We start from the raw sequence: 68493 nt of genomic DNA on the forward strand, positions 1-68493 counted from the left end.
TTTTTATATGTATAACCCTGCCTTATGTAAGTAAGTCCCACAACAGACAAGGCAGCAGTAAAGAGGAAATTGGGGGGGGGGGGCAGGCTTTTGGGGGGGGTGGAGAATGACTATTGGAGGTGACAAAGGCAGCTGCACATGCACATGACACGTAAGGATTGTGCATCATACCTGTCCTTTTTGAACCCTGTAGGTGCTATGCATGAAAACATGGCATAGAGTTTTGCTGCTGCATCTAGCATCACTGTCACAAGGGCACTGAGACCGAAGGAGAGCAGAGCTCTTTCCAGGTGCACCAAAGACACTCAACCAGGAAAGTACTACCAGAGACAGGCTGCAGACATGTGGCCCCTTTCTCCTACCACCCATGGAGGTATATTTTTATGAGATCACCAGAACCTAAAGGTGGAAAAATAAACCTTGTCAATTCCCTTCTTTTTTTTTAATAAATATGTGTGCTACATTTAAGCAAGACTTGGCAAGAAGTTTCTCTCYTGTATAGTTAGATTCCAAGCCATTTGGTGGAAGATTTGGTCCTCCATGTGGCCTAAAAAGCCTTACATATTATATGTCGTTGACATTACAATTAAGACATTTACTTGCAGGTGTTTATAGCCTCATTCAATTTGTATGTTTAATGGAACAGGCAGATTGAGAAATTAGACTCACAGAAGTCAAGAATTCTGAACTATGGATTCCCAAAGCAACTGTAACTTATATCCCACTTCCATATAAAACCAAAGAGAACTGGTTCAGATGTCAACAGCAGTACAATTCATGATTTCATTTTTTTTAAAGTAGACTCTTGCGGCCAATGAAATAGGAGTTGAACTCTGAACCACAATGCAAGCACATTATTATTTTCTGTTTCAGGAAGGTACCACTAGACTCCCCCTGTCTCTCAAACAGAGTTGCCAACCAACAAATAAATCCAGCTGAATTCCTAGTACCTGTTGCACAAATCCATCTTTTTTCCACAGGGCCATCTTGTTCAATGACCACAGTTATAGAGAAATGGGTAAAAAATATGTTCAAAGTCCCATAGAGTCATTGGGGGCAGGCAGTTTGGTTGCTTAGCCAATCGGTAGGCTGTTTCTACTGATACACTATCACAGCTGGCTCTCCATTGTGCCACACTTGCTGAGAAACAGCTGCACCAGGGAGAAAAATACTCTCTAAGGAAAGGTTGCCTACAAGACATAACTGTATGCACCTATTAAGAACATTGTAAAGCATAAAAGCTGGCCCCTTTCAGTGGTAACCGCTGACACAAGTTTCCAGACTGTTGCTAGCAAGATCTAGAGCCATCCAAAATCCCGGGCATAGGAAAGGTTCAATGCTTATCAATGCAAAGGTCTAAAATAGGCGTCACCCCTCTTCCCATAAAACCCCACCTCCTACACACCCTGCTTCCACTTCTGGCACTCCCCAGGTTGCTCATTGGGATTCAGCTTGTGGGACAAACCTGCGTTTTAATGTTGTTTCTTGACCCCAAGTCTAGGCTCAGGAACAAACGCTAAAACATTAAGCAATGTTAGGAAGCAAGTATGAGGAGACTGTGAGACCTGACGTGGCTAAAGGCAGATCTAATCACTGTCTCCAGCTACCTAGTAGGTGGTTACAGAGATGGAGAGAGACTACAGTGACTGGACATGGGGCAACAGAGACAAAGCTGCAATGCAGGAAATTCCCATCAGATATGAGAATATTATTTTTTTCTCTACCATGAAGGAGGTCGAACACTGGAGCAGGTTGCCCAGGGCGGTTGTGGGATCTCCCTCCTTCGAGACATTCAAGACTCAGCTGGAAGGCCCTGAGCAACGGATGTGACTTTGAGCCTGCTCTGCTCAGAGCAGGGTGCTGCCTCCCGGGGCCCTCTGTAGGTCCCTTTCAGCCCAAATTCTGAGTCTGTGATTCTCACTGTGAGTCTCACTTTACAGAGGTGAAGCCAACTGATCTCCGCAACTGCTGTCGGGTCCCCCAGCTCCCTAGGCACTGAACAAACCCTTTTGGCACCAGTTTACAGCCTGCTTGCCAGGGACTTGCAGACTTGGAAATCCCTTCTGCAACTGTCAGCAGGATCCACACCTTACTTTTTTTGCCATCATGGACAATATACAAATCTCTGTATAAAAGGCACTGCTTATTCCATCTCAAAGCTTGGACTTGACCTCTTTTTGACTTAGATGAACGTCTCTTCAGATTTCCAGGATTTTCTTGTTCTGTTTACCTTAGTCTTTCTTTTTTCATTTCTAATTGCAGTTTCCTTCATTGTCTGTTGGTTCCCTGAGCCCAGCATCTTACTATGAAAATATTTTACTTAATTTCTCCCCCCGAACTGTGTCAGCCTCTGTGTTAATAGATGGCTGCAACACTCTCTCTTCTTGCTCCATCTCCTGAGGAAGTTTTATTTCTTCAGACTTTATTCCTGTGGATAGCACTGTTTGCATTTAGAATGTAGCTATTACTTCTTAAATCTGTCCAGGTGCTGATTACAGCTGATAAAATGGCTGAGAGTGGTTTTCAACAGGAGTTACAGTTCTGTCAAAAACAACATTTTTGCAAAACTTCATTACTGATGAAATTCTTCAGAACTCAGCAACCAAATCAGACACTGTAGACCACTCCTCCTGAAGTTTTACAGCTATTCCTGTCTCTGACAACCTTAAAATGCCTCTCCCTTCCTTTCCATGCCCTGAGTGAATACTGGCTTGGAGGGTAGGAGGTGAAGAGAAGGAGGGAAAAAGTTATTTTTGGCTTTCAACTTTTTATGGCATTCCTGTCCCATAAAGCTCTTTGGAGCTGCACATTTCACCCCAGGTCAGAACAAAACCAGTTCTGAAATCACAGCTTTCTTTGTGAGACACAACTTGTCCAGCTGCCAGCCAGTAGTGATAATGTCCCAAACCACTGGCCTGTTCAGCGCCCTCACAGCACTAAAATGCAGGCACAAAGAGCTTAAGGATGCAGACAGGTTATAAACCCACTGGATTCTGAAACTCTCATTTGTTTCTCAGGCAAAATTCCCTCAACGGGAGTTTTCCTTGACTTAAAGGTGTTGAGCTCAGAGTCTTTGCAATTTGCAGGGCAGCAGTCTAGACATGAATGCGTGGGTGGGTGAGTGGGGATGGGGTGAGGGGACTGGCAGAAGGGGAACAACGTTGCACTTTCTTCCAGGATATTCCTTCCGTCTTGGGTAATCCCTCAGTGACTGATTAATGCTGCCAGGTGCTGCCACAGCACCATGAAGCAATCAGCACATCTGGACCTACGGACTCGGGATAACCCTTGTCCAAACATTTAGCCATCATATTAGACACAACAGTACTACATGAAAGACTCAGCCTCTTCAGAATGGACTCTTAATTTTCTGGAGGCTGAATGAACTATAATTGTCTGACCAGCCTAATTGCATACTTCATAAAGAAGTGCTTTCTCTCTCAGTGTCTTTAGCATCAGCAATGACTGTTAAAAAACATGACTGAGAATCAGGAAACTCTTTGGAGTGTTTTAAGGTGCTGATTCTCAACTTATTGTTTAAAAGTTTGAATTCTGCTTACTTAAAGTACCTATACTTAAAGTATCTAACAGAGAGCAACATCCGAATGGAATCTGTTTTTAGGAAATAGGTCCATGACATAATCCTTCAGGGTTTTTTTTTATTATTTTTATTTTTTTAAACACAGCCACTCAAGTTAACTGAATTATCACATAGGCCTCTCCAGACACCATTCAGCACCTACTCAAATGCTAAGAATATAAATACCATGTGTCTCAACAGTGTTTGACCCTGAGTCGTTGAAGGTTAGATTGTCTTTACAGCTTTGCACCAGAGGGATAAAGAAATTGCACTAGGAAAGCAGTGATTTCATTGCAAGAAGTAAATGATGCAGAGAAAATAATTAAAGTTAACAGAAAAATGTGGGTTATGTGAGTCATGCAAAACATGTGCTTTTTGCTCTGGTTCTACAGTAACATAAGGCAGAAGTCTGACCTCCGTGCTGCTGAATTACAAGGAAAGCCACCATTTGTGGGATCAAGAGAGAATTCAGGGAGAAAGATAAGGGGGCACAAAGGAAAAACAGTACGTGGCAGCTAAAGCACATCACCCTTTTGCAGCATGAGTAACAAACTAGCTGGTGAAGGCCAGACAGCTTGTTCCAGCTGCACGGCGGAGGAGGGAGCGATAGGGGGGTATCACGGTCTGCCCCGACCACAAAGGGTTGCATACCGAAAAAATAATTGCTGCTCACGGACTAACTGTTGACCTATAGTACCCCCAGCCTCRTTATCCCTGCTTRCCATATTAAAAAWCACGCCCTTTGCTGCATAAYGATATGTAAATAAGGGGGGCATACCCCCAACAACCGCGCAAATGGCAATCTGGCCAATGAAGTATGTCTGCCGCGCTTCCGCATCCCACCTTCAGCGACTATAAAACAGCGGATAGCTCACTAAAGTTTTTGGAAGGGAAGAAAACTGAACCGCCGACCTGTTCACCGGAGATTGCTGACGAGCGAGCCTCCTTCTCCCCTCCCCCAAACAGGGACGCCTCTTTGGTAAGACTTGCGCCTCCGACAAACGTTGGACGTTACCCGGGAAAATATATTATTATTGAAAGCGCTTAATTGTTAGTTTGAGCTCATAGAAAGAAAATTTGTAGCAGCAAGTGCATTTATCAACGGCAATTCCGAACCTGTTGTATCTGTGGCTTTAATAAAATCTTATTCTTTTCACTTTGCAAAACTGTCTCAGGGAAAGTCCTCAAACGAGGGGCTCTGGCAGGCAAACGTAAATTATAAAGACAAGGAAGGGCCTTCCTTCCCTCCCTTTCATGTGACACCATTGTAAGCAGCCCCTGCTTAGGTAAAGCTGTCTGGCTCTCGCTGAGAGACTGACACAGTCTCTCCCACACTCACAGAGAACAATCTTTGTAATTGAACTAATAGGAGATCTATCAGATGGAGAATGGGGGAATGTGGATTTTACTTATGCCTGCTAACTCTTTTGAAATATTCTTGATAGGAGAATTAAGTCTAACTTTGAAAGGAAAATGTATTATTTATGGATGCATTTCAATAAGCTGGGAGAAAATGGCAAAAAATCCTTCTTTAGCATCACAAAGGGCGGGAGCTCCTCAGAGGAGTGATCTAGCAGTAGGAAAAGGAGATACTGCTGGGCAATGTCTTTGTTTATTTTTAATTGGATCCTAGAGATTACACAGAGATCATCCAGCTGAGCTAGAACCCTCTCCTGGGATTTCTGGGAGCTTAACAAAAAGACTGCAACTGAGAAACAGACCAGATCGCCTTTCTAGCCAAGTGTTTCTCCAGGGCTAGCAGAGGGAGTTGCCCGCTCTCCTGGCTTATTAAACCTTGCAGGCTTACTTCCAGGGCTGACAAGTTCTTGCAACCAAGCCTCCCTTTGCTCACCACTAGCAAATACTTTGCTGCCATGCTTCAAGCAAGTAAGATAAACTGGATCAGTGAAGAATCTTATGTGAATGTGAAATATTAGAGCTAGCTCCAGCCAAAGCCAATTTAGCAGGTCACCTCAGTGCCTTCATGAGGTAGTTGGCAGCATTTTGTAATGAAAACAGAAGGAAAGTGATCAAAGCATCAGCCAGATCTTTCTCTGAAATCTGCAAATTAAATGGTAGCACTGGACTGATGCACACATGGGAGGAAAGGCAAAGGATGGAGGCCTGGTATCAACTAGGATCAGAAGGCAACAGCACAAACCATTACTGGAAGGGCAACAATTACATGTAGATTTGACCGCTTGACTACAAGTTAGAAAAGAGTCTTAGCTTTTGGTGTCCTACATACAAGTTCATCTGAAGCAGTCACAGCATACAGTCCTGTAATTCATATAATATCCATAAGTCTCAGACCATGAACTTCTATTTCTTGGATCTCTCTCTGCAGTCATGTACAGCTTTGACCTCATATTTGCACACTCCAGCAGCTGTTATATTTTCCTTAGCATTCAGCTCTCTTCAGCTTTCATCACAATGAATCATCTCTAATCTGTTTCAGCGTTGATCTGTCACTGAAATCTACACTGAAAGACTGCATGCAACAGCTCCCTAAAGTCTGCGGGTCTTGCGAGTTTGGAGAACTTCCAGTTGTTTCCCATGGACTCCCTAGTTCACATTCAAAGAAGTGTCAGACAATTCAGCTGACATTAAATACACTTTATCTCCCTGATCCACCAGGGGCTGGAATGAAGAGGGAGAAATACATATAATTTTATGTATATTAATAATTATACAACATATAGACAACAACTTTGTGAGACTAGTGGAATTTGTTCCCGTCACTGTGAGATGGCTGATCACAGCTCAGCAGTGGTCCATAAGCAACTTGCTGGCCTCCACATGCCCACTCAATCCCTGAGAAGGAGGAGTCAAGATCCTGTCAAACTCCTGATAAGAATTAAAAAAAAGTACATAGGAGTAGAAGGGAGGGCTTTTAGCAGAGAAGACATCCCTTCCCACTCTCCCTTCAGCGGTAGTTCAACCTTGACACCTCTTTTGCACTTGGAGACCCCCGCATGTCATGAGCAGCTGTCTAACGGATTCCAAACACACCAAGAAAAAAGCCTCTGCAGTATTGTAGCAGCAGGTCTGGCTCTGAACCTCCACCTGTTCGCTGACCCAGATGAACAAGTCAGATATGTGGCTGCACCCACTATGTTGGCGATAGCAAGTAAAGCCAGCTCAGGAAGTAATAAATATAGGAATCTAGGTATGGGAGGAAGAGTTAAGGAGTGAAGAAGAAGCATGGGGAATGGCATGATCTTGTCACATTAAAGGCTTGGATGCAGCTCCTAGGAATTTTTGGCAAAAGGATGAACAGCTGTTCAAAAGGGAGCTGAAAACTTGCAGCACAATGAGTATATGAAGACAAGGTCCTTATGGAGGAAAAACACAAGAATATTATCATAGGAACTTTGTGTTCTTGGAGAAAAGGGCCAGGGAGGGCTGGCATTGCCCAGCTAAATTTCACTTCTATGGGAAGAAGCAGTCTTAATTAAGAAGAGGCAATAATATTGTAGCCTTCTGTAGTGGAGTCCCCCTCCATACAGTCTCATTTTCAATGATGTTTGAAACCACTCAATCTCTCCTGTTAGATATTGCATATAGCTGTCAGGCAAGAACATAAAGATTCATAGCCAAGTAGCATGCCTTGGGAAAACACAGTTATGCTTTACTCAGGCCCATGATATGGCACCCACAGCATGTTTGAGTGACACTGCATTACAGAATTACAGTATCTGCTAATACAGTGCATATATTAGTGAGCATATTCCTTATGTTGGAAGGTTTACAGCATGATTTTTCTCAGAGACAGAACTTTAAATCATTTGCTATTTCCAAAAAACAATCTCTGATGTTCTCTCAAGGGAGATTGTTTAGGGAACGCTTAAGAGTATAACAGATTGGCTGAGTTTATACAGTAGCTGGTCTCTAATGTTTGGCGAGTCCAGGACGCAAATATTTTGGAGAAGTTCCTGCAGTCACTCGTGTCAGCAGTTCAAGGCAATCAGCAAACAGTCAATTTTACCTGGAGCAGCAAAGCAATCCAGGTAATGTATTGAAGCTAGTAGAGTCCCACATTTGCCAGCAGATACCACAGAGACATGCAAATTGCTCATTCTTCATATGAAAAATTTAGTCCCCAGACTCAGCTCCCCAAGCCTGCGTAGAGCCACCTCTGCCTGGAGTTCCCAGGTCCAGAGCCTCTGAAGGCCACAGAGCAGTAGCAAGGACTCTTCACAGAGGCAAGGTTAAAAAGTCTTCCCTTGTACAGGTGACAGACTTGCTCCCATTCTTCCCTGCCAGCTAGTTTATAGGAGCAGCTGCAGAGCTGCCCTGTGCAACACTACATGCCTTCTTGCCAAGACAGTCCAGTCCCACTGTGGTCCTACTGGAGAGAGCCATGAAGCCTTCACAGCCAGGCACAAACACAGGCCAGTCTTGGACCAAGTAAACACAATGGCCAGCTTTTCAGTTGGCCTCCAGTTGAACAGGAGACACTGCTGCTGCAAGAAAGGGATTGCTTGCTGAATAAAAGAATTTGCGACTTAGATTAAAAGAAATCAATTGGAGTAGGGCTACAGAGCCAGCCTGTGCAATAGCTAGAAGCTAAGGAACAGTTTAGAACCGATGAACTGTAAATCTGTTTTCATGAGCCTTGTGGTTATGCACAATACAGAATAAGAGATCACTTGGTTTCAAACACTGCTACAAATGGAGCTGCTTGTAAGAGAACCTCACCAGAGAGCATTGCTGCGTTCTTGCCTCACTTCATGATTAAGACTACAGTTCACGCTTCTTCCCTCAGAGGTAAAAATCCAGTATTATTACTTTAAATGAATGCAGCACTACAAACCATGTCTGGACAGTAGCAACATACAAATCAAAACAGTACAGAAATGCAGGAATTTGTCATCCAACATCAAGTCATGCAGGAATCTTATTAATTTTTACAGTAAAAGACACTAACGACTAACATCTTCAGATTTAAAAGCCTAAACCAAGCAAAAAAACCCCACTGTCTCAGGTAACATAAGCCAGTTACTGTAAAGGATAAAGTACATTAATTGGCTTCCTGCATAAAATTAATATCTATGTGCACTGTTGCCCTCTGACAGAAATGACTGCACAGTCCTGAAGAAGGTGCCACAACAATGAGTGGAAAGGGCTTCTTCCATTACAGAATACTTGTTAACATATTCTGATATCATTAAGTGACTGGTGCAAGGATCTTGTGTTAAAAAGTTGGCGTTGACAATGAAAACTTTCAGTAGGTATAAACATAATTTCTACCTTCAAAATATACCTGACTGCTCCAAAACTTCTTTTTAAGCTTGGTAGCTTCCATCAGGTTGGAAATGAGAGCTCTAACCTTTCAGAATAATAATAAAAGAGTCATCGCTACACACACAAAAGATGCTGAGCATACTGGACAAAAAAGAAGTAAATGAAAGAATACAAGCCTGTTGACAGCAGTCCACACAGAGGCAGCTTCACATTCCTCATGTAATCACTAAAATTTAAGGATCACTAAAATCACTAAGATTTAAGACTAACTGTGAACACCCGAAGCAATGCTTTATTGCACACTGTACTACTAGTCGTGTAAATAAACTTTCGTGGAGTTAAATTTTCAAAGTGTTTGACAGCATTCCCTTCCGTCTCCAACTAATTCTCCAGATATTATTGAGATATGGAATAAATTTAGGACAAAATCTAGTCAAGTGTTGCTAAATGCAAAGGTATCACAGGGCTCTCTTGGGACTTCTCTTTGTGGTGAGATTTAAATAGCTATTTTTCTGTTACCAGTGGGTACACAATGGTTAGCGTTGTAGTCTGGATCTGCAGTGCAGTACTGAAGGCAATCTCCCAAACATCCCCTCATCTCAGACTTTGATTTGCATTGTGAAGTGGTTTTCTAGCACATGAACTGAATTCCTTTTAAATGAAGTTAATTCAGGAGGCATGCTCTAGGTACTTAATGTGCTATAACCATTTATATGCATTTATTCCATGGGAACAGATTTCCTTTTCCTTTTGGGGACGAGGTTGATTAAAGTCAGGCCCCAGCTCCAGCCTTTCACCTCTGCACATTTTCAGTTTTCTGGTTCTTGTTCCCTTCATCCCATTGCCCTTACTTTCTCTCCTGAATTCCAGTACAGGGTGTTTTGAGCTCACCAAAGTGGATTTGTTGTCAGGCAAGTGCAACTGAGGATGTGGAGGTCCGCTGTGCTTTCCTTGAGGGACAGGCCCATGGTGCCCTCTTCGTAATGCTGTAACATACCATGAAGGATGGCACAATCTGGCTTCCACTAAGTCAGTGGAAGTAAGCACACCTACTTTATTTTGGTGTCAGAGTTCAGGCTCAGGACCTAAATGCTTCATGCTGTCATATTAAGCTTTGGAAAGCAGTGATATGCAAACATTAGATGTGTGTTCATCAGGGATCTAGAGAGAACATTAAATGCTTTGCTAATACTGCAGCCCACAAAGTTGTTGACCTGGGAACTCAATCCATTTACTCTCCTAACAACCATCAAAACTACTCTCCAGGTCAAAATACATTAATAAATCACATTCAGAGTTCTTACACCAAGTTAGATTCCATAGGAAACATGACTTCTACAAAGGAAGAAAACTATTTTCAAGCTTTCATGGCTGAAATACTTAATGGCAACATTATGGCTACAACAAATTCCTCTCTCGGAGGAAAGATTTCAGGCAAAAATTAGAGGAGGGATTTGATTTATAATGGAAAATAAAATATAACTAACAGGCCAAGTCTTGCTTACACTGAATAATACTTAGCACCTACATAGGAAAATTCCCACTGACTGCAGTAAGAGTAGATCTGAGGCTTTAAACATGCAGTCTTCACTTCAGCTCCAGAATAACAGTGCTAAAAATTAGGTGTCAGATTGGGACATGCCCTTCCAATGAGAAAGGGGAAGAAACGATACATGGAGCCCTAGCTTCCTCTCATGGGATAAGTGGACACTGACTTCAGCCATACAGGGGAAAACTGGCTTTGCGTGTTCACTAAATATCTATGGGAAAAGGGCAAAACAGTGTTAGCAGTGGTGCTCCAAAAGTCTGTCTCAGAGCTTGCAGACAGGAGAATCAGCTTGGGGAGAGAGCCTGCACCTAACCCCAGCTGTCAAGGACTGGTTGAAACAGAATGCTTTAAGGCAGTTAAGTTTAAGCCACACCTGTTTCCAGCTGGAAAACAGGCAAAACTTGCACTTTGCTGCAAGCAGAGACAGCAGGTGACTGCCTTCTGCCATTGACAAAGTGACCTGGGGTAACTTGTATCCTCCTTCCTCCCAGGCTGSAGGAAAGCAAGGGTCTCATGCTGCAGGAACAGCCGGCCTCACCAGGCACCCCTGCAATCAGAGGTCACGATCCAGCTCTAGGTGAACAAGGCCTAAAGGGAGCAAAGCTGTTTGAACAGGATCCAGCCCAGCTTTATTGCTTGTTGCCRTATCTGTTCTCCAGTCCACAAAGCAATGTCAACGTAACATGTGCTCTGAGAGCAAAGCTGCCATTTATGGCTGCAGCTGCCAAGAAAGCAGACAAACCTGAGCATCTGTGTTTGCAATCTCCACTGCTCCATAAAAGACAAGGTCAGACAGAAAACATGTGTTTCATATTTGCAAATCTGAATGATTTATATTAGGGGAGCAGGACTGGAGTGCATGCAACCTCTAGGTTATTAAAATTTAATTTACTAATCAATTACTATCAGATGCTAGACTTCTCCAGCCACCCCATATGAGCAGCATAGTTTCTCACAATACCCTGTCTTGATTTCAGTGCTCTCTTTGCAGGGCCTGAAGAGAGGTGAAGTTAAGTGGGTGAGCAAAGCAAAGGGTCTTTCAGATTAAGGTACCACTCAGTGCCATGAGATCATATTTTAAAGTAAGAGAAGACACCAGAGCATTTTCTCCCCAGGCCCTGGCTTCTCTTGGCTCTTTGGTTCATTTGGACAAGGGTGTGCTCTAGCTGTTACTTGCACAAGGCACCTTTACTGGAGGAAACAGGTGCATTAAAATGAATGGGACCTCTCGTATCTCAAGGGAGCAAGTCTGAAGGAGACTCAGTATCCCTAACTACACTGTCCTCATTTTGTTCACATTGCTTCTGAACCCTCATCCTGTCTTAATACGTATATTAGCAGATGTACTTGTTTCCCAGTTTATAACTTCTAATGAATTATAAATGCATGCCTCTGAGTACCTGAAACTAAATGAAATAGGATGAAAAGTAAAGACAGAGAGGCAAGAAAGGTTCCTCCTGATAAACACCCTTCCTATTATGTGGATTACGAGCTATGGGTTGGGTCTTCTATGTTGTACAGCTTTGGGCTGCAGGTTTAGAGATAATTTTGACTTTGGAGCAAGAGGGTGAGTGTATGTGTGGATCTTTCTAATACTTCTTAACTGTAAAATGGACATGCTAAAAAAAAAAGGGGATTTCAAGTTCCTGCCTAGCCTTATTTCCTACGGCTCCATGACAGGGTAGTTCACATATCTTTGAGGAATATGTCCGGCTGAACTGTCACAATTCATATTTCTCTTATTGAAAGTTTAAAAATAACTTGTAAATTCAGACGGCTTACATTAGCCAGAGACTCTCAAACACAAACTCAAAGCAGCTGCAGGGCTTTTCATGCTTTCACACTTTTCATAGCTTACATCCTGATATACATGACAACTCCCACACTGTCCTAAGAGAGCCTGAGGATCTCTTCAAACCTCGGGAATGCAGGGCATGATCTTTACACTTTCTTTATGCTGTGATGAAGAAATCCTGAAGGCTTGCATAAGTTCTGCTGGCACAAGCAGATGACAGCTGAACCGCTCTTTCCCTTCCCCTCTCACTTTCTCTGAGAAGGATGGACACATCAGGAACATTGCAATACAGTGGAGATTTCCTAGCTTAAAATTAGAAGAGTACGGACCTGACATTATGCTTCCGTCCTCTGGTCCCCATGCCTCATCCTTCTCTACTGCACCTGCGCCTCTCAAAGGCACAAGACAGTACTGAGCATTCTTTGTGAGGTTTTGTCTATGCAGCTTGCTACTGATGATGGGAAGCCTATATAAATATCAAAACCCATCACAAAGGATTAAAGAAAAAAATATCTCCTCAACACACCTTTGTGCAGCATGTTATCTGTTTGCAAAATGGAGGAATGAGACAGTCTTCAGAGTCTCAACTGCAGTTCATTGAAACACTGCAGTTATATCCAGTTCAAGATACAAACATCACCCTAGCATTGGTTGAACAATTTTTTAAGTGTCCTCTGTTAAATTTAGCTCCTTTCTTGGTTAGTAAGTCACGCATGAAATGATCCTGGCTTCCCTCTAACATGGTAATCGGAGACCAATAGCATTTTGAAATTATGGGCAAATTGCCAGCTCTTCTGTCCAACTCTTTGCTATCTGCATTTTGGGTGACAGGTTCCCTAAGAATAGGTTAATGTTACTACTCTTGGAATGGAAGAGGGAAATATTTTAAACTGGGGAATAATCAATCCAGTCCAAACTTTCAGATGGAGAATCATTCACATTAAGATTCATGAAACGCTTAGAATTCATTATTTTTTTCCAACCAATACCCAGCAGGTCACAAGCAGTTGGACAACTAACTTCACCATGGTCTCATAAATTACAGGACTACAGCTTTTTTTTTGGTTGGGGGGGGCAGGGGGAGGGGCTGCAGGGGAGTGGAAAGGAGGGGGAGAGCCAAAAAATGTCAGAGTGAAGGTCTTAGGAATGTTTTAATGCAATCAATTACCAAAGGACTGACTGTAATAGACAGTGTATCAGACTATGCTAAAGCTTCCAACCCAGAATGTTCAGAGGGTTTTTTTGTGTTTCTGAACGCTAATAGTTCAGATATGTTTATACCTTTCCAGGACACTTCATTCAGCCCTAGTTTTACTAAATGCAGGAGACAAATGCTGTTGACCTGATGTGACCCACTCACTATAACTGGAGAACTCCAGCAACACTACTGTCTAATAGATTTATTCCTACCTGGCACTACTACTTAGAAACTGCCTAATTAACGGTCTGTTAAACTAACAAAGTGAAACACGGCAATTTGTATGTAAAAAGCACAAGGAGAGCAAGCCAGTTTAAGATCACTGGGAGTAGCAGGGTCATCACTGCAATATGCAAATATAAATGCTCATGATCAAAGAGAATGGCTGATAAAAAACTTTCGAATCAAGGCAAAGAACAGAACCAGAAGTGATGGTTGCAGGTTGATCACTCCAGCAACTATTCTAAATATCAAAAACCTATTTCAAATCCCTCCTGTAGTATCACTTGGAGAATGTTATTTTTCACATTCTTGCACTGTAGGGTTTCTACATACTACTATGTTGTTGTTGCCTTCAGTTCTGGAAATGGCTGCGGTAAAAATTCAAAAAGCCCAAAACAGGGTTTAAGAAGCTCGAAGAGAATTTGGCTGTAGTGAAATGGCCTTAACAAAAGTTAGATGTTATTTTGACCTCTAACTCATCCTTGACCATATTATCTTTCTGTCCATTTGTCTCTTTTCCATAACTTTCAATGTCTCAGTAAACAGTACCCAACTTTTAGGTACTCTGTCAAAACAGGAAAGTAAGTATCTGCAGAGGGGCAGTCTTTTACCGGTAAAGACTTACAGGTGTCTTAATCAAGCCCTTGCCTGCCATGTTGGCCTGTCTGAGAGAAAGGGGTCAAGGCCAGAAGTTTGCAATCCTTTGCTGCTGGAATTTTAGCCTGTGGGTACACTTGGCTGCCTCAAGGCAGCGCACCTTGCACACAGCTGAGAATCTGCTGTATTATGTCTGTAGGCAAGTACATTAAGGGGAGAAAGAGTTTATTGCTTCAACTTGACATGCCCTTGGAGAATGCTAGATTCCAACTTATCTCCCACATTGAATTCCAGGGACATTCAATCCCTGACCAGTTTCTGGAACTAGGCTTCAGTATTTGCTCCCAGCTCTGTGATTACAGTTTCTTGGCTACAAACACCTCCGTAATTACAAAAGACCAAAAAAAAAAAAAAAAAAAAAAAAAAAAAAAAAAAAAAAAAAGTTGCACCTTTGAAGAAACAGAAAATTGTAATTTTTCTTCATGTAAATATTTTCTGTCCTTTCTTCATAGTAATTTTTTTGAAATATGAGCATTTGTGGGTGTGGACAGATCTGAGCACAGAATACAACATTGTTTCATCCACTCCTTCCACTTACAGAAGTATCAGCCTTTGATTCTCCAACTTCAGTGTAGTTGGGATGTGCAGCTTCCCAACTACTCAGCCAGGCTTTCTTGCCTGCCACCGAGACCTTTATATTAAAAAATCTCAACCAACAGAAACAAGACGAGAATCAAGAATAGCTTGAGACTTCTGCTCTGAACAACTAGAGCACAGCCTGGTTATAAAACATGGCGAAAAGCCCACCAGCTGCTGATCATTCGTCCAAGCAAGTCTGGAACATTTTGAGATCCATAAAGTGAGTATCACCTTCTGGCTCAAACATTTGATATGTAATGTGGCATCACTTGAACAAAATGAAGTATAGGGGCAAATGTAATTTAGAGATTGATGGCCTGAACAACAATACACCACAGTTGTCTAGGAGTAACTTAAGTCTTTGTCTGAAGAATAAATCCCTCTCAGAGATTTCGAACAATTTATTTAGATGTCAAGGAGAACACCATTATCTTTAAATACTACTTAGAGATGGTGTTTAGAAAAATTGGGAAGAGAGACAAAGACACAAATAATTATACTGAAATAACTTAGAAGACTTACGATAAACATAGCATTCATATTTGAAGCAATTAACTCACATTTTACCCAACCATCTCAAAATGCTATACTTATATAGCATATGGCACATACTACACTAGTGAACCACATCATAGTTAAATCAAAGGCATGTGAACTCCTCACTCAAAGAAAAGAGTTCAGTGATATATGATGGCCCTTAAAAGCTTGCTTCAGAGTGGAAAGTTATTGCAGAATAGTTTACGTATTTTAAGTTGAAGCCTTCACTTATTCTACCACATCTCCCAGTGTGGACATGGTCTAAATCTAATGATTATATATCGCATTCACCAATTATTTGCATTCGGTCAAGGATAAAAACCAAAAAACAATAACAACAAAACTCCTGCCTTTTTGTCACTAGAATACACCACATGCTGGAATTCTGACAGAGATCAGTAGCTTTCTGTCAGCTCCAGTCCTGTCGTATATTAATTTTATTACTCATTTCTCTCCAGTGAATACAAACCAGGTTTGGAAGTGCATTACTTAAAAAGCAAGGATTTTAATGAGATGCCAAGAACCAAGCAAAAAATAGTCAAAAGGGTGAAGACTTTCTGGAATATCCCACTAAGAGCAAAGACTTGGTTTTACCTCAGGGTAAACTGCAAAAATGGATCCTACTCTACAGCAAAGACTTCAGGAAGTACTCTTTCTGCTGCAAAAAAGGAGAAAATACACACACCAGAAAGAAAGAAAACAATGTGACAGACAGCAAAAGAGATTCCCTTTTTTATGTTCTGTATTAATTTGCTGTATAACACTGAAAAAAACGTTTTCGTTTAAAGCAGTACGAATTTGATGTTAACCGGGCTGGAACCCTCCTTGGATTCCTATTTCTAAGTTCACTCCTGCTCTCTGCTCCTTCCCAGATCACAGACTGCCTCCTTGTATCTTTCTACACTCCAGTCATATTGAATCTATTAATTAAAATGTCCTATTTTCTGGACCATGAAGGCTAGAGTCCTAGTAACTGCAATACCTGTGTTTAAAAGTGGTCAGTATTTTTTGTTACAGCAAGACAAGACTAGGTGCGCACAGTTAGATTAAATACAGTAATCAGTAGAATTACTCGTGATGTAAACTTTGCTACATGGAAAACAATAGGCGGAGGTTTCTTCTCCCTTTGGCTGATGTACTAGTTAAGAAACTATTATATTCTGCCTTACTGAACATCTGAAAAATACTACAAAAAGCTATTTGCAACACAGCCTAGTCAAGAAAATGAATTAATGATGCAAAAACAAGGAAAAAGAACCAAACAACTCCCCTTCTTCATATTTATGAGTTGTATTTTTTAAGCTAGTCCTGAAATGTTCTGAAAAAAAGAACAACCCACACTTCTGGATCTCCCCCCCMCACACACACACATTTTTAGCAACAAAACTAACTGTTTCAAGGTCTAGTGGAGTGCTCATCACAGATGTGGTGAATTTCTCCATGTCTCCAAGCAAAAGGGGTAGGTAGAGACCAACCCTTGCAGCAGAAATATCTCTTTTCAACAGTGTTGAAGCAATTAACATATACCCCAAATTAGGAAACTTCAAGTTATGCCATTTTCTACACAGCTACTGCACTTCAGTCTTCAGTCTTGTGAATAAATACTAGTTCTGAAACATCAGTGTTTCCTGTTTTAGATATCCATGATCTTCTAACAGAAAAATTATTATAAGTCATAAATGCAAGTGGAGAGATATATAGCATGGGTATACATTCAGGCTAGTATTTGCATTTACTATGTTGGCCACATAGCATTAATACTAGATTTTGTCTGGCTGTACTAAACTAACCATGAGGCATTCACACCTGTTCCAACATCATCCTAGTATCTCCAGACGAAAACTTGCAGCAAAATCGTATATATGTGCAGTCATTTGACAGCCTATCCATCAAGGGATCACAAATAGTTCCGTGTTAACATATCCAAAGATGAACAACTGACTAGCATATGCAGGCGTGTGCTTGCTCTTTTTCTATTCCTTTCCTTCCCCCATTCCAACCACAAGGAAAATCTCATTCCCTAATGGCTACAGAATGACAGATACAGAAAAAATAGCTATCTGAGTTTCAGACTGCATACTAACATGCATGATAAATGAAGGGAAAAAAACCCTAATCCCTATATTGGAGAACATTAAGATCTAAGTGAAAAAAACCTAAGCTTTCTACATCTATCTTCTCTCTCAAATCAATACGGAAAAGGGATGGAAAAGGGTGGGGATTTTCCCCACCCTTTTCAATTTTCTTTAATAGTAGAACTTGCCACCAGACTCATGTCTTCCATGAGGATTGGCTGAAATATTTCAAAGGGAGGAGAGAGAGAGAAAATTCTCAACTGGTGTTTCCCAGAAAAACAGTTCTCAGGAATTCCCACCAGATGCAGTATCTGGTATGTTTGGATGGAAAAAGGTTAAGATTACTGAAGTAGCAGAAGAGTATCCCACTTAAAGGTGGAGTTTTAAGTATAGCAGTACTTCTATATCTCTTATCAAAGCTTTAAAATGCTCTGCCCAGATTCAGCATCTATACAGCCGCTTTACTCTCTAAGTCCACACAGGTTTAACCGCTCACTCCTTACACATCAGCTTGTGCTCAGCGTTCCAGTGCAGTTGAGAGTATCTTCATTCTTTCTCCAGCTATTCAGCTTGGAAACTAATACATTTACACAAGACTGGTGCCAGAAAATTACTGGATGGTGGTCAGTTAAATAAAACACTTGGCACCAGTAAGACACGTGGGGTACCATAGGTCTTTACACTTCATGAATTCTCTGCTATATTATTACTAACACAATTACTCTGGGACAGTTGTTGAGAAGTGAAGCAGAGAAAGTGTTGGCTAGAAAGTTGTCAGCTGCAGATACAAAAAAAAGGCCTCTGTCTGCTGCAATAAGGTTTTCATTTTAATTCCTGAATTGCAGTCAGTTAGTGACAGGCAAAGGACGTAGATCCCAGGTGGTGTTTTCATACAGCCTCACACTGCACATGACAGCAGAAGGTCTCCCCAGTGTGAGCAGAGCAGTCACCTCAGTCCTCATCCCTCCCTCCCCACCTCTGCAGATGAATCAGGAAGTAGCTCTTTTTTTTTTTTTTTTTTTTTTGAAGCTTTATGTTTTTGGGCAATTCCAGCAAGAGCCCTCTCTTCCATCACTTAACAAACCACTGCATTATGACTGTACTTCCTCACTCTTTCCATTTTTAGTTAACTTTTTTCCTGACTTGTTGACTGTTGTTCCTAACTTTGCATTTTGCCCACAAGGCATTTCATCTCTTTTCAGAAGCCACAGACCGTGGATACCCTAAGCCCCATGCCAGCTGCAGCCACTCTGTTACAGACCCTTGTACTCTCTCTGCAGACTCTCTTGGGCTGAGACCTCTTGACCGAGGGTTCTAGCAGCTCTGAATTCTCCAGAGAGTCTTCCCAGCTAACAGCTCCTGCCTCCCTTACTAAAGGAATTTCAAAGCCAAGGAGTACTATGATACAGGTATCCCTAACTCATTTTCTAGAAACCCTCATCTCTACTCAGGCAAGTGGCAGAAAGGCTCCCATCTACCTCCCTGAGATGACCCAAATCACATCAGAGAAGCCCTGTGATCTTCTCCAGGAGCCAAGCTAAATGTGGGAGAATACAAAAGGTGACAACTGATGACTGTCCTCCTTCAGAGACATATACCTGAGAGGGCATTTACTAGGCCAAGGCCAGTTGGTTTGGATTTATGTTCTTTTGAAATAGCTTGGTTCACACTGCTAAGTTATGGTTACGATTTTTCAGGCTATCAGCAGGTAGAGGCTGTTAACTGTCTGTGGTGATGCTTTCATAAAAAGTTTGTGGCTGCAAGTAAAGCTACAATTGTGGCAGAATCAGCTCTAGGGTTTAATGTCTGTATTGACAAGTTATACTGCACACTGGCTATGGCTACTGTTTTATGCATTCTTCACTCACCCACAGTCTGTAACCTGGCTTTTAACCACCTGATTTCCCATTCCCATGCTCAGAGTAGAGGAGAGAAAGACAAATCAGTCACATCCATCACAGCTGGGATTTGGGCCTCTTAAAGGGCCAGTTATCATGTGATAAAACACACTAGTGAACTAAATGCATTTGCCAAATTCCAGACTAGGGGGGAAGAAGAAGGGAAGGAGAAGGAGAGACATATCAGGATGGTAGGAGGGAAAGGATTGTGACCAGTATTTATTCCCAATCTTCCCAAAAAACACCACACAGGTTAGATGTTCTTCCTCCTGACCAAAACCACATTATTACAGAGAATTCCCCTTGCCTCCTGCTCTTTCTGCCTGTGCTATAATGGACTGCCTGAGAGTCTATTAGCAGCACAGATGGAGCAAGAGCCTGCAGCGGGACACAGCCAAGACTGCCACCTCTCCACTAGCTCTTTAGGCAGGGAGCGAATGGGAGTGGGAACGTTACCTGGCAATGAGCTCTGCCAGGCCGCTGGCATCAGCCCCACTCCGGGAAACACTCCAGTGCTTGTGAGTCAGAGCAGGCTTTAGGCTGGGAAGTGTTTCAGCCTGTGCTTAGCTCAAAGATGAAGCAAACAGTAGCAGTAGGTAACGCTATAGCAAGACTGTATTTAGTACCTGCTCCATGTACCTCTGCACTTGATATGGCTGCCTCGTGAATCAGCTGTTCTGTAGTTAAGGATTTTGCCCTCAGTCTGACAAGGCATGGTTGAAATCATGCAGGGTCAGTATTTGAGGGGAAGGCGATGGGCAGGCCCTACAAGACTGTTTTCGTTCTTCACTGACTTCTAGGCAGCTGTTTCAAGTCACGAGAGGTTGCAGGGACAGTAGGCCCAAATGCAGACATTTTAACCAAATCAATACTCCATCTGAGCATATTTAAATGTAAAAGCTATCCTAAACATAAAACAAATGCTTTCAACTAGTAGAGGAAAACTCTTTGCTTGCTCTGTGGCACCATCTAGCGCTAATAAAGTAATAACGCTCTTGGGAGAACAAATCTCATACTCCAGATTATGCCTAGTTTAGAATTAAAGCAAACTAAATACAACCTTATAAATACCTATCCAAAGCAAGGAAGGAAGTTGATGATAACCCATTTTCAATTTAAACATGCTAAGGCTTATTCTGTCTCTCCAGAAGCAAAATGTATCTGTCAAGTTATCTAGTCAGGGCCAGATTTATTTGGGCGGAGAGAGGATACCTAAAGTGGTTGCGACACCACACTCTGCTGCAGTTAACACCAGAGCAGTATGCACCTCTGAGTAGAGACACTTTGATTACCCCTATTTCTAGAAATATCAGCTACTTCTAAAAGTACCATCAACAGCCATTTTTTCTTTAAATATATTTGTGGATTTACAACTGCCTCTTACTCATATTCCAGGCTGAAGACCACRCTACTACACATATAGACTGGGACTCAAAGTGGAGGAGTAATAAAAATGAATCTTCAACATCTCTAAAACAAAGACCAGGCAGCTTTCTAGAGGATAACAAGATACAGCAGTCATATGCATCGTCTCCAACAGGTGCTAAGTGTCAAAACCAGGAAGAAATGAGTCTATTTTAGGGGGTTGCTGGTCTCCGCAGACCATTACCTTAGAGCTTGATGTTCCTGCTCAAGTTCTTACAAAACTCAGAAAGCCACAGATCATAAGTAGTTCCCTCCTGCTCTGGGAATTTGCAGCTACTTGCTCCAATCTACTGGCCACTAGTTGTTTTTGGGGAAAGAGGGTTGTGCTTCTTTTTTGCTATTTTCTACATCCAAAAAAGTTCTCTGTTCACTATAAATCTAGATTTTTTTTTCACGTAAAGCTTATTTCTTACTGTCTGCACAACTGCTTATTCACAACATCCAAGGGATGATTAGTATCACACTGGAGAAGCTTAGTGCCAAAGATTCTTCAGCCTTCAGGTATCCCAGCAAGTTTGACTTTTTAATACATCAGAAAAAGTGATTTTTCTTTAGTGATGAAGTCTTCTAGCAGCTATATAGTTCACATCCTTAAACTGTCTAAACATATGCACGCTATGATCTTTGTTTTCATTTAATATTAAAGAGGGCTCAAGAAGACACTCCCCCATAAATTTTCAGGTCAGTCCCTCTGTTCTCATCCCTCAGTTCTTGTAGCAACGTACTATCCTCTTCATTACTTGTACAGGAAAGGTACCTCTACATTATCAAAGGAGCTAGCTGTAGTACTATCCCTACTTCACAAGAATGTACCATAGCAAACAGATTTGTGGAAAGGTATATGCTGTATACAGTAGCTGTAGTCCTAATAGCTAGCTACATTTCTAGATATCAAGGACCTCTGCTCAGTTTGCTAACTTGTAAGAACTGCTACTGTAAAGGAGTCCAGTCAAAAAGCATTCCCAAAAGCATTCGCAAACAACGGAAATATTTTATCTACAAAGAGCATTTTGGATTTTTCTCACAGATATTCAAGCATCCAGTCTATGTGTATTATTCATGAGCATTCTGATGTAACTAACAGAGCTGACACAATATTGATGAGAATTATCACACTTTCCCTCCACTTTTTATCTCCAGTATTAGAGCTATCGATAGCTTAAACACTAAGGCAGACTAGGATGCACTGACTGCAATGAGACTGCAATCTAAATACACTGCTACAATAGTACACATAAAAAATAGCTTTGTAAAAGGGACCCAGTAGAGCACTGTATTCCCCAAATGAAGTGGTGAAATGGAGCCATTAACCTCTACCTAACTGCTCAGTCTCTTTACCAAACTTGAAGACATCCGAGATATCCAAGTCCAGCTTTGTTCCTGCTGCCAACCACAGACCAACAGAAATGATATTTTCAACAAGCAGGAAGTTTTAAAAGTTCAGCAAGACATTTAAATAAGATACACATAAAAATAGCAGCATCTCAGACTATCTGATAGCACTCTTTTATTAAAAGTTATTCTTTAAAAATAATAGAGGCACTCAAAAAAAAAAGAAGAGGGAATTGCAAATGTTTTCTGAGAGGTGAGTCACATTTCTAGAACTCAGATTCAAAGCTCACATTACTAAGCTAAAACGGAATGAATCTGGGATATTTTGCTCACTGACAGATTGGAATATTTTCTTCTCCTGTTAAAAGCAGTATCAAATTTGCCTTAAAATGAGAAGCAAAGAAAGGGACAAAGAACAGCATCAATTATCATACACTTAGTTACATACAAGTAACTGGTACTTGGAAGCTTAAGAAAAAGGTTGGAGAAGATCATTTACCAAAATGAGTTTTTTCCTCCATGCAAAGCTGAGAAGTCATTTTGAGTTACACTTTTTAAAGCAATTTTTAAAATATATTTAAAATGTTTGCCCCTATATTGTAGACATCCAACAGCAATCATGCTGTACTAACAAGGCCTTGATTATAAACAAAATAATGGCTGTTACCACTTGGAATTAATTATGCAGTAAAGAACTAAGTCACCTAATAGCTGGGGTTGGAAGGGACCTAATAGAACACCCCTGTTCAAGCAGGGTCACCTACAGCAGGTTGCCCAGGACGGCATCCAGTTTTGAATATCTCCAGGGGTGGAGGCTCCATAGACTCTCTGGGCAACCTGTTCCAGTGCTCAACCAGCCTCACAATGAAAAAGTGCTGCCTTATGCTCAGATGGGATTTCCAGTGTTTCAGTCTGTGCCCATTGCCTCTTGTCCTGTCACTGGGCACCGCTGAGAAGAGTCTGGCTCAGTCTTCCCCCCCATCAGGTATTTATACACATAGATAAGATCTCCCTGAGCCTTCTTGTTTCCAGTCTGAACAGTCCCAGATCTCTCAGCCTCTCTTCATATGAGAGATGCTCCAGTCCCTTAATCATCTTTGTGACCTTTTGCTGGACTCACTCCAGTAGATCCATGACCCTCTTGTTCTGGGGAGCCCAGCAGCGGGCACAGCACTCCAGGTGTGTCTCACCAGTGCTGAGCAGAGAGTGATCATCACTCACCAGTTGCTGATCATCACCCTCGACCTGCTGGCTACACTCTTCCTAATGCAGCTCAGGATGCTGATAGACATCTTTGCCCCAAAGGCACATTGCGGGCTCACGTTCAACTTGGTATCCACCAGGACCCCGAGGTCCTTCTCTGCAAAGCTACTCTCCAGTCAATCGGCCCCCAGCCTCTACTGGTGCATAGGGTATTCTTCCCCAGGTGCAGGACTTGGCATTTCCCTCTGTTGAACATCATGAAGCTCCTCTGCCCATTTCTCCAGCTTGTTGAGATCTCTTTAAGCGACAGCCCAACCAACTGCTGCATCAATCACTCCTCCCAATTTTGTATCGTGCAAATTTGCTGAGGGTTCGGTGTCCCATCATCCAGGCCATTAAAGAAGATGTTAAACAGTATTGGCCTCAGTATTGACCCTGGGGAACACCACTAGTGACTGGCCTCTAGCTGGATTTTGTGCCACTGATCACAACCCTCTGAGTCCGACAGTTCAGCCAGTTTTCAGTCCACCTCATTGACCACTTACCTAGCCCGCACTCCATCAGCTTGTCTATGATGATGTTATGGGAGACAGTGTCAGAAGCCTTACAGAAGTAAAGATAAACAACATCCACTGCTCTCCCCTTATCCACAAAGCCAGTCACCTCATCATAGAAGTCAACAAGTTATGTACATGTTCAAGTATCAAGTTATTTTTAATTTTATGAAAGGTAGTAATGGTTGTACAGGATTTCCCTTAACCCAAACGTGAAAATATTTATTGATGCAGAAAYCTTTTCTCTACAATAGCCAACAGATATAAAGGACGCAGTGTTTTCTGTATTTGAAGTAACTCATCCAAAACTAAAAGGACTTAAAAAGTCAGGGAAGAGAAACTAAATGGGACAGGTTCATCTGGTATTCATTCCAGTTTCTTTAGTGCAGAAGGAAACAGTCCAAGTTCCTTAGTTACTCAAATGCAGTTAGATATCTAGATGCCCCTGAAAAAAACCCTTTGGAAAGCCCAATTCTCATGAATTTAATTTAAAGTTGGGCTCCAACTTTTTGTGTGTGTGTGTGCGTGTGTGTTTTAATCCCCATCAGATCTAACTGAAGAATTACAAGCTTGCAATCTTATGGACCAGTACTGCTTTGAAAATCCAAACCAAGTGGTAAGCCTGGTTAAGTAAATCTAATGAACATGGTAATTTTAAAATTCACAGTTATAGTACCTCAAATATCCCCATCCCATCACTTCTTCTTCATGAATTCAGCACATAAAGAAATCTGACTAGAAACAATACTATTTTGTGTACTTAACTAAATCTGTTTCCACTCAAATACAACACTCCAACCTTAAAAAAAAAAAAATCTAGAAAATAACTGCAACAGAATTACAAACTAAATTTTTGAGAGAAAATTATGTTAATCTGTAGAGYTGCTTAAATACACATCAGCAACACTACAGTGTATCAGTAAATAATGACATATAGGTAAAGAATGAATCATTCCAGAAACAAATTAACCCTCTCCAAACACACTCTCCCTGAAGTCTGTTTTAAATCAGCAAAATTTAAGACCTAAACAGTGATTAAGTCATTTTTACATACGCTTCTTTTCCAGACAGGAACAACATCATGTCAAAATATTTATTTATACTAGAAATCAAAGTTCAGGTTTAATAGCTAGGATATCCTCCACATTAAACTGATCCTCATTTTGTTCAGGGGAGCCCTTTTACTCTTTAGCAGAGACCAGGAGCATGTATGATGCATCTGTTACGAACAGTGTTGATAGTCAAGGCACTCCCTTTGGTGCAAGGAGATTTGGGGTTTGTTTTTTTTAAGCTGTTTATGCCTCTCCCACCAACATTCCCAGTCCTTTCTGGATTTCAGCACATTCAGTTAAATCATGCAGCATACTGGGGCATTCTTTCAGAAGACTTCAAGAGTTCGCTACACATTTAACCAGCCCAAATACAGAAACAAGTCTCTACAGCCAATCTAAGAATCCATATGTCCTTACTAATCACTAGAAACACTGTTCTTCAAAATGGTAATTATGCCTTGCATGTAACTGATTAGGCAAGATTAAATAAGTCAGAACTGATACTCCATTCCTCTCTCACTCGCTCTCTTTCTCCCTCTTTCAGAGTTTGTTGTAGAAGACAAATTTAGATCTGACAATCATCTGATATACAAATTTATTTTCTGAATATAAACCTTCAGGGAAGTGAAGTGACAACAAGGAATCACCAAGATGTTACAGATTATGAGAGGTGAAATGCACATGTACTTTCCTATTCTGAGTGGACAGAATTGCCTAAGATAAATTGCATTACACTATCTTCATAATGAAAGCCATCAGAAATGTACCAAAATGTGAGAAAAAAAACACAGGATAAATGCGATGCCTTACAGCAAGTGTCTAACGAACAACCTGCATAGAGAGCACTGACATGAAGCTTCCCAAATTAAACCAGTAGGCTCCCAAGACCTAGTCCTTCATTGCATAATACATCTGCATTATTTGTCAAAAAGAATCTTATACAGTCACTATAAAATCTGCTTGAGATTATGGAACAACACTCATTCTCAAGCGGCAGGGCTCAGCAGGACCCGATCAAAAACAGGGAGGAGCAAGCACAAATATCAGTTTCAAGTTTTGTTTTATTTTTGATATTGGTGGAACACAGAACCTCTTCTCACAGAGGCAGCATCTGTAGAGCTGTTACAAAAACATTTCATACTCTTAATACATCACGCAGATTTGGAAAAGGAACAAAAAGCACAGGTTTCACACTGCTTGAATGCTTCATACTGCATTTGGGCATTCTGAGTCTTAAATTAGAGATAATTTAGAAATCGTCTGATTTTACATATACATTACATTGATCATCTCAGTCTTCATGCACAAATTCATTTTTTTTTCTTACATTCACCAATGTTTTTGGAAACTTTTTCCTGCTCTAAATGGTACATTTTCACTTTAAATCACTTGAATATTTACAAAAGTGTGCAAATTGTTTTGAAAGATAGAAACAACACTAACACATAATATACAGACAGCTTTGTTTATAGTTAAACATTTACTAAAAGGCAGTTAACATTTCTATTACACTTTCATTACCTAAAATAAGAGAATAAGTTATATAAAATAGACCATCTTATTTTCAGCCACTTCCATTTCTGCAGATTTGGTCTTTGAAGCAACACTGCAATCAAATATTCTTTTCCGAAGATTGAGACAAGCCCCTTTCAGTTCAATGGCAGCTTAATGTGTTTATCACATATTATTTTTGTCCTAGATTTTCTATACTTGGCACGGGGATGTTTGATAGCCAGGAAAAAAAGAAAAAAGCTGGGGGAGCGAGGAAGACAGCCTTGCATATCTAAATTCTTTGTAAGCAACATGAAAAGTAGTCTTTGTTTAAGAACTGAATGCATAAACTTGAATGTTTAAGAGCTTGTTAGTGTTATAAGGGTTGTTTAAATCAAGTCTGCAAGTCCTTTCACAGACAGACACAAGTCTCCCAACTTTTATTCCCTTATGCATGTTGTCTTCTCAGATATATGCAACTGCACTCAAAAAGTAGACTCCTTTGGACTACTGAACAAAATTAATTTCAGAATCAAAAGTGTTTAGTGGTACAAATGAAGCCATCTGCAACAGGAAAAGCTTGAAGAAAATTAGTGTTCCCAGTGCTTCTAAATGTGCAATTTTTTAAAAAATTATGTTTAAAGTTCCCCATAAGTGCATCATGATCTTCATGAACAAATCTAGAAGACAGAAGTTGAGTAAACTGGAGTGAGCTGCTCCAATAGTGAGAAATGAAGGTCTTCAAAACCATCTTTCATGTAAATTCCTAATCATTCCAACAAAAAAGCAACTCACTCCCTAAATTTCATTTAGGCTATTTTGTGGAAGTGCAGCATCCTTAATAACAAACGGAAAGTACACTTGTAGATCCAAGTAGCTTTAAAATCCAAGCCTATTATTACATAAGCCAAAGAAAAAAAAATTTCTTCAAACATCCATGAAATTGAATAATGTGACTTCTAAGCAGCTGTCAGTGTTATCAAACTCACCCTGCACAAGAATCTTAAGCATAGCTTGCACACCCATCACAATGCTACTAAGAACAGTATTATCCACTGCAAGGGAAGTTAATATAAGCCTTCTAAAAATTTACCTTCTTCTGAATTATGTCAGACATGCTTGACATTTTTGAAGACATCTAATTCCTTAACATAGCAGAAACTGTATCAACACTTATACTGTGCTTTTGGTCTACTTTTACTGAAATCTGGGCATCACACACCACTCATACATATATCCCAGCTGGATACCAAGTGATGTCACTCTAGTGCAGATCTTGATTAGGTTCTTCTGAAAAGCAGACTGCAGGTACAACTTCTAGGGTCAACAATTTTTAGGCATAAAATTGACAAATTGAGACACTATGGAAGCTTGCAAAAGACATGACAACTTGAAATCAAATTAAAATGCAGAAGATACTTTAAGAATTTGGTTACTCTGGAAGACTACACAGTAGATGTTTCATATAACTTTGCTATTGTTAACAAACTCCGAGCTAGTTTGAAAAACGCCATTTCTAAAAGATAGCTGTTTTATGCCTTGAAAATATAAAAGAAATAAATGTCTTTGTAGTCTACAGTATTGATTAGAAATGAACACCTAAAACACTCATAAAGCTCAAACACATTCACAAACATTTCACCTAGGTTTTTGCTAAACCTTGTCTGCAGAGCTTTATTTTCAATGCATATTATGTGCTACCTTCAGTTATGTTTTGATTATGGCATGCTCTTCTTAGGAAAGACTACTAACACAAGAAAGGCTGTCCAATTCTTTCATTCCAAGATACATATTACAAACACTATGCAAACATGTATTTCCAGACTTCAGGTCAATAATGTTCTTGGGATGAAAGATGTGCATGTGTGTACTTTTAAGCTTGTGAAACAGCTTCAAACTAGTTGACCTAGTATTTTCCAGATTCATGGGGATAGTTTTTGCAAAAATAAGACGTTAAAATAATATTCATCAGTGGGGTAAAATTATGTTCAAAATAAACAGAATGCTCCCACTGGAGACTTTTCCACTGGTATAAGCACTATCTGGTACAGTCACTCTTCTTTAAAGAATGTTAAACAGGAGATAAATGTCAAGATGAGTGATCTTAAGTTTAACTTGCAGGAAATAATCACAGACACGTTCCAAGGACTAAGAAGTGCCAGCTGTCAAAATTCAGCATTCAAAATTTTGTTCCCCTTGCCCTACCCCAGTGCTTCTTGTCCAAAATTTTGGTTTCTTTCTAACTATGCTTTTAATAAAAATTTCTCTCTAATTTTTCCCATCAACTGAAGGAAGGGCTCTGAGGAAACTCCTACCAGGTAAGGAATGGAATCCAAAAGCGCTTCAAGATAATAAGTACAATCATGCTTTTTTTCCTATTTTGTACCCCAAAGCTGCCAAGTTAATATTAGCATTCCCATATCATGATTGCAATGAAGTACTGATAAATCTAGTACCTTTGGATAAGCTCAACATCACAAACTAGTCAGGTATTTAAGACAACATATGTCTGCAACTAACAGAGTCCACCAGAATATTCATCCTCCTCCTCCTCAGCATGAGAGCCCGCTGTGGCTGGTCCTCTTGCTTTGTCTTGTGCAGCATTTGGCAATTTCTTCTTGATTCCACCTCCTGGGACCACCAAAGAAAGACCTAGTTTGGCATACTGACAATAACAAGACAAGTTTAATTTCTATACTCTCACAGTAGTAAAGTTTACTTGAATCACACTGCACAGAATTCACTGGAGTTAATATACACATGAAGTAAGTGACATTCGGTAAAGAAAACTGATTGAAGATGCCCTCAGAGTATATTTTTCAGGTTTAGAATAAGCCTAACATTCCTTCATTTTTCCATCTTAGAATGCTTTGATAAGTGGGAAATAAGATCTGTCTATTATAAAATAAATGGACTGCTTATTATAAAATAACTCTGCCACATCACAGTCTCAGTTTTTCAAGTTTTATGTAAAAAGTATCTTCAGTGTGTAGCTCGGCACACACTATCTAGTAACAGTTCATATAAAGAGTCTTACAGATGTTTTACAGTAAAATTAGTACCTTTACTATTATGTTAAATTGTAAAGATTGGGTAAAACTAGACAACACAAAAAATATAGATGGCTGGATGTCTCCTTTACTTCATGGCTACTACTTTCTTCAAACGGAAAAAAAATATCTTTTACTAATTAGTAAGTAGCATTGGTAACTTGTTAGGGAATAAGTGCTGAAACCCCACCCACCCATCAACACTATCCGGTAGACATCACATTCCAACTGTAAAATGATTATGCAAGCATATTGGCTATATGGTATTTCTGAGCTAAAGCATTTGCAGCGAAGTGTTCCATCCCCAAAAGGAACAAGGTAAAACGGAACTTAGTTTTGGTCCATTCTTTAGACAGACTCAGCAGATCCACTACAAACTGCTCTTTCATTTAAGCCTTCCACCATCAGAAAGTCTCAACAATGCAGGACTTCACAGTGGCAGGTAGCAAAGTAAAAAATACAAAAAGTTCATAGGCACAGGGTAGGAGGAAAGAGTAAGCTGCAACAAATACATGAATCTCTCTTTACTTTCCTCTTCTGCATAAAAATCTCTCTGAAACTCACTAAGTAGGAAGATTATGAAAAAACACAAGAACTGCCCACTTACATCATTGTCCATGTACTTGAAGAGTGGTAAATTACAGACTTCAGAAACTTGATCCTGATCTTGCTGGTCATACCCTTCTAAAAGTTGCTCTAGTGCAGCACAGTCTTCACTTCCATTAAATCCTGGTATACTTGAGAAAATTCAGAGTTCATTTAAGATATTTCAGCCATCTACTCGACACTCAGCTATCTGTCTTTAAATGTTGCTCATTAATATCAGAAGAGCAGGCAGCTTATAAGAATCTGATGAACTGCTTATTCCATGAAACTGTCCAATCACTTTGATTTCCCCAGCTACATGGAAACTTTAACTTTCCTCAATATTAATTTGCATGCTGAAAATTAGACTACAATCACAGTTCTGAGAGAAAAGAGAATATTGGCATTTTTAAATTTTGGTGACTAGTCAATAAACTTTTCTTCCACTATACACACAGAAAATTTTTGTAATGAATTTCTATATGAAATACAAATTGAATACTTGGAAAATATGACCAAGCTGTTTAAAGATGGATCTTAAAAAACTTATTACTAAAAATAAAGTATCAGTTTAACTTACACATACGTTCAAGTCATTTCCCTAAAAACGTAGTTTAAGTAAAAATATGTAGTCTCAGTATTTTGTCACTGAAGTTCTAATGAGAGCTGAAATGGAGAGAGTTGCTGGAAAAGCATCTGGAACCAGGATTTAAATACTAATCCAGATATTGATAGCAGAATGTTCTCTTGAATGCACAAAAAATACCTTCTTCATTTCAATGTATTCAACTGGACTAGTTCCTGCTTTCTTAATCATCTTTCAGTTCAATCAAGTGTTTAAAGAACACCAAAAAAGGAAAATTTGCTTTTCCTCTTCCAATGTATGACTAAAATCCAAGCACAAGGGTAAGATCTCCTACTTGCCCAGCCGTAGCAATTCACAAAGAATTTTTCTTTAAGAAAAATATTTAGATCAATCTTTCCCTCAATCCAATCACCACACTAAACAGTTTAATTGATTATTTGGGGATACTGCTATTGTGTATTTTGAGACTGCAATCCGCATTTCTATCCTCAAATCATAATAAAACATAGTAATGACAAGTTATAATTTCAACTTTTAAAGGGTCTCAACACATAACATAACAAAAAAAATTCCAAAAAAAGTAAATTCAGATAGCAACTTTCAGAAAGTCCCCCTTTTAATTCTGAACATTTGTTTACAAGTGTTAATGCATCTCTGTTCAGTTTGAAAAAGAGAAACAACTCAAAGAAAGACAACATTGCAGAACATCAGTAAGGCAAGAATTCCAACCGTAATAGTATTCTATTCATCTTTTATCAAGGAAAACATTCAAAGAACTTCTAATTTCTGTCTCATTTTGCCTGTCACATATAAGTACCCATTTATAATTAATCTTTTGTTTTAGGTTCATAAAAGTATCACCATAGCAATTACAGCTAAATCTGTAAAGAGTGAAAAAACATTTCCTAATAGCCACCTGCTAGAGAACACTATTACTGTAAGTCAACAGAAATACAGACTTAAAACTTCTTGAAAGAGTTTCCAGACCTCTTTAATAAGACTAGATCTACATGAATAAATTTTCAGCTTAAAATTAGAAAACAGTAAAGCAGACTTACCTATAGCTTTCCCTCACACATCTTTCTGCAGCAACATAATCATTTCTGTGAAGATGAACCAAGACTTGAGCAATAGTTTTCTGGAAAAAAAAAAAAATCTGATGATTCTTTAGAAGAACAAACAGTAAATTATAAGCAAGATGCTGGACTGTTAATATTCAGCATGAAAAGATCATTAGAGTCTGTGATGATCATAAGTTACTGGAACAAGTGGGAAATGTAGGGAAAAAGTTGTAAGCCAGATCCCCCACTGGTATTAACAGATCAGCTCCTGTAACATTGTAAATAACTGTTGCACCAAGCAAAGCCTATTTTATTTTATGCTTTTCTCTTTTTGTGGTTTGTAACGGTGAAACCTCAAAACCAACCAAAATTCTTATTCAGAATTCAAAAGCAAATAACTCTAATAAGAATGATGGAAGAAACAACTTCTAGATTAATGCAGATCAGACAATCCTATTAAAAATACAATAGAAAAATGCCCATGCCTTCTCTTTTTTCTCTTCCTTCCATTTTCAAGATAAATTAGTTCACCTTCCAAAACAGAAGACCAAGTTTGTTCAAGTCAGTTTGAAGGCTCATCCATAAACTGTTATAGTTCAGTAGTTTTGGTAAGATACTGTTACCTACAGCAGTGGTCTTCAACATTACACTAGTGAAAATGCATGGTGAAAGGCTGGTAAAATATGGTAAGCTAGTAAATACCACAGATTCTGATCATTTAGCATGAAATTCATCCCTGAATCAAGAGGTATAAACTGTCAGTCAGAGGTCAGCTGTCACCTTATTAGTTCCCCAGAAAAACTGAAAATGCACCACCAGAAAGTGCCACTTAGATTTTTACCTTATAGCATGTTGGATAATTTTCAATTTCCTTATAAATACTTTTTTCCTTTTGCAGGGACAATGCAGCCTCATCTAATCTAAAAAACAAAAACCAGTTATGATAATCAGTACCAGGAAATGAGCATAACGAACCAGAAGCTACTAAGTCTTCATAGGTGGCAAAAAACAGGAGGTATTTAACTAATTCACCTGCAAGTGTGCCTCAATAAAAAAAACAACAAAACTAAAATAAGCAGTAGATCTTACTGACAGATTAGACCTCAAAAAAAATTGAACAGCCAAAAATTCCTTTTGTATACATGCAGGCCAAAAACATACTGTATTTATTCACGCACATTTCATAACAATTCACAAGATGACAACTTGTAAAATACCCCAACAGATTTCTCTGTGTTGTTAGGTTACTACGAATTTTGTTTAGCATAAGCTAACAATACATCTAATATTCATGAATTATCAAGACAGTCATAGAAACTAGTTTCTAGTTTGAATATCCCTTTTAGTCACTATGTTCCAAACTTCTAGAAATGATTCAGCACATGAACTATAAAGCAGCAGAGCAACCAAATATTTCAGACGCTCTGAAGCTATGCTGACGTGTTCTTTTACTGAAAGATTTTCAACTTTCTTTGCAAGTTTTCTTTTTCGACTGCAACTATACCATGAAATACAGCTCAAAAACAGTTAGAAACACAGACCTGGACAATTTCTTAAAGGAGCTGTACAATCCAGTTAAGCAAGTCTATGCTAAACTGAAGGTCAAGTTTTGTGACAGTAACCAACAAGAAATTGCTATTGAGACTAAGTCATACTCTAAGTCCAGAATCAAGCTGTTGCAAACAGACTTCTTTCCTCAGGTTAGTGCCTTAATTCCCCCAATTTATATTCCCCAGCTATAAAAGACTTTCAAGAACTTACTACAAATCAGGGTTGGACGAAAAAAGAATTTTATGAAGTAGTTTAAGAATTAATACTGGAGTATGTCCTTTCTAGCTATTCTCCAATAAACATGAAAGAAAGTTTTATGGTCTGTACATTCTGCCATTCCAGGATACAAAATAGGTAATTCCTGGATCAGTGGTAGTCCGGTATATCCTCCCACAGAAACTGAAATTTAGTTTTAAGCACGTCTCAGAGAATGCTGAGTAACAGTATACAAACCCAACAACAGTCAGTGAAATTCACTATTAAACTGTATTTCAGAAAAATAGGTATAAAGCTATACCTGCGTCCTCTGACTAGAAGTCTTGATGCCTTCCCTAGCATTTCTAAAGCTTGCCGTAAACGTTCTTCATTCTAGAGAAGAACAAAAAGAATTTCACACATTCATATTTCATTTGCATAGGATTAAGACCACTAGATCTTAACTAAGTATGTTGTCTATTGCTTGAACAACTTTTCTACTATAGTTCACAAACTGAAGGGAAACATGAAGAGTACTGGGGTACCCAAGTCCCACAGCCAGCTCCCTCCCATATATATCTAGAGAGCAAAGCAAAAAACTTCCTAATGTTGTTAGGCTGAGACATTTGTTCTACCTCTTGGTAAAATCTGCTTGTATATACCATTCACATTAAGACACGTACAGCTCCAAGACTGACAGTAGACAGGAGAAAGCCTCTGTCTAAATTTCCTCTGGAAAGTGCAGATCTTCTGCAATACTCCTTCCCTCTCCATACCGCCCGATAACAGGGAGGAAAGCTGACAACATATGAAATTCAGATTGCCAAGTGCAAAACTGAGGAAAATGCAGGCAAAGAAAATCAACTCCTCACTTTTATAATTTCCCTCTCTACAGCACAAGAACTCTTCAGCTCCATTACCTGGCCACTGATGTGAAAGGAACAAAAAATGATTTAGAACCCGAGCTTAGGTTTTACTTAGCTTTACAGCTGATCCTAAACACCAATTCCTTCAAGTGAATTTACTTTCTGATGTTGTAAATTTCTTTGCTTGTGAAAGAAAAAAAAGTAAAACTTACTTCGAACACTGATGCTGCCTGCTGATAGAGCTGTACAGCCTTCTCTGGGCTCACATTTTCTATTAGCCTGTAATAAATATGTATCATTTATCTTTAGAACAAATGAAGATATCTTCTACCTAAAAGCATCGAAAAGACAGGGAGAAAAACAGAGTGATACCAATGCCAGGCATGCATTCTAGCCACCAATACCACAGACTTACTTTCCAGCCCGTTCCAGTGCAATAGCTGCTGTGTCTGGTGTTCCATTCTCCAGGTACATCATGCTGGCTTTCTCAATCAGCTGAACTGCTTCAGGAAGTCTCTGCATCTCCTGCAAAGACAGAGTTGGAGGGACATCACTGTCAGGAACTCTGCTTATGTATAATGAACCAAATGAAAGCAAGCTGTAATACTGCATTTATTTAGAGGTCTTGACTTGTAAGGAGACAAAATAACAGAACATATATAGTAATACAGACAGGTAGAGACATGCCTTCTGCATTACCACACATTTGTAAAGGAGTAAGTCAAGCATTCAGTTCAGCAAACTCCTTACATTCTTTCAATTAAGCATAGAAGGAAGTAACTAAACAGGCAGTCATCTTACAATGATACAGTCAGACCAACTAGTCCTCCTCTCTGCAGATTTCAATTAGGCAGTAAATAAATATGTTAATACTAGTCTAATTTAACAAGCAGCTAGAGGGCATCTAAACAGCAGTCCACAGATGTACTGACCATCCTAGAGCACTGAACACTGGATTATGATTTTAATTTTTATTTACAGATTTGAGGAGCTAGTGAAAGTTGACAAATCCTGTAAAAGTCACTTGTAAGTAGCAACTTTAATATGCACTGATTTAATAAAGGTCAAATTATTTCACCTAGTGATCTACACAACTACTGAGTAACTAATGCACACTCAAAAAGGTCACCATCAGGATTCTGATAAGCAACCAGATTAGAGCAGCAGATTTTAATGATCGTGAGGYTTATAATAAACTGCTGCATGAAGTTTGGAGATATCACCAAAACTCTACTGAAAGGTTAGGAGACAGTTCGTACTATATAAGTGGTATCACAAGGTTAATGGATTGTCAGGCTAGTATTTAGCAAATATGCATTTAAGGATTATGTAACATATATACTACCCTATGTCAAATATGTAGGAAAAAGACCATTTCTCTCACACAAATAAAATACAGTACTTAAACCAAGAATGCAATTCCAACAGCCTATAAAACAAGTACTGCTGGCACAGGCAGGCAAAACAAAACGGTTTTGTCACAGTACAGTTTCTAAACATACACTTTTATTTTAGTGATCCCAACAGAAATAAAAAGATCAACATAATCCTATCCCAATAAGAAAATCTGATTCTCCCACCCCTCTTTTCAGAGCTGTTCTTTTACTGATATTATCAGTAAAAAGCTTAGCAATATGTGGTCAACTGTGAAATTGTAACAGAGCTAGAATATGACCTTACATCCCTTACTTCAATCTAGCCTGATTTGAGTGCACAATTACTTTCTTCCCCATTTAATGTATGAATTTGTGGAAGTTTAGAGCAGAACTAGCACCCTTTTGTTACCTTCTGATATGAGGCCTTCACCTTTCTTTCTACAAAGAAAAAAAACCCCTTGCAATTACAATGCAGCTTCCCTAAACTAGGGAGGGTGTTCATGGGGACTGTGAGTCAACAGACCACCATTACTTTAACATGCAATTCATTTATATATATTTTTGAAACAGTCCAGTGCACAATATTCTTCACTTTAAAAGAGAGCTTTTTGATGAAAACTAGTCAACAAAAATACCTTTAACATCATGCCAGCTTGTTCATAAGCTCTGCAGAGAGAAAGTTAAGATTTAGTTAGATATGTTGTATTTCAGCAAGCTGCAGCACGTCTTGCTATGCAGCAACACGCGTCAACTATCACTTCCCTGTTAATATTTGAAGTTTGCACATCTTCTAAGCATTAATATTTGATTTAATGAGACAATACATGAGTAAGACTATTTTCCATTGATGAAGTACTTCAAGTGCGCTTTCCCCTCTCCCCCATGAAAATCTATTCTCATGATCTGATCTACTGGCAACATTTGGATTGTTAGTCACTACTTGCTTGCTTTGAGGTATTCTTTAAAGAAATTTATAAATAAAGTCAACAGTAGATAATTCCAAATGTACAAAGAGTTTATTTAAGAAAAAATATTTGACATTAAAAGGTGCTGGAAGATGTCAAGATTATCAGTTTCTTCAGATAGCTACTGCAGTTTTTCAGACTTTCCTGGCCCATGCTTTCATGAAACTGATTTTGAAATAGTGAAACAACCTGAACCATACCACTTGCTATAGCAAGATCAAAATTATATTCTGTATTTTGGAAAACTTGTTTCAGATCACTCAGTGCATCTGTACTTACTTGGCAGCATGGAAGAGACTGGAGGTAACAGAATCAAAGTCAAGGACAAAAGCCATAAAAATATAAATGCAGATTAATAAATTAGGGGACAAAAATCTCATACAAGTACCAGGTTGAAAGAGAGGAATCCCACAAAGGCCAATCTAAGTATGCAAGCAAGGTTTCAGAAATAAACAAATTTAAGGATGTAATAAACACAAATAGCAAGTATAACTGTGTGCATAAAGTCATAAAGAGCCCATTTAAAAGGTGTTCCTGGCTACTAAGTAGAACTACAAGCACCATAATAATGCCAGAATTGCATTTAGTTTATAATATATATTTTTAGGCATTTTGGAAAAATACATTCATTTCTGCAGCAGCAACTAGACATCTCAGGCACTGGTTAGGACTTTATCACTCCAGGTATTTCGCTGCACACAGGAAGAGTCCTTTAAGAACTTTGTTAGGTTGATGAAATGTGAAAATATATGAAATACATCTTCTACCAACCCCCATTACCCAGTTCTAAGTAGCAACTAGTCAGCTTCTTGGAAAAAGAAATAACAATCAATGAAAAGATACGCTTTATTGTTTTCATGTGCCTCAGCTTCCCGTAAACATGCTTCCCTTGCCTGGTCAAACTGCTTGGCATTCTTAAAAGCAACAGCTGCAAGAAAGCAAAAAAAGTTCTCATTTACAATTTGTTATTTTCCTTCTTTTAGCACTTCTGCTCAAATATTTAGCCACTCAGAGAAACAAATAGACTCTTAAGATGAGTGGTTACAGTTTAACAAGATCTTCCAAAAAATCCCATGACAGTCTTCCTTGCTTCATTAGTCACTTAGTTACCATTAAAAACATTTATTGTCAACCGCACTTCAGTACCATACATCACACATACTGCATTTAGCTGAATTTTGGAATATCACTCATTCTGTATATTAGTTACAGAATTGCAGGAATTCATATGTATATATGTTTAATCATTAAAGGTTATACAAAACCAGTATAGCATTTTAGTTTCTAAAATGTAAGAAACAGTGCTTTGTTCTGATTTCAAACTGCACGGTATAAAAGCATGCTGTCAACAATACCTACAATACCTTCAACAATACATAGAACAACTTCCTCAACTACTTCAGGATGCAAATATATGTCTTCATTATACAGATTACAYGTTCAAGAAGGACTTGAATTTTTTTTTTTTAATCTCAAAATGTTTCAATGACTTTCAACTGCTATCAATAACTTGCTCTTCCAACTTTTTATTTTCTTTAATTCAGGCTTAAATCAATGAGTAGGAATGCCTAGTGTTAAGAGCATTTCCACTCCCCCCAAAGATGAATTACTATGAGCAGAAAGAAGGAAACAGTTTAAGATGGTGGGGGGGGGGGGAAGGAAGAATTTTATATTTGGTATGACACTTGCAAAGGCAAAGAAGGAGAAGAATAGTTTTACTATGTCTAAAAAACTTGGCAGCATCTCTCTATCTTACTGAGCCAGTCTCAGCTGGGACATACTTCAGAAGGTGATGAAAAAGCAAAGCTTTAAAAACAGCTAGAATATTTGTTGTTGGATAAGGTCATAGGATTTGGGGGTGGACAAGTGAAAAGAGGAAAGCTTTAGTTTTACAACACGCAGTAATACCCATGGTAGATGTCACAATAAAATTTTTTCAAGCTTACAACTATTCCATTTCTCCAAGTACAATTTAAAAATTATTTCACAGTGCTATTAAGAAGGTTTTCCCTTTCTTCTTTTAACTTTAGTCTTCACAACAGTTTTACTTACATAATAACATATTGAAAAGACATAAAATATTATTTGAGATTAAGCTAAAAGAGTATTTTGAAAATCTAAAGCACGTTCCCATATTTACAGCCATCCATACCTGCCTTCCCATATTCAGTAGCTGCACTGTCATAATCTGGTTTCCACTTTAAGAATCCAGTTTTCAGACTAAAATACAAGAAAAAGGCCCATTAAAAACTATTAATATTTTTATATTTTACCTTCAAAGAACTGGCATATATTTAAAATTTTAAACAATCTCTGAAAAAGAGTGATTAGCCACATGCCAATACCACGGTGGCATTGTAACTGTAAAAATACGTGCAATTCCAAACAATGACAGCGTTAAGTACTGTAGCAATCTCTAATAGTTACATGCCCTGTCTCAACATGCTCCTACCTCTACTCCCAGTAAGTGGTCGCAAGTCCAGCTCTCCAACAGCAGGCAGTCAACAAAAGAATACTTCCACCTACACCAACCTGGTATGTCAAGATTTCTAATACCACAAGACCTGGCAATACTTTTTTGTTAAATGCCATGAAGGTTTCCAGTGTTCCTCTGGAGTCACTTTTTGATTATGAGAATTGTCAGTCTCCATTCCACATACAAACAAATGAAAGAATTTACCTACCAACACAAAAACAAAGTCTCATCTATTTCTCATGGATACATATACAATAGGTCATGACACTAAGTGGTGCTACACATGTAAGGGGCAAAAATACACATATCAAAATAAAGTAAGTCATTAGGCAAGAATGACTTCAATATTTTTTCCTCATTAAAGAAACATATATAAGAATTAACACAATTAAAACAAGAGTTCATATCCACATTTGTTGTAGCCAGACACTTCAGATGCAAAACACGCTTATATTTGGAAAAACAGCTGTATACAGTCTATATTAGCTTTGCCATCTTCATTGGGTGAAAGCCACAGCACACAGCTTCTAAAGGAAGCCTTTATATTGTGTTATTTTTTATCACAGGCAGAGGCACAAATGCATTGAACTGAAATATACCCTGCTTTAATCTGCATACAACTTGTGAGTTAAGAGCATTTTATTTCAAGTGTGTTCCAGGATAAGCRCAAAGTGAATTCCACTGAATGACACTTTTGATCAGGTAGTTTGATGATGCTCTGGTAAGGATTTGTTATGTTGAAGGTTCTCACCTCTATTGCACTTTATACTTTTGACCCTTGATTTTTAGGTTGCCTGTTGTTACTATTAAAACTATAGCATCTCTGGAACAGTCAACTCCATTACATGCATACTGTAGTCTATGAAATTGAAACTTATAAGCAAAATGGCTATATTCGGCATTAAAATACACATTCAAAGGTTAGTATACATAGATGTTAAACTTTCTAAGGTAAATGTCAGCACATGTCATTTAAGGCCATCTAAAAAGAATCAGACATTTTCATACTGTCTTTTATGGTTTCCCACCTAACTCAGTAAGGTTACGTTCCTCTATTCACCACCCCCCCATAACTCTTTTATTCCATTTGTCTTTTTTCCTACTAACTTTGGCAAATGAGCAGCAGTGACTTCCCTTGATTTCCAGTTACAGGCAGAGCAAGAACCCTGCGTGGCCTTTAAGGAAACTGATCAGGCTCAAGGCCCCCGAGCCCTATAGTCTCAACCATCTCCTTGTCTCGGGACTGCTTCACTCTCACCACTTGGGAGAGAGGAGAGCCTTTCTGCACACACCCTCCGCGGGCAGGGTCTCCCCTGAAGCGGGACGGGGGCCGAGCAGCCACGTCCTCTGCCCACTCGCCTCCCCCAGCCACGCAGCCCTCTCCCCCCACCCCGGCTATGCCCTTCGGGCCCCTCCGGGGCTCCCTCGAGGCCCCCCGTGACGCCGCCATCTCCCCACCGGCTGCCAGCCCCCTCCCAACGACTCCGCCGGGGCATTCTGGGAGTTGTAGTTAACCCGAGGCTCCCGCTCCTCGGGAGGCTGCCAGGGAGAACTACAGCTCCCAGGACACCTCCCCCCCCCCCCCGCAGTTGGCCAGGGGCGCGGAGGGAGTCAGGAGCTGCTGCGCTAACGCGGCGGGCAGCAGCCCCAGGACTACACGGCCGCGGGGGAGGGCGCCCGCGGCGGGAGCGACGCACTCCGCAGGGCTCCGCTCGGGCAGGAGGCGATACGGCGTCTCCGCGGGGCAGTCGAGGCAGGCRGGCCTGGCAGTCCGGCCACTGGGCTGGCAACCGCCTCCCCCGCTTGCCAGCTTCTTCTTCTCCTGACCCCTCCCCCCTTTCCCCACTCACTATTTCTCTGCCTTAGCGATGTGCTCCAGCGCCTCGTTTATCTTCTGCGCCGCCATCTCGCCAGCCGTGCGCGGACGGGCGACGTGCACGCGCGCGCACTAGGAAACCGCCACCGCTCGAGCTACGGAACGCCGCGGGGTCCACGGGACGTCGAGGGGAAGGGACGGAGGCTTCCGTGTCCGACCCGCGCCTGCGCGGCGCGGGGCGGGGCTTCGCGCTTCGGACGCGCGCGGGCGGGGCGCTCCCTAAGCGCAGCCTTTGCGGCCGTTGCAGCGGCCGCGGCGGCTGCCTCAGGGCGGCGCTGCGTGGCGCAGCTCCCGTGCGGCTGCTGAAGCGGCTAAATGGCCTGCTGCCCAGGTCTCTGCCTGAGGAAATTGCTCTGCCCCTCCGCGGACGACCTTGTCGGTGGCGTCACTCGTTGGTGCTTGTGTAGGTGACTGGCTGCCCACTTTGGGGGGGGGGGAGGAGGCTGTGTGGTGCCGCAGCCCTGTCTTAGCGGTGGAGAGCTGGAAGGTGCCTCTGTGCCTGGAGTCCCAAGCCCTGTCATCCCTAAGGCCAACAGAAGCTTTTTCGAAAATGTAAGTGAACACAGGCCCATGCTTCCCAGAGTTTTCAAATGGAATGACCTTCCCTATCAAACTAAAGTTGGGCTCATCTTGGGAAGATTACAGCTCCCCTTCTTGCCTCCTTCCCCCACCTAATTTTATTTCTTGGTTGGCCTATGTGGGAACCTGGATTTTTGGTTATGTGGCAGCCATTTTGCAGGCCACTTATTGGTATGCAAAGAATGTACAATTCATGGACCAAAATCGCTACTTGTGCTGCTCTGTAACAAGTCTCCAGAGGCCTTTTTACTGAGGCGTTCTCCTCTAGCTAATTTAGTAGCTGTGAAAAGAACAGGCTATTTCCAGTTAAGGTGACTGCACAGAAATCTGAAGTTGAAAGCATGAGTGATGGTTGGGCATACCTGAGTAGCTAACACAGGCTACTCAGTCAGACACTTTACCTCGGTTATACACTCAGTAGCTGAACTGAAATGCTAAAAACTGTGTTACTACCCCTTTGCTAGTTTTAGTATCACACTCTCTGGAGTAAATCAGTTTCATCATGCCTACATCTGTGCAATTACACCTGTGACTGAAATGCAAATAACTCTAGCCCTGCAGTTCCTTATAAGTGTTAAAGTGCAAACTTACTTTTTGTCCTCAAGCCCGCTTTAATAGAGAGAGCCACAAATGTAAGGTCAAATAAACTTAATTATTATTTTTTTAAAGATAGCATTCCTTATGCATTCCTATAATATATTTGCATTGAAAACGAAGTAAAATCTGACAACAAAAGTTTATAAGTTAGGAACCATGTGTCTCTCATATACATGTCCTGAGACAAAACTGTTATATTGGAATTGTCTCAGCCATTCAGGTGTTCCCACAGAATTTACTCTGAAGATAAACATGAGATTGATGAAAACAGTTGTATAAGCTATCTCCTGTACTTCCCATCCTACTTTAGTAAAAAAAAATCTTGCCCTGTAGTTCATATGTATTGAGTTTCCTCTACTCCTTATTTTCCCTAATCTAAAACATCCTTGAGTAACAGAAGATAAGCGAAGGGACCCAGAAAGGTGTTTATTTTCCAAACATGAGCATGATTACTGTCTCTCAATAATCTAAATATGAAAAATATTTATCAACATAGAGCAGAAAGCAAAGGGAGAAGTTGGTTAAACTTGAAAAACTCCTTAACAGACTGTAGAAGTCATTCAAAGTCCATATTATTTGTAGGAATCAGAGCTTTGTGACTGTTGCTACCTTAACTGGAAAAAAGGGGCAGTATTTACATGCTTTATTTCATGCTACATAGGCATCAAACTCAGGGTTCTGAATTGCCCTCCCCTCCCTTTGTCTTCTCACACGTTCCCTTGATGACATTGGAATGTAATTTTCTGACTTTGGTTCTTGCACAGCACTTGAGAGGCTGCCTATAGTAGACTGTAGAAAAATCCCCACTAAGCATTATGTACTATTATTCTGTATCCTAGAACAAAGTAGGAAAAAAAAGATGTAGAGTGGTTTTATTCTTCTTCTTTCAAAAGCAGAACAGAGTGATCAAGGGACCACTGGAAAAAAAAAGCTGATGAGACATCTTGCGTAATACATATTCAAGAAAGTTCCTGGCAAATGCTTACTGGTAGCAAGCTAAAAATTATAGGAAGCTATGATTGGTGAGATTCCTTTGTCACCATGTCTGTCTTTTCCCTTGCTGTGGCAGCCAGGATAGATCTGGCCATATAGCTGTGACCTTGCTGCAATGTCTTTCAAAAAAAAGCTTGTGTTAATTGTGAAAATGAAATCATAGAGCTGCTGTATTAAAGGGAGAGAATAACCTCAGAGAGTGCTTCTGAAACACCCCGTTAATGTTTTATTTATTTGTTTATTTGTGTTAGTGTTCCTCACCTGCTGTGTTCCCTGGTTTATAAATAGCTGTTCAGTTTCTGATGAAACTACACATGTGCACTGTCTGGTTATACTTTATACTGGAATGACCAGATGAAAGATCCCAAGACTAGTTTTTAATGAAATAGGATATTCCTGGGTAGCTTTTCTTTTGTAGACATAAAACCTCTGCAGATTTACATCTGGGAAGGATCATATCACAGCATCTGGTGCTGAGCTATGAATTATAATTTGGTTGTTTAAAAATTTCCAGGTACATTGTGAAAAAAATTTAAAGTGATAGCACTGAAAACGACAACCTTTCAGTATGTCTTACCCATTTTGTTTACTAGGTAGACAACAACTCTGCAAGAAGTCATTCACCTTTAGCCAGTCCTCAGATGCTCGTCACTAGTCCCTACAGAGTTTGTCTCTGATCTAAAAATTTCCTGATGTAAGCCATTTTAACCAAAGGCACCAGGCTAACAAAAATGAAAGGCATAAACTAACACAGCTTGTTTTGTCTGAAATGAGTTAAAAATCACCTGTGTGAGATTTGATAGGGCCCAGTCTCTGGCAAGAGGCTGGAGACAGGCAGCTGGTGGACAACATCTTCCAGCATTATGGCTGGGCCCATCCGCAACGCTGGTGTAAAGACAGCCTGGGCTTCTTTCAGAGTGCTGTTGTTAGTTGTAAGAGATCAGCATCAATACACATTGATACCTCTCGATATGAACAGGCATCTATAGCTTTCCCGCTCAGACCAATTTTGCTATCCATAGGCACTGACAAATACAGGCATACCTTGGAGATATTGCAGGTTCGGTTCCAGACCACCGCAATAAAGTGAGTTGCACAAATTTTTTGGTTTCCCAGTGCATATATAAATTATGTTTACACTATACTGTAGTCTATTAAGTGTGCAATAGGATTATATCTAAAAAACCAATGTACATACCTTAATTAAAAAATACTTTATTGCTAAAAAATGCTAACCATCATCTGAGCCTTCAGCAAGTCGTAACCTTTTTGCTGATGGAGGGTCTTGCCTCGATGTTGATGGCTGCTGACTGATCAGGGTGGTGGTTGCTGAAGGCTGGGGTGGCTGTGGCAATTTCTTAAAATAAGACAGTGATGAAGTTTGCTGCATCGATTGACTCTTCCTTCCACGAAGGATTTCTCTGCAGCATGCGATGCTGCTCGATAGCATTTTACCCACAACAGAACTTCTTTCAAAACTGGAGTCAATCCTCTCAAACCCTGCCGCTGCTTGATCAACTGAGTTTATGTAATATCCTAAATCCTTTGTTGTCATTTCAACAATGTTCACAGCATCTTCACCAGGAGTAGATTCCATCTCAAGAAACCACTTTCTTTGCTCATCCATAAGAATCAACTCCTCATGCATTAAAGTTTTATCATGAGATTGCAGCAATTCAGTCATATTTTCAGAGTCCACTTCTAATTATAGTTTTCTTGCTATTTCCACCACATCTGCAGTTACTTCCTCCACTGAAATCTTGAACCCCTCCAAGTCATCCATGAGGGTTGGAATCAACTTCTTCCAAACTCCCGTTAATGTTGATATTTTGACCTCCTCCCATGAATCATGAATGTTCTTAATGGCATCTAGAATGGTGAATTCTTTCTAGAAGGTTTTCAGTTTACTTTGCCCAGATCCATCAGAGGCATCACTATCTATGGCAGCTATAGCCTTACAAAATGTATTTCTTAAATAATAAGACTTGAAAGTCGAAATTACTCCTTGATTCATGAGCTGCAGAATGGATATTGTGTTAGCAGGTATGAAAACAACAATCTCATTGTACATCTCCATCAGAGCTCTTGGGTGACCAGGTGCATTGTCAATGAGCAGTAATATTTTGAAAGGAATCTTTTTATCTGAGCAGTAGGTCTCAACAGTGGGTTTAAAATATTCAGGAAACCATGTTGTAAACAGATGTGCTGTCATCCAGGCTTTGTTGTTCCATTTATAGAGCACAGGCAGAGTAGATTGAGCATAATTCTTAAGGGCACTAGGATTTTCGGAATGGTAAATGAGCATTGGCTTCAACTTAAAGTCCCCAGCTGCATTAACCCCTAAAAAGAGAGTCAGCCTGTCCTTTGAAGCTTTGAAGCCAGGCATTGACTTCTCCTCTCTAGCTATGAAAGTCCTAGATGGCATCTTCTTCCAATAGAAGGCTGTTTCATCTACATTGAAAATCTGTTGTTTAGTGTAGCCACCTTCATCAATTCTCTTAGCTAGATCTTCTGGCTAACTTGCTGCAGCTTCTGCATCAGCACTTGCTGCTTCACCTCGCCCTTTTATGTTATGGAGACAGCTTCTTTCCTTAAACCTCATGAACCAACCTCTGCTAGCTTCAAACTTTTCTTCTGCAGCTTCCTCACCTCTCTCAGCCTTCACAGAATTGAAGAGAGTTCGGGCCTTGCTCTGGATGAGGCTTTGGCTTAAGGGAATGTTGTGGCTGGTTTGATCTTCTATCCAGACCACTAAAACTTTCTCCCTATCAGCAAGAAGGCTGTTTTGCTTTCTTAGCACTGGTGTGTTCACTGGAGTAGCACTTTGAATTTCCTTCAAGACCTTTTCCTTTGCATTCACAACTTGGCTAACTGCTTGACACAAGAGGTTGAGCTTTTGGCCTATCTTGGCTTTTGACGTGCCTTCCTCACTAAGCTTCATCATTTCTAGCTTTTGATTTAAAGTGAGAGACGTGCAACTCTTCCTTTCACTTGAACGCTTAGAGGCCATTGTAGGGTTGTTAACTGCCCTAATTTCAATATTGTTGTGTCTCGGGGAGTAGGGAGGCCCAAGGAGAGGGAGAGAGACAGGAGAACGGCCGGTCGGTGGAGCAGTCACAACACACACAACATTTATCGATTAAGTTCACCATCTCATATGGGCGCAGTTCATGGTGCCCCAAAACAATTACAATAGTAACATCAAAGATCACTGATCACAGATCATCATAACAGATATAATAATGAAAAAGTTTGAAATATTGCGAAATTTACCAAAATGTGACACAGAGACATGAAGTGAACACGTGCTGTTGGAAAAATGGCACTGATAGACTTGCTTGATGAAGGGTTGCCACAAACCTTCAATTTGTAAAAAACACAATATCTGTGAAGCGCAATAAAGTGGAGCGCAATAAAATGAGGTATGCCTGTATCAACATTGACCGCTGTCCATATCGAAAAGACTCAATGAGTATTGATTTCCAGATGTATCGCTAAAGCACAACATCTGTAGATGTCAATCCCTATTGATAGGCATTGATACCTCTTGATCTCAAGCGGCATTTATTCCTATCCATTTCCATACCTATCAATAGGGATTGATATAAATGAGTATCGATACTTATGGGTAACTGTTGACATCAATCCATACTGATAGCCTTTGATAACTTTCAGTCTCAGCTGGAATCTATAGCATTAATTGAAGGAGTGATTGTGCTTTAAATAAGCACTGACAACTATCAACATTGACTGTTGTCAGTTTCTTGAGCCCTCGATGAATATCCAGACGTAGCTAGGGAACGACATCTATACATATACAGCCATATCAATATGAGTCAATACTTCTTGATCTCAAGTGCAGTCTATAGCTTTCACTCTCAGACCAGGTATGCACACAGTAAGACATCAAGGACTGTCGACATTGACACCTCTGGATATCTACAAGGATCAGTGCCCATCGATTTCCATACCTATGGATAGACATAYGCAGGACATAAAACCAAACCTGCAGGCCCATTCATATCCAAGAGGCAAAACCAGTCCAGAGAGAAGTCGTGGGGCAGCCCCGCATTTCCTTTGCCATTTCCTCTCCAGCCCCAGTAAGTGTAACACACTAGGCTTTGTATCTTATCGAACCCTAACCTAATAACAGGCGTGACCAGAATATGAACCATCAGCACCCTTCCTGCCTAAAGGAAAAAGTTGTGCTGAGAGCAATGTAGGTGTATTCAGGCTTTTCCTTTCCAATTCCCTTTGTAACCCCACTCCACGTTGACCTCTACCCTTTCTCCTAACCCTAATGCGGAGCCTAAGCTCAGGCGTGTCCTGAACCTGAGCCGTCCAGCCCGCGTGCTGGCCGAAACGCAAAAGTTGTGCTGGGAGCAATGCTGGTGCATTGGCGTATTTCCTTTGGCATGGCCTTTGCAGCCCCGCTCCCCTCGGGGCACTGCACTTTCTCTCTCTCCTAAACCTAACCCTAACCCTAATAGGGAGCCTAACCTCAGGGGTGACCTGAACCTCAGGTGTTGGTAACATCCATTGACTGCATAGTTTTACACTCCTGAAGCATTATTTGCAAAGGGGTCGTTAGAGATTTCTTATTTTTATCTTTACCTTTGTCAACATCTTTTCTTCTTAGTCTGCTTCGGAAGACTATGTTTAGCTGTTTTGGCATCTTATTTGATTGCTTTTGTACCAGGAGGGCAATCCTGGACAGCAGCTGCTATACAACATTCTCCTATTTTGAGCTAAGAATGAAACATACTAGTGTTTTGATGCTCACACAGGCACTGCTAGTAAATCTCTCAATTAATTCATTTTCATAGCATGCATAGTTGCTATAAAAAATGGAAATACAGACGAGTGTGTGTTTTTTAGTTCCCTAACTGTCCAGAATGGTAGCATGGGGTAATCACATCTGCTGCATTCTTTATTCTGAATGCATTCTGAATTTTTTTTCTCAGCATAAAATGCTTTCTGAGATTAATCACTTTGATCATGTATCTGAGCCTTCTACCTCATGACACCATTCATTAGATAATAATATCAGAGCCTATTGGCTCTGTAAAATAGCCAGTTCTCCCATTCTGAGTTATTTACATACACTATTATCACACTGCTGCAGTATGTGTCTGCAACAGCCTAAATTGTGCGCTTTTATGGAAGTCTTTTGTAAAAGAGTTGGTCATCAAAAATTATGTGGCAGCCATGTAGATATGCTTTTCAAGACTTTGTAGGGTACTAAACTCAGTTCCATGGGCAGCCTGGCTTACTGAGAAATGAAGCCATATTGTTCTCAGTGCAAACATCAGAAACAAAGGAAATAAACTCTTCAGCCGGTTTATCACTATTAAAGCTGGTGATTCTTACTCTGAAATATAGCCTTGAGATTGTTTTAAAAATCTTAAAAGAGAATTTGATAACAAGATTCCACTTGTTTCTGTGGCCTAATGACTCTTTAATTCCCTACATAGCCTACCTCTGTATATTAACTGTTAGTCCCTAGGCAAAGGTAATGAAAAACTCATTTAGAGTCTGTGGACTGAAAAAATCTCCTTCAAGTCACCAAAATGATTTGAAATTTCCATCCCTTATAAAAGCTCAAACCCCTCCAACTCCTGCGTGTGAATGAATACTATTAAAAGTTCTAAGAAGAATTCAATGGGCTTCTTCATCTAAACACACACTTTGACACATAGTTTGGTTTCACTTGTGATTATGCGCCTTCTAAAAATTTGTGAGAAGGGCTAGAAGGAGTGTTCACAATGTGCATTTCCATTAGCCTCAACTCTAGCCTGCTGTCTACCTTAAAGGCTTTTTATTAGTTTCCTTCCAGAAAAAAAAAAATCTTTAAAAGTGTAGGCAGACATTAGGCTTTCTGTGCCATTTTCCCACCAGAGCTTATATTGTGTCACTTCTCCTACCGCAGACCTCTCAAATAAGAATGCCCAGGGAGGATTCTGAGACTGAATTGAGACTCAGGGTACCTATGTTCCATTCCTTGCTCTGCCAAACACTTTCCAAACAGCCTCTGTGAAATCACTTCATGTCTAGATATTTCAATTCCCTACCAGTATAACTGAGGTCATCAGATTTATGTTTCTTCTGTAGAGCAGAATCTCCTTGGGACTGTGATGATCTGTCATTTTGTGACTGTACAGGACCCAGTACCATGATGATCCAGTCTCATTTGGATACTATCAGCTACATGGAAATAAAATTATACAGGCAAACATTAATTACTCAGAATAATAGAGTTCGTGCTGAAAATAAGTGACTGGGGGAAAAACTCTTATGTGTACAGACTAACTGTAGATGAGGAGTAATGTCAATGCCCTTTTATCTAATGTATCACAAAATAATAGTGTTTCTGCTCTCTAAAAGTTCAGCAAAGAAAAAAGACAACTTGGCATCAGGTCAGCAAGAAGAGGAGAGGAAATCAGGCCTTCAGTGGGATAGCCAATTTCCACCTAAAGCAAAAGGCACCAAGCATATCTCCATGTTTTTGTGCAGGCTTTCGCTTCACAGATGTATTTTAAATAGAATATTAAGCAATATACAGACTGATACCGGTCTGTCAGCTCCCTGAAATTTATTGAGCTTGCACTATTTGAACATTTCAAATGAATAGTTACTGCACATTTATTCTTTTCTGTTCTTTTTGTTCTTCTATAGAGCACAATGTTGATTTCTGTTTGCCATCACATAAGAATTTACCTGCACCACTGAACATGTGAGCATTGGCATTCAGAAATATCTCATTGCTTGTGTGATAGTGACAAACTACCACCATATCATAAGCTGCTCATGTGAGCTGATGACCAGCATTTAGGGCAGAATAACTGAGTTGGATCATTCGGAATAGTTAGGTATGACATATCCATGAATTTCCTTTGAAATATAGATAAAGCTTTAGCAAACACACAATTTCCTTTCCTATAATGCTTTCTAAATCACATTCATTTTTTCCTTTTAGTTCAACTAAGGCTTTGTATTTCACCTGAGTTTCATAAACTGAATATTTATAATGAATACATTTTCAAATAATCCTCCTTTCTGTTTGTCTTACTTTGATAAAACCACAGACTTAGCTTTCTGCTACTCAATTTGATATATGGGACATGTGATCCTGTGCTGTGGTGCATGTAGGAGAGAATCCAGAGGCAATTTTCTCAGGAAAAGACAATGCTAAATATTATGTGAAAGTAATCTGAAAGATCAGGTTAGCCAATCTTTGGGCCATCCACAGATAGATAATTAAACTTTTTCTCATATGTGAAAAACAATTACAGTGAGCATAGGAATGACTTGTCTTAAGTGTCATTCCCTTTAATGTCATCTTCTCTGAAAGCACTAGTGGGAAAATCTTAAGCTGGAAGAATTAAAGCTGCCTTGTTAAAATCATGTTCTTGACATTTACTGATGATATTGAAAAGGAATTTAGAAGATGGGGATAGCTCTCAGATTTTATTTTCAGGAACTGTAGAAATGAAACAGCTACCAGTTCTTCTTGCTTTTAAGCTGCAACATATAAATATTTTCTTGCCTCTAAGTTTGCTCAACAAAGAACAATCACTGCACTTACAGATCTGCTTACCCTCTGCATACGTTATTAATAAAGATTACAGATGCACTTTCCGAGGAGAAAAAGTAACTCAAGATAGTGTTTCCTTACAGTTCTGTGAGCCACATCTTCCCTGTGATGGATGTGCTTCATACATACCTTTTGTCCTCAAAGTATTGCACAGTACTGTGACACCCACCATTTCTCTTCTGTGCGTTTTCTTTCTACCTCCTACCTTTTTTACATTGTTCCTTTCTGCTCCTTTTCCCCTTTGGTTCATCTCGTTTCTGGGTTTGATTTTGCTCTTTCACATGGCTGCTTTCTCCACATTCCCTTTTTCTTCTAAGTGCTGCTTAGAGGAAAGGTATTCCCCGATAGTAGCACTAGACCAAAGTGCATATATTCTTACAGATGATTTAAGGTCTGCAGAAGAGAAACAAAAGCACAGACTGGTGCACTGAACATGTGGTCTTTTCCACATCATTGGAGAAGAGCCTACAGTAAGAGCAGGGAGGAAAAACAGTATTTTAAGTTCAACTCCCCACTTCACCTGTGGCTCCTGACATAAGATTACAAAATGCTGAGGGATACCACATATTCCCATGTGATTCTGAAAATCACCTATATGATTTAAAAGCATATATGAGATGTATCACAGATTTATAGAATCACAGAATAGTGGAGGTTGGAAGGCATCTCTGGGGATTGTCTTGTCCAACCCCCCTGCTCAAAGCAGGGTCAACTACAGCAGATTGCTCAAGACTGCGTCCAGTTGGTTTTTGAATGTCTCAATATAGGAAACAAGCAGGCAGGAATGAATCATAAATATCCTAATCAGTAATCATAGTAGTAAATAACAAAGCTGTTATTATTTACAATGGCTACTACTGAACAATGAATTAACTAAGACAGAGCTAGTGGTGAATTCTTTCTCACTTGTCATCTTCAGATCAAAACCCAATCTCTTTTAGAAGATATGTTCTTGGAGCTTGATATAATATTCATGAAGTGGAATTCAACAACCCATGTTATGTAAAGATCAGAAAAGTGGAGTTTGACTGTCCCTTCTGGAGTTAAATCTTGTGAATGTGGGATCAATAAAATAGCTCTTTGATTTAATTAGAGATGTAATGAAATCTAGCACACACAAGAGGGCTCCATTTGAACATGTATTGCGAAGCACTTAGGGTGGTGCCAAACAAAATGTTCTAGTGTTATACAACCTTAAGCTAAATTGCAGTGTAATTTAGAGAAGCAGAACATTCTAAATTAATTATTTGCTATGAAATTCCCATCTTATTTTGGTCATATGTTGGTCTATATAAGTCTAAAAAATATCAAGATAGCTCCATGCTAAAATAAATATAAAAATAAAATAAAAATATCAAAATAAGTCACATGAGGCCAGCTTAAGTGACCCATTACAAAAACATACAAAATAAAATTCCTGATTCTATCATTCATACTAAATGTATCCATTCTTTATGAAACAGGTTTAGGTTTAGCTATCACAAATATATCATGCTACAATACAAGCTGGTTTCTGACAGTGAAAATGTCCTCCTTCCTTGATTTTACGTTAAAAATCCAGATTTTTCCATATTGCTACCATGGAAACAAATGGAGAATACAGGCAGAATGGACCAAAATGGGACTATTGCATAATAAGGTTTTGGTCATTCCTTCACAGACACAAACAAACTTTCACAAACAAGCTTTACTGCACCATTGCACTATCCCTGCAAGTCCCTCAGGGCAGGGACCATACTTGCCTATGCTTGATACTGCTGTATCACATGCTGCGGGATCAAACACGTCTCTCACAGTGGAGGGTAAATGAAATGTTTCTGTCACAAAAGATGTAGTGGCCCAGGCAAGAAAAAGGATTTCTCTAACTTTGGTTACAACAGTGGTGGTAATGATTAACAATGATAGTGATAATAAAGAAAGGGAAGTCACAGTTTCCTTGTCCATCTAAGAAAGGATGTCCATCTGTGAAAGAATGCCATTTTGCAGGGGTGTTTCTGGCCACCTCCCTGTACTTACTCACAAGGCACCACAGGCCGGTTCACTCCTGTTAACCTTGACTCTCTGCATATGGGGTTTTATTCTAACATATGTTGCAGTGAAAAGGAACAATGTCGTATGTGGAAAAGGAAGGCGTTGAGCTGAATTTTTCTTGTCTAAATCTGAGTATCTAGAAGAGCCCACAGTAGGAGTGTTTTTGCATTAGGCTTTATCTACAACACATGGAGAAAAATAGGCAGTTCCTGAAGCAGCTGAGATCTGAACCACCCTTACAGGTGCATCTTCCTGTGCATTATTCAGCAGGGAGCCTGGAGAGATTAATGTAGGTGTTAAAAGCAGATGACATCAGTACAAAGCCGTTGTGAATAATGAAGGAGTTCTATTGACAGAAACTCCAAGATCAAACTACTTTGGAATACTCTATGAAAACGCAATGTTCAATACCCAATCAGAAATCTAAGGTAAGGTTACTGTGGTAGGATGAAGAATTGTACGAGATTCTTGGAATAATCCTTGAGGATGTAATAATCTTGATTCACCAGTACAAATCTACATATGAGCACCACAAGTAAGCAACACCAGTTGTCCAGCCCAAATAACCTTTCCATTATATTGTTATTTGACTTTAATGTTTAAACCTTTCATGTTAACACCACCTCCAGCAGGCTGGTGGTTATAGTAAGATTTTATTGTAATTAGGGTTTGTTTTTTTTTCCTTCAGGGCTTTTCTTTTGCCAAGGAGTATAAACCTACACTGACATAGCAAATGATGTATTCATTTACAAAGCCTTTTGGAAGGAAAGCATATAACATGATTTCTGGAATGCAGTTTTTATCCCAGGTAATTATTTCATAATCTGTTTTTCCTTCTGAGGAATATATTTTGATTGAGTAGACATTGTTAACTACTAGTAGTATTCTTTCTTCTTCCTTTAAAAAGTTAATGATGAAAGAGTACCGAATATATTACTAAAGGAATATTTAGCAGTTCTCCTTTGAATCAGTGCTGTAAAGTGCAGCTAATCAGCATGAAAAGATTAATTTGTTATGTTACAGACATGCTGTTCTTGACAAGAGGTTTATCATTTCTTTATAGAGAGCAGTGTTATAAAAATAATTCAAGCCACACATGTACACATGTACAAACAGAGCAGCCAGGGAATGATAGACCTGCTGCCAGTGGCTGAGACTGACCCAAGCTCTGAAATCAGAATTTTCTGCAAAGATTGGTGCTTTTTGAATGTGGGAATTTGGCTCATTACAGAAACAGGTCACAGTCTGCAAACTTCTGACCTATATTTGATGAAAATATCATCCTAGTTCACTAAAGTTTGGACCAAGACTCTGGGTTAAATCTTAATTCAGATCATCATCTGGTCTTTCATTAGGAGTACCATATTGTCTTGAGACATTTGTTATAAACTCTATTGAAGTAGCTCAGATTGATTGTTGTACATATATATTGGAAGACACCCTGTATTTTCTGTCTGTCCAGAAACATACCAAGAAAATGAGTATGTTACTGCAGTACAGCTGTGGGATTGCTAAGTAAATCTGGCCCGCAGACACATTTATATAGCAAAATGTCCAATCACTGCTTCCATTTTGATGAACCACAAGTATCTTGGCATTCTAATCTCTCCACAGCATATTAATCTCAGCATGTAAAAAAAGAGACAAACAGTGAAAACACTGTAGTAAGGATTGCTTTCTGCCATTTCATCATTTAATGCTTGCTGAGTTCCTCCAAAGAGGAAGACTAAGGGAAATAACACATTTGTGATGTAGTGCAGACAGGAAACCTATTTAATTCAAGATTCAGTAGGAATGTTTAAGGGATGTTCATCCTACATCTTGAATTTTCCATCACTACTGAATTTTGCTCACTTCAGCTCTCCTGTAGGGATGGGAATCAAAGAAGACAGCTTGAGAAGTGTTCTTTCAGTTAGTGGGAAAAGTAATGCCAGTTTAGCAGTGGAAAGTTTGGACAAGCAGCAGAAGCAGTTACAGATGCAGGTACTATTCTTGAGAAAGAGTATTCTTAAGGAGAAAAACTAGAAGAAAGACTATTGTAATAAAGGTTAGATGGCATGATATACAGGGCCAGCTAGGTGCTGTCCAAGAGGTATTAAAGACTTTTCAGCCTCTAAGCAGATTCAACAGCCACATTTATGATGGTTCTGCAACCTTCCATTAGGTCATTGTGCTCCTCTACCCTCACAGACAGCTTGAAAAATTTTCAAATGGACATGTGATTTTCATCTGCCACAGTTACAAATGTCTATTTATAACATGGAACAGCAGCAAAACAGTTGTTCTCTATTTTCCCATGTAGTCACTTGGAGCATTTGACACTACATTTTGTTAAATCATAGCAATTTAGAGGCGATCAGTGAGCTTTTTTTTATTTTTTAGATGAAAAACCTTTATATCCCTGATAATAAAGAAAGCAGAAAAAACCCTCACAGCTTTAGCATTATAATTTCTTTTCAAAGTCCTTACCTTTTAAAATGACCCTTTGACGTTACATTTTAACTCACAAACTTTTTTTTTTTTTACATTACAAAAAGAAAGATTGCTTTCTTTAAAGCTATGCATGACAAATCTCAAGCTGAAGAGAATTAGCAGAAGATAAGAAAGGTCACACCTGGTTAGACAAAAGATCCATCTCCTCCAGTCTTCTACTCTTCAACAGTGGCCAAAAGCAGATGCCTAGGAAACAGTATAATAGAGCAAACACATATGATACTTCCCCTTGTACTCCCCTGACCTCCAAACATTTTTGGTTTGGAGATTTTTCTAGGCAGGATTTTGTTTCTGTAAATTTCATAAGCCATGGTGGATTTCTCTTCCATGAAAGTTTCCATGTTCCCTTACACCTATTTAACAACGTACAACCTATGTAAAACAACTACAACATCCTCTGAAGGGATATTCCACAGATCATCTACCTGTTGTATGAAGAACTACCTTCTTCAGCTTATTCTGAACCTGGATTTTAGTGGCTTTATTTGATTCCCCTGATTCTTGTCCTGGAAGAGACATTGAACAGCATTTCCCTTTCTCCCCTGCGCCAGTAGCAATTTTATGGACTTGCTAGTTTCCTGGTGCAAAGTCCTGAGAGTGGGACTGGTGTGAGATGCTTAACTTGGCAATGCTTAAACATACAATCCTGTTTCAATAGCTGGTGCCAATAGTGTACATTCTTGAAGCCAAATGCTACCCAAGATACCCAATAGAGTTCTCTCTCAGGAAGGATACTGATACAGAGATATAGATACTTAGCACTGATACCAAAAATGGTTTGCTCTTAGCAGCTTTGCAATCTTCAAAGACAGCTTTTGTATACACTGTATCCCTTGTAGCTGTAAACAGTTTGAATCAAAGGGCTATAAGTATTCTGGTCTCTCCAGATGTGAAATGGCTTTTATGCCAAAATAGTGTTCATGTACTACTTAAGTCTTACATAAGGCTTCAGGACACATATACCATAAGAGCTTAAGTAGATTTAAGTGATTTGCTGGCCTTCTGCACAATTTTGAAGTTCAACCACTCTAAGTAGAATTAAGTTGTATTAAGTTTCATATTAGGACTGCACCTTATTCAGGTTTCTTACTTGTATACACGTTAGAAACAAACCCTATGCCCTTTTGCTTCTTGGATATGCCTAGCTGTATGCCCTGTATGTATGGTGCAGCTGTCGTGCACTTCTGTGAGGTACTAGAGACAAGTGTGTATGTTGCACACAGAGGAATATTTTCCTTACAGGCATCTGCCTAGTGCTAATATGTTAAAGTCCTGAGAGTTTTGGGAGGTATAGACTGGATTTGCAGGAAAGCTTTGCCATCTTTCAGAAGAGTAATAAAATAAGATAATAAAAATGAAAATGGAAAGGAAACAGTCTTTTAAATGTATCTTCTATATGAGGAATGGAACGTAAGGTCAGGCATGCTTCTCTCCTGTCTCACAACAGTTCTCTCTTCTTGGCCCTTGTCTCTTCTACTCTCTCAACATAGAAAGACCAAATCTCTGTCTGGGTGTTGGCTCTCTCTCTCGTACCACTGCGGCTTTGTCAGATACTTCCGTCAGCACTACTTTGAATGCCAGCTGACTGCGCTTACAACACTGTATTTGACAGGCAAATGCTGATTAGTGAAGGATAAAATGCAGCAGCAAGAAAGACACTTTTCACAGAGCCATACCACTAAAATCTTAAATTCTTACAGAAGCCATGGGCAAAGAAAATTGCCCTCTGTCTATTAAAAAATGCTTTCAGCAGCCTTCACAGAAAAGCAAGTTCATATGGTAAGTGTAAAGGGAAGTGAGACATGGTATCAGAGTATGACAGTCTACCATGTATGTTCTTCCCTGGCCTGTAACATGCATCTGAAAGGGTAAGAACAAAATTGTTTGTTATAAATAACAACTTGGAATTCAGTTGACAGAAATGAAATCAGTCTTCATTTTTTTTCTCTAAGCAACCCCTTAACAGGAGGTTAAATTTGAATGTAGAAAAGATAAATCTTGAAGGCTTGATAAGATGATTAAAAAACAGTAAAATAGAGTGGTGGTATCATTATGCTCGAAAAAGCCCATATTGTCTTGTAGTTTCAATATACAGATACTTCTGTGCCTTGCCAAATAAAAACATATTTCAATTCAGTATTTGCAGTCCAGTACATACATCTAGCCATATTTAGGAAGGCAGGCTACTAATGTTTTATTTCTATGTAGATTCTGGGTCATCCCTTGGAGTTTTTTGTTAGAACATCTCTTTGTCTTTCATCCATTTCACAGTCCACTCACAAACTTATCTYATATAAATATGATTGATCCAAGGATTGAACCCAGGCAACAGTTCCTAAGTGACTTTAACCCAAAGTGGTAAAGATCAAGCTGTTTCAGCTTGCAGAATTATTAGTGGCCTGCATGAAGCAAATAGCTTGTCTCAAGGTTATCCATACTAAGGAATGTTTTCCATCACATAAGGGCATGACCTTCCTGAGCACTCCTGCTAAACAGGAAGAAGGATTTAATCAGTCTGGGGAGGAACCCTCTCACCTCTGAAGATGTTTTCTTCTGGTCTGTGCTAATGGGGTGCATTGGTGGGACAATAAGAAGGACACTGTCTTGCTTATTTTCTACTCCCTTTTTTCCAGCCTCTAGATTTTCAACTCTGAATTTATGTGGCCTCAGTCCCATAATATCTATGAACAGTTGCTCGTTGATTTATTCTTACAATTGCCCTCTCACTTTCCCAATTTGACAGAGAGTGAATGGAGATATTCACAGGGCTGGCCAAACTTCTCCTAGGAAATACACAGCAGGTAAAGAACTTAGCACAATCCAGTGCCTTAACCAAACAACCAGTCCCTGACTCTGAAATTTCTTTCAAACATTTTCTTCAATTATTAAAACTGGAGAGAAAAGGAGAGAAAGTGTTTATGGTAAGTTATTAATTTGAAAATTATATGCCTTCCTAAAAATCCAGATTCTCAGCTCTGCTGAGCTTCTGCTGATGACACCACAGACAAGCAATACCTTCTCTGCTGCTCTTATCCTGGGCTGATGGAGTTCTAACTAGGATGCAATCACCAAAATAGTATTGTACAAGGTATTGTACAAGAATAGTATTGCACAAGTATTGTACAAGGTAGGCCAGGCTGACTACCTCGCATACTCAAGATATAGAGGAACAACATGGGGAACAGAGCTGACTATTGAGGGGAATCTCCTGATGTCTTTTTAGGGGGCAACTTTCTGGCAATACTGTTGAAAACAGGCAGGTATGTATCCAAAATGCAGAACTGCAACRTACAGGTAACAGAGAAGAAAAAAGTGATGTTAAGATATCATGTACTGAGTTGTAGATAATAAATACAAGATGCTTTGCAGTTCTCTCTCATGTTGTAAATGACAGCCATAAAGGCTAGAAGAGGGAAAGGACTGAATGAATACTGTATTTGTTGCAGAATAAGAAGATCATGAATACAAGATGACCCCTGTTTATTTTAAGATTTTTGAAAAAGTTTGACCATGAATGTAGGATGACTCTTACCCTCTATATTTGTCCTCTAAGCATATTGCAGCACACGCATCCCCTCCCAAAACACACACACACTGTCAAACCAGGGCTGTGCAGACATTTTCTGTGCAGGCCTATTTCTCCAAGGCTCTGCTGCCTACTTCTTAAGTGAATGCTATCTTGTTTTCAACTGTACATTCTTAGATGGGATTGGAGATCCTGATGCTGGCTGAGTTTCTGCAGGGACAGCAGAGAAGATGCGGGAGACAGGAGACATTGTCCAGATGCAGCACAAGCTACTGCAGATCCACTGATTGTTGGTAACTGCTCTTGTGTAGATTCTTTCCTTGTGGCTCCTGTAAGATCCTACAGATAGAAGACTTTGTTGATCAGCTGACCCACAGCATCTTGACTCTGTGCAAAAAAGCGACACTCAGCTCCCACTCACTTTTTTCTGTCCATATCATTATCAAGATGAATTTCCAGACAAAAATGCTAATTTTTTCTTTGGGAAAATAAATTTTCTTGTGTATTCAAATACATAACTACTGAATTGACAACAGCCAACTATGTGGATTGGATCATTCTGATCTTTTGTTCCTGAAGCCATAAAGTGCATATATATCCCAGTAATCCTGTACAAATGCTTAACATGCACAGGATATCATAAACATATCAGAGAGCATACTGGATTTAGAGCAATGAGCTCAACAGGAACCTGCCTGACAAATGAATTCATGTAGCGCTGCAGTATGAACATACCCTTTATCATTCCTGTCCTACTTAGGCCCATCCTATGTGGATTTATGCAATCAGAAGTCCATACCAAAGATTCCTTATTGTATATAAGAAGAATCCTCACCTTTACAACATTTACCTTATAGGTGTGCAATAAACAGAGCTGAGCTTGCTCCTGTGCTCTAGGCTGCTATATCGCACAGGCAGGTGAGCTTTGCATTTCCACAGCTGCCAGTCTACTTTCCTTCTTTCAGCCTCTTGACTCTCATAGATAATCACAGTCTGATGAAACCAGGATGAAAATATCAAGGGTATCCATACCTCCATGCGTGAACATCTTTGGTGGATGATACTCATATACAAACTGCCCAAAGACAGTGCTTTTTCTTCTTTCACTGCCACTCTTTCCCTTTTCCCCTCCCTCTCCTCCTTTTTCCCCTCTACCTGCATTAAGTACTAGCCCCCATGTGACATATAACATGGTCACACATCAACCCACCCCTCTCTTCACCTGGGTTTGCACCCTCCCTTGGAATTAAAATGGCAGTCCTCTTTTGCAGAGCTTTTGTTCAGCAGGTGAGTTTTAACAGCCTTCCTGTATTTTATTAATGCTGTAGATGGTATTTAATGAACAAGGTATATATTTACTGAAATTGTCTGTCTTCTGAAAAAGTCATTGTTCTCCACTATTTTTTTTCTGTTGGGTCACTAGAAGTTTATTCCCCTACATTCCTTCATTGGGTATTAGGCTTTTTTACATTTTTTAAAGTTGTTTGAAGTTTTTTTTAAGGTTGAGGGTTTTTAAAGTCTCATGGTTTAATTGCAAGCCATCAGGGCAATACCATAATTTGGGGGTATCAAGGGATAATCCTTTGAAATGTCTCTTGCAACAGGTGATCAGAATAAACAGAGAAAAATTCAGTTAGTGAGATGACTGTCAGTGTCACCCTCTCAACTGACTGGGGAAAGACAGGCTCAGAGAAATAAACTGAGAAAATAGAAATCATTGCTAAAAGCAAGATTTTCACAGGGAACTATCAACTTTTCCACTCGTGATCTTAACCAGTATTTTTGTATTAGTTGTGCGTGCGTGCTTTTTTTTTTAGCTCACAGAATGTATTTGTCACTTCTGCTGTATTCCCATGTGAAAATGTCAGTCATTTAAAAGTGTCATTCTACCATGCAATGTTGTGATTCAAAGGAATTCTAAATCGTCTGATTCCTTCAAGGTTTTGTTTTATGTTTTTCCAATGTGTTCAGTAGCTTGGACTCCATATGTAGTAAGATCAGAGCATGACACTGCAATGTATGGCATTGAATGCAAAACTGAGACCTATGATCCTGTGGACTGCAGTGTCTCCTTCAAACTCTGATGTTGCCAGTGTAGTGGGCAGTAGGTGAAAAAGAACATCAGTCGGAAACCCACAGTAGAGTCATACAGACATCCTGGTCAAACAGAAATTCCCTATTTGAGTCATTGGGGAACCAAAGCACAGGAAGCTCGTATCACCAGACTGCAGGTGTTTCCAGGGCAAAGACTATATTTTTATGAGTCAGCTGCAGAAATGGCCACTACATTGGGATTGGGATTTCTAGATGTTGCCATAACATGAATAATAATACTTAACCGATGGCAAGGCAGAGGTAGAAGCTGGACCTGAATCACCTTATTTGCAGTTCCAGAAATTCCTTACTGCTTTATTATGCAGTATCTATCTCTTCAGACCAACTGAAAGTGCTGTTATTTTTCTTGGAGGAGAGAGGTTGACAAGTCCCAGCTAAGAAGAAGAGCTAGGAGGTAACATTTCAATATCTTATTTGTTGGCCTCACTTACTTGAGACTGGTTCACTTTATTAATGCTCTTTCTTCCTATTATTGTCTCTCTCAGTAGAGTGTTATAAATTCTGACCATTTTCCTTTGAACTGATTCCTAATCCACGTTTCTTGTTTAGGAAAATCAAGTGTAGTTGGAGGTAAAGTTAGCGTTTTCCTAATATTTCCGTTGCTTTGTTGCTGTTACTGCTCTGATGTGGGAAGACCTATTGGCCACAGACATAACTCCCTCTTTACACACAGCTGGCAAATGAAAACAATATCAGAACATCTCCATGACACACAAGGCTTTTATACAGTGATGTTTCAGACTTTACTGCAGTTTCCTTTGGAAATGCTTAAAACAACTACATCTGTTTCCTTTCATTGGGATTTTGTGTTCTTTAAGCCAAAAGGAGGGGATAAAACTCATTAATTCTGAACAATAATTGCTATGTCCTATATAAATATTTTTTAGACTGCAGAATTTTTTCTTCTTTCCACTAAAAATATAAAATAGCTTGTCTGTTCAATGTAGTAAGAGTTCCTGGATATTTCTACATTGCTCTGTTATGCACAAATACTTGAACTAATCTGACTCGGATATGGGTATCAAGCTAGCAATGGCTACACAGAATGCAGTACAGAGCCAGACTCATGATGGTAGGAGAGAGCACAACATGGGTTTAATTTACTGTCATTCTCAAGTGCATTTTGCATCCTACAGTGAATATCAGCCTGTCAATGCTAGACAGCTACCAGCTTGAGTATATCCTTCCTGAAACTGCAGTACAGACCCACCTCCTGTTATAGACACCATAGCTGTCTCTCAGCCTAGGACCAAATAGCGACTCACAGCCTCCCCTGGCACTGTACATGAAAGATGGTGAAGGCAGTCATAAGCCAAGTATAATTCCCTGAGAGCAGCCTGCATTTTGCTGATCTCACAGGCAAAATTGGGTCACGCAACTTACAACTTCAAATCCAATAATATCTGATTCACTAACTGTGAAGCTCTGAGTTACCTGAAAAATTCCCATTAAAAAAATCTGATCTCATCTCTTCACACATCTCCTATGCAGCTCTCCACAAGACCTGTTTTGTAATTTACATCATATAAGCATTGGGAGTTTCTCAGAATGGAGACATTCTGGTATGTTCTCTAGTGTGCTGGCAGAAAATGTGCGTGTTCATGGTCACAGAGGGGGGTTGGCAGTGGACTTCAGCACTCTCAGAATAGTCCTTCCTTAGCTCCTGTTAAACCTTAAGACAGCACAATACACCTCTGAGTGCATAAGAAGAAATGGAAGAGTATTAGGGCAGAGTATCACAGCTTTGTGCTTGTGTCTGAGTTGTCACAATAGCTCAAGGCTTAGCTCCTATTCAGACTTCTGTTCCCTAATCATCCACTGCTTTATGTGCTAGCTCTTATTTTCTGTCCAGGGGAGCTGAATCTCTAAGCAAAGGCAAAAGGAAGAAGTGTTTGCACTCAAATTCTGCAACTCAGTTGCAAAATGTCTCAAGTCACTTGGATCCATGAATCTCAGCCTAAACAGAGCTACTGAAGGCAGAACCTACAGGATTAGGTCCCTTTGTGACCTCTTTAGTTTATGACTCAGCTTCATCCATAGCAATAAGAAGAACTGTTGACTGAAAAATGCAATTCTAAACCACCTATTTGTTTTCAGACTGGTGGTTTTAAGACTTTCTGTATGGAGATGAAAAACAAAATGCACAGGGTGACTGAAACACAAGCAAGGAGGGGATTTTCTGCAAAGAATAAAACAAGTGTCTTTTTCTGAGAGATTAGAATTGGGAATAGCACAGCACTATTGTATGTGGAAAGGAAGTACATTTGTGCTTGAAGCACTGCTGTAGATAACTGAGATGACATGAAAATTTTGAAAAGATTTCCCAAAATAGTGAGACCTAGGTCACAAGATCTCAGAGATCACTAGATCTTAGAGTAATCCCTTTCTGGGAGTATGCCTGGGACTGAGTTAATTTACTAGATTTGAACACAAGCAAAAAAATAAATAAATATAGATAGATAGATAGATTAACTGGTGTTTAACATTCTTGCTATTTTCATTTTATCATCCTCATCCTCTTGATTTATACCATTTTCTCTCACTCCTTCTTCCACAACTTAGTGTTGCACATGCCCCTTTTTTTCATTCCAGAGAGTCTGCTTAGATAAATCCCAGGGTCCATGTAATATAACCCCAGAAAAGTGAGAGGTACAAATCGTTGCTGTGTATCCAATATGAAAACAGAACATATGGTGGATGAATGGCATCAGTGGAAATATTCCATTTTGGAATCTACTTCTTTCTGGTGTTAAACAAGATTAAAAAGTAAAGATCTAGATAAGATTTACTATATGCAGTAGGGGGAGAGGGGAGAATACAACATTACAGCTGATACCAGATGGTAAAAAAAAATTGCTTAAGATGATACATTTGCTTCTCATTTAACAGTTAATAAAATACTTTTATTTGATGTTCCCCATTAAGGTCTGTAGTAGTTAAGATACACACATATGAGGATACTTCCTTTCTATTACCTTTCAAAAATACTTTATCCTTGAATATTTTTCTCTCCACTTCCCTAACTCTGTATTTTCCTATTTTAAATGTACTCCCTTTATCTTCAACCATGACACTGAGCCAGCTGTAACATGACAAGAAGTAACTGAATCAATTCCGTTCACTGTTCGCACAAACAAGTTAATCAAACAATGAGGTGTCTTCTATTGATAATCCTTTCAAAGGATGAGCCCTCCATTTATAAATCTAACGTGAAGTCTTACCACAGCTTCAGAGTTTAGATGCATCAGTGAAAAGACAATTAAGACCTGTAGGTTTGTTTGTTGTTGTTATTTTTAAGTTTAAAGGCACATTGCTAAGAATCTTATATCCAAAGTTGACCTTCTTTAAGCTTGCTATAATCTACTTTGGAATGTTTCTTGGATACATTCACATAAACTATTCTGGCACAAAGACATAAAAAAAAATCATCAGTTCCAGTATTCATGTAGAGCTCAACGATAATTTGGCTCTGATCATTTGGCAGTGTATATAGAGCTTTAGAAAGAATTCTTTTCTCCAAAATATTGAACGAAATGATTAAATGCACACAGCTTCTCATTCTTCTGGGAACCTGCTTTGCCCATTGTTACAGGCAGTATACCAGAACCTGGTGAATAAGATTGCCCCTTATAGTTGTTACTCTATTTGGACACATAGTTGTGGAGCCAACACAAAGACCATTCTGTTCCTAAAGCTGTGTTGAATATAATATTAAATAAGCACRAAAATATATTAATCAGAGGTAAGCAGCTCATGCTTTGTAGTCACTGGAGGGGGCATAAGTTGTAGGAAAATACAAGTTCAAAATCCTAATAATGGCAATCAACTAATTGTGCTGTGGTAGGTGTGAGAAGCTGTCAGAACAAAAACACAATAGTAATTGGAAATTTCAATCACCCTACTACAGACATAGACATTATACAAGACTAGATATCATACTTGGGAATGTTGAGGAGATTAGACTTTAAATAATGAAAATGGTAGTGCTTTGAAAAAAAAAAATCCAAGGAGAAGCAATGCTTGATTTAGACCTAAGAAGTCATCAGGAGCTATTCCAAGATGATGTAATTGAAATCACTCAGGGAAAAGGACCCTAATGTGTTGAAATTCAATGTTCTTCTCAGACAGGAGAAAATAGCCAAAAAATATACCCCCCCCCAAAAAAAAMCAAAAAATTTTTCAGTGAACATCAGAAGAGTTGGTAACAGAAATGAGTAAGGTAATTAAATGGAACAACTGAAAGGGTAGAACATTTGTGAAAATGAGAGCATAGAGACAGTTTAAGGGCACTATGTTAGAAGACAATGTTTTCTACCAATCAAAAATCTTCAGTCAAAACCAAAGAAACCAATGTGGCTAAAAAACAAAGAAAAGGAAGCTATGAGGAGTAAAATTACATCCTTCAAAAATGGGGGATATGTTTAAGAGGAAAATGGAAGAAACCATAAACATTGGCAAGATAAACATAAAGCCATAATAAGGCCAATAAGAAGCATGCAATTTACCAAAGAAGGTATTAAAAGTAATAGTAGAAACATTTCAAACATCAAAAGCAGGAAACATGCCAGAGAATTAGTGAGCCAGAAAAATGATCTCAGTGTAAAAAGCATACTCAAGAAAGATCAGACTAGAGCAGAAAACCTAAGGTTGACACCAAGGTTTTGCCATTCACTGCAGAGAAGTTTATGGAGTTTCTCATCCCAGGGCCATTCTTTACAGAGAAAGAGTCTGAGGATTTATCTCAAGCTGAAGTGTTGATACAAAGACTTTTTTGCCTAGAAGAAAATGTAAACCACACAATAACTGTTAATCAGGACCATGTGGTATTTACCTAAGTGCTCCAGAGGACTCCCTATGAAGGCTATGAACTAACTGTGGTGCATAATCTATTACTTAAATCAGCCTCAGCACCAAAGAAATATAAGGTGATGAGTACAATGGAGAACTTAAAAAGAACAGAGTTAGTATACATATGGATAAATATGATCTATTTGGGAAGGGCTTGAAGTGGAGAATAAAGCCTTTTAGAGGAAAAGTATTACCTTATAAATCTATTACAGTTCTTTGATGCAGTCATTGAACTTGTGAGTAACTGATTCAGTTGACATAGTGATTTTATCAACAAGTTTTTGACAAGATCTCTCAACAGAGATACTTAAAGAAACTAAGCTGTCATAGGAGTGTTCACATAGATTATTGATTTGTTAGAAAATAAAGTATAAGAACAAATATCTGGCTTTTGCAATTGAGAGAAGTTACCAGTAAGGCCCAAGGGAGTTATACTGAACTCATGCTCTTCATTAAATGAACTGGAAAGGGACTGAAGAGTGAGGTGATGAAGTTTGTAAATGATACAGAATTATTCAGGCTAGCCAAAACTAAAGCAGACTGCCAAGAGTTGTAGAAGGATCTCATGATACAAAGTGAGTTGGTTCAGAGAAAGTAAATAGGGAACAATTAAGTGTTAGAATTTACTGCCAACTAACGAAGTTATGGGCAAGTGGTTTAAAGCAAACAAAAAGAAATACTTTTTCTGCAATAATTAAAGTGTTCAACTCATTACCACAGGCTGTTGTGGAGCCCAAAATTACATTTAAAAAGTAATTAGACAAATTCATGGTAAAAGAGCTCATACAGCATGGCTAAATGCAACAATGTAGATATAACTTCTGGCTTAAGAAGTCCCTAACCAGGTTATTAATGGAAGCTGGGAAGGTAATGCAATCAATAGGTCATTTTGTAATTCCACTATTCTTATATTTTTGCCCTAAGCATCTGCTCTCAGCTAAATTATGGACAAATGAATGAAAAGTTTTGAACATTGACTTCTAAGAATTGGGAATATCCTATTCGATTTGGTTTTGGTTTTGGGTTTTTTGTCTCATCCATCTCTTCGTATTTGTCTCATCTTGTAGATTTGCGAAAGGACATTTATTGTATGTTTATACAGCAGTTAAAACAATTAGGCCTAACAGTTTTTAAATTTTAGCTCTGAGCTTTCAGATGTTATTATAATATAGATGTAAAGCTACCTTTCACAGAAAATGCTTGCTATATTACAAACAAAAAGAAACATATAAAAACCTGTGTTAAAGAAACTTAAGCTGCAATGTCAAGTACTTTGAAGTTCAGAAGAATGATATTTAAAGTTGTCCAAGCAAGCTTTGACCTTAGTAGTCAAAACCTGGCAAAGTTATATGCAAATGGCAATGACTGCACAGTGGAGAAGTAGTCCAGGGAAGGTGCCATGTTAAACTTGGACTCTTTCTATATTTGTTTACCATTTTATGCACACATTCTACTCATATACACACAAAACGTCCTAAACTCTAACACTGAATTAGGTCCTTCATTTTACAGTTTCATCATAAGTAATGGAAGAATGATAAGTTTAAGAAACAACAGGAATGAGGAACGTGTGAATCAAAACTGTAACACAAAAGAGAAGGAAGAAGGCAAAGGTTGKAAAACAGCAAAAAGCATGAGGGAACAGCTTTGTAGAAGCAATATGTTATCTGTTCATTTGCAAAGAACTTACTTGTGTCATCAGCAAGACAGAATTATGCAATTACTTTCACTGATTGTACTGTATTTAGAACAGGTGACTTGGATACATGTGTTCTAGCACTGAGCAGGGTCCCAAATTCAATAAGATGTTGGATTTCCTTCATGATCAAATACAGATAAAATAGGAAAAAATATATTTATTTCTCATCAATTTATACAACAGTTTCTCTTTCCCCCTTCTCTGTAATGATGGCATGATCTGTTATGGGTATCTAAATTAAGACCATCTGAACTGAAGGCCAATGCCTGAAGGTCTTTATCCTTCAAGTTTGTTGGAAGTTTGTTCCCTTAGGTCAAATTACTCAACAAATTCTGGTGTACATAAATATACAATCCATGATGGAGCTGGGCTGCAATCTGCTTGTCCATCAACATTGGCTAGAAAAACTCTATGGGATACAGTCAACTTCATCTGATACACTGACTGACTCTGTTTGCATCCTATTCAGAAGTTAGATACAGGAGTTGGTGTTGGGGAGGGTGGTATCTTTTCCACATTCCCATTAGGAAGTGTTGTCTCATCATTATCTAATATCAGAGAAGGTGCTGAGGACCATGAGCAATCTCAGCATCAACCACACAGGTTAAATAAGCTTTCCTCCAGGAGAGGAAAAATGGAGAAGAAAGTATTTTTCTCCAGTTGATTTCTTCTGACATCTACAGTCACCACTTTTTTTGCACAGTGGAATAGGTTTGTACAGTGGAACAGTTCATCATGCTGAAGTAGCCCAGAACACCATGCATGGAAGTGAACTAAGAATAGGTTTGCCTGAGAGATTCTGTGACAGTGAGTGCTCCTTTTTCAAACTTTTCAAGTCTGCATTCAATTTTCTGTTGTTGATGGTCTGAATATTTGTCCTAATACAACTGTTTACATTTAATTGCTAAAAGAGATGGCTCCACCTGGACTAAAGTGTCCCCAGTGTGTTTTCTCTCTCTCTTTTTTTTTTTTTTTTTTAAAAAAAAATACATTTCCTTTTTTCATGTCATTAATTTCTGTAATCATGGTACTTGAAA

General features: G+C 39.4%; 1 protein-coding gene and 1 long non-coding RNA gene across 3 annotated transcripts; one reads left to right on the plus strand and one right to left on the minus strand.

Annotated features, from left to right (window-relative positions):
- Positions 1–25946: 25946 nt before the first annotated feature.
- On the minus strand, positions 25947–41134 carry NAPG (NSF attachment protein gamma). 2 transcript variants are annotated; one of them, XM_026063053.1, is made up of 12 exons: positions 40956–41134; positions 38782–38849; positions 37473–37557; positions 36909–36926; positions 36300–36330; positions 34704–34813; positions 34501–34567; positions 33745–33815; positions 32518–32596; positions 31674–31753; positions 30052–30181; positions 25947–29025 (listed from the first exon to the last, which is right to left on the minus strand). In XM_026063053.1, exons 1-12 carry the CDS (start codon positions 41009–41011, stop codon positions 28888–28890), a joined length of 933 nt encoding a protein of 310 aa, XP_025918838.1. In that variant the 5' UTR covers positions 41012–41134; the 3' UTR covers positions 25947–28887. The 2 variants fall into 2 exon arrangements, with proteins under 2 accessions (XP_025918838.1, XP_025918837.1); XM_026063052.1 differs by having other exon boundaries at positions 25947–29059; positions 40956–41131.
- A 92-nt stretch (positions 41135–41226) lies between these two features.
- LOC112964665 lies at positions 41227–60611 on the plus strand. The gene is made up of 3 exons (XR_003253030.1): positions 41227–41384; positions 53464–53583; positions 58972–60611. It is a non-coding gene; the product is annotated as an uncharacterized LOC112964665 (long non-coding RNA).
- Positions 60612–68493: the final 7882 nt, after the last annotated feature.

The sequence above is a fragment of the Apteryx rowi genome, unplaced genomic scaffold (assembly GCF_003343035.1).
Source record: "Apteryx rowi isolate R43461 unplaced genomic scaffold, aptRow1 scaffold_199, whole genome shotgun sequence".
Lineage (NCBI taxonomy): Eukaryota > Metazoa > Chordata > Aves > Apterygiformes > Apterygidae > Apteryx > Apteryx rowi.

What these genes read in the sequence shown, in the direction of transcription:
- NAPG (XM_026063052.1), bottom strand. Translation starts at nt 41,011, where the DNA reads ATGGCGGCGCAGAAGATAAACGAGGCGCTGGAGCACATCGCTAAGGCA. An exon ending in GCACTGGAACGGGCTGGAAA is followed by an intron (nt 34,568 to 34,703) that starts GTAAGTCTGTGG and finishes TATTTATTACAG; the next exon opens with GCTAATAGAAAATGTGAGCC. An exon ending in ATTATCCAACATGCTATAAG is followed by an intron (nt 31,754 to 32,517) that starts GTAAAAATCTAA and finishes TTTTTTTTCCAG; the next exon opens with AAAACTATTGCTCAAGTCTT.